The sequence below is a fragment of the Zootoca vivipara genome, chromosome 5 (genome assembly GCF_965207765.1).
Source record: "Zootoca vivipara chromosome 5, rZooViv2.hap1.1, whole genome shotgun sequence".
In the NCBI taxonomy this organism is placed as follows: domain Eukaryota; kingdom Metazoa; phylum Chordata; class Lepidosauria; order Squamata; family Lacertidae; genus Zootoca; species Zootoca vivipara.
The window spans coordinates 55,801,411-55,871,581 of NC_142588.1; the positions used below are offsets into that span (position 1 = coordinate 55,801,411).

The 70,171-nt window shown below is 48.8% G+C and overlaps 2 protein-coding genes across 4 annotated transcripts in view; one reads left to right on the forward strand and one right to left on the reverse strand.

The window, feature by feature from the left end:
* Positions 1–13,327: 13,327 nt before the first annotated feature.
* Positions 13,328–48,228, forward strand: R3HCC1L (R3H domain and coiled-coil containing 1 like). Of its 3 annotated transcripts, none has more exons than XM_088670660.1 (7): positions 13,328–13,609; positions 31,423–33,188; positions 41,820–41,995; positions 42,419–42,489; positions 42,628–42,723; positions 43,832–43,972; positions 47,650–48,228. In XM_088670660.1, exons 2-7 carry the CDS (start codon positions 31,437–31,439, stop codon positions 47,703–47,705), a joined length of 2,292 nt encoding a protein of 763 aa, XP_088526786.1. In that variant the 5' UTR covers positions 13,328–13,609; positions 31,423–31,436; the 3' UTR covers positions 47,706–48,228. The 3 variants fall into 3 exon arrangements, with proteins under 3 accessions (XP_088526786.1, XP_034988936.1, XP_088526785.1); XM_035133045.3 differs by having other exon boundaries at positions 13,334–13,380; XM_088670659.1 differs by lacking the exon at positions 13,328–13,609 and adding an exon at positions 28,420–28,528.
* An 8,296-nt stretch (positions 48,229–56,524) lies between these two features.
* The window catches only part of LOXL4 (lysyl oxidase like 4), a 13,840-nt gene continuing 193 nt past the window's right edge, over positions 56,525–70,171 (reverse strand). Inside the window, exons 1-15 of the mRNA XM_035133048.3 lie at positions 70,136–70,171; positions 68,607–68,891; positions 66,724–66,884; positions 65,993–66,198; positions 63,375–63,413; positions 62,795–63,011; positions 62,067–62,250; positions 61,718–61,872; positions 61,194–61,361; positions 60,832–60,994; positions 60,058–60,301; positions 59,409–59,524; positions 58,734–58,870; positions 58,504–58,615; positions 56,525–57,502 (exon numbers count right to left, since the gene is read on the reverse strand). The exon at positions 70,136–70,171 is cut by the window's right edge and continues 193 nt beyond it. Of these exons, the coding sequence (XP_034988939.1) occupies positions 57,432–57,502; positions 58,504–58,615; positions 58,734–58,870; positions 59,409–59,524; positions 60,058–60,301; positions 60,832–60,994; positions 61,194–61,361; positions 61,718–61,872; positions 62,067–62,250; positions 62,795–63,011; positions 63,375–63,413; positions 65,993–66,198; positions 66,724–66,884; positions 68,607–68,865 (2,232 nt within the window). The 5' untranslated portion in view covers positions 68,866–68,891; positions 70,136–70,171 and the 3' untranslated portion in view covers positions 56,525–57,431. The remainder of the gene's footprint in view (positions 57,503–58,503; positions 58,616–58,733; positions 58,871–59,408; positions 59,525–60,057; positions 60,302–60,831; positions 60,995–61,193; positions 61,362–61,717; positions 61,873–62,066; positions 62,251–62,794; positions 63,012–63,374; positions 63,414–65,992; positions 66,199–66,723; positions 66,885–68,606; positions 68,892–70,135) is intronic.

The window sequence follows — 70,171 nt, forward strand, 5'->3', positions numbered from 1 at the left end:
GGGTTCAGTCCCCTCAAGAAAAACATTGGGGGGGGGGTTGAAACTGCCTCAGACCTCAGGAACTGGTGCCTACGCTCCCCATTCATTTTGGTGTAAAGGGGTAAATAAATTAAGCAGAATCCTCCCTCACTTCTTTTTTGGTTTCGCCCTGAGTTTCAATCTGTTGGTCCAGCTACCTAAGTCTATCTGCCCAGGAGAGCGCTGCCTGCCTTGCATGGGTGCTGGCACTAACCCCAGTTCCTTCACTGTCCCTCCAGCCCTGTGTTCGCCCCCCTCCCCCGCAGCACCCTTGCCTACACGCAGCCCTGGAAAGTCGCAGCAATGCCAGTTCAGCCCTGCCGGAAGCTAATAAAGCAGAGGAGTAACGGAGTGAATCCATATGGCTTTAATATGCGACATTAAAAGGTAATGGGAAAATCAATCCCAGCAACAGCAGGGTTCCCTCCGCAGCAAGCGCAACAAAGGCACCAGCCGTATTTGTTTGGCAGTGCCAGGGGAGCTGGAGGTGTCAGGTGCGGCACGCCTCACGCTGTGCCAGGGTTTCATGTGTTGTGACAAGTCGCTGGGTATTCATTTGGCAGCGGCTCCCATTTTAAATGTTGAATAATTGAAGCACCATACAAGGAGAATAGAGATCTCGAGGTTTGCAATTCTCCTCGGCGCAGCTGTTTTTGTACGAAGCATCACCTGTTGTTACTTCCACGATAAATAATGCCCAGGAAAGTGTGTGCGCGTGGGTATTTTGAATGCAAGATGTCCCTGAGCTCCAATAGCAGCGAGCTGGGGACTTTGCAATTCTGGCTACTACCAAAGTGAGGATCCTGGGCTGTCCAAACCCAGCTTAGCAGTTATGGCATATACACCCACCCTAACTGCTGCCGTCTGGGGCCTGGTGCTAGGGGTTCCTGAGGCTTACAAAGGTATCATGTTGGCTCCATTAGCCTTGTGCCGACTTTATCCCAGTTCCCAGTGACTCCAGCTGACAGGTGAAGAACACACAAGGAGTCCTACTAGGTGAGGCCAAAGGCCCATCTCATCAAGCATCCTGGTGTATCACAGAGGTCAACCAGGTGACTCTGGGAAACTGGCAAGCAGAATTGAAGCACAAGAGCACTCTCCCCTCGTGTGGTTTCCAGCAATTGGTATCCAGAAACATTATGGCCTCCAACTGTGGAGGCAGAGCATAGCCTTTGATATAGCCCTCTCCTCCATGAAAGATGCCTGTGGGAAGAGTCCACAAGCAGGGCATGTTTGCAAGCTGGATAGCTCAGTCAGTAGAGTATGAGACTCTTAATCTCAAGGTCATGGGTTCGAGCACTATGTCGGGTGAAAGACTCCTGAGTTCCAGGGGGTTGGACTAGTTGACCCTCGTGGTCCCTTCCAATTCTCTGTTTCTACGAAGGAAGGCCGGATCACTCCCTATGTTGAGTGTTATGTGTCTGAATCCAGGTATCATTCTGGCAAAGAGCGAGGAGGGATAGAGACAGGTAGAGGGAACGATAGTTGTGTACCCCATGGGATTCGGGAACATCTTCAGCGAAGCCTCCAAAGGAACTGGCGCTGGCAGCGTCGGCCCCAAATAATTCAAAACTCCTTTGATCGGTAACGAGAAGGACCAAGAAGAGGATTGAATTTGCAGCTGGAATTTGAAACTACCGTGGGTGGATGAAAGGAGTGCATGTCTGTGTGTGTATGCATGTGTGTCTGTGCCCTGACGTACATGTGCAAATGCAAGGTTGAATTATTAAGAGCTGGAGAGGCATTCATATCCCAGGAGCGAAGGGCAGGAGTTATCGCCATTATTACATCCTCTCTCTGCTAGAGAAATGGAAGCTTATCGCCTCCATCAGTAAAACTTCCCTGCTTAGTAAATTAAACACAGCACAAAACAGCACACAGGCCAGGATCACCTGTGCTGGCTGTTGCTGGAATGCACAACAGGGCACCTGGTGTCTTTTCTGCTGAGTGCCTGGCATGGTGCACCCCCCACCGCAGGTGTTCTCTAATGATGATGCCCGGCTGGCAACTCAATGGAAGCCTCTGAATGGATCATAATGGCACCGTCTTTGTTGCATTACCTAATCCTTTGCTCCAGAGCGACCTGTCCCTCCTGGAGTGAATTCATGCTCCTGGTTTGGATGCAGCCTCCTACTCTCCCCCTCCCTCACAATTTGACCCTGGCTGCCAAGCAAACTTTTATGGGCCCCCAACGTAGGATCTCAGTCAAGGGGAATTTGCTCAGAAGCAATGCCTCTGCTTGCCCCGTACACCAGATCTGGGGGTTTGGTTAGAGTCCTGGGGGGTTGGGGTGAGAAGAGGTGAAGAGACAAGGCATGGCTGCAGGGAAGTGTTGAGCAGGTGGAGGGTGTTGTGCGCTCAAGGCTGCGATAACTGCTCTTTCATTACCCGAGAGACAGATTAATCAAATAATAATTAACTTTACTGCCTGCAAAGGGGGGGGGGGGAACCTAATACACAAACATCTCCGGCTCCCTAGACTCAGGAGGTCCCTTGACTTGGGAGTGATCCAGTAAGGGAGTGAATCCTGCACGTTCTTCCTCCTGTCCCCCAACCTCTTCAAATTCGCCACAGCAGGGTCCCCCCAGAGACACAACAGCTGGCACAGCTGTCCTAATGAGCACTGCTACGTTTCGCAGGGGAACAAAGTCATTGCTCAACTGTATGTTTTAATTTGCTTAAACATATGCGCACTTCGAGGAGAAAGAAACACCCAGCCATATTGGTAAGGTTGAATAAAGACAAAACAGTGCCCCCCCCCACCCTCACCACCCCACACTACCTCAAAGCAGACCCGTTAAAACAGAGCAAGATGGCAAACCGATCTTTATTCTGCTCTGATAAATCCAGAGCTGCTTTATTGGGGTGTGTTTGTTCCATAGGTGGGGAGCAACTGGTACTAGGTGTGGCACTCTGCTCACCGATTGTGGAGGGAGATGTTCTAGTTGTTGCTGCTGCTTTCAAGCACGCATAACTAAGTGCATATTTCTCATCACCAATTGCAAAGCACACATTTTGCATATGGCTTTTACCATGACCATGTTGGGGAAATGTCAAAGGTGTGGAATATGCGTTGAAGGCATGTCACCAGGGTTTTTTCCATACAGTCCCTGTTCTAAGGTTGTTGTTTTTAAGCAACACGGGAATCTTGGTTGCTGCCTGCTCCCCGTAAGCAGATGTGGAGCTTGTTTGTGCTGGCTTCAAGGACATCACCATGTAACAGTGGGCATATGTCTTTCATCACAACAATCACAATCTCTCCTTCTCTTTCTCTCCCCTCCCCCCCCCCCAACAAAAGACTAGCTCTGATCTAGTCTTGTCAGCACCTTCTCACTGAGGTGGTCAAAACCAGTGGTGTACTCAGGACAAGGCTTTGGGAGAGAGGTCTAGGACCCCACTCAGCAGAAAATGAAGCAGGGCCCAGAAATGCAGTAAGCCTGGCTACTTACCCCATTTCGAAGGAAGTCAAGCAAACAACATTACCATCTAAAGAAGACTCAACAAGCCCATAGTCTGAAATTATCTAAATGTACCCTTAGTCCAAACAGACAAACTGTGCTAAAGACAAATTCGCCACGAGCCTTGTAGTCCTGTGACGGTGGTAGGGGGTCTCTTAGCCAAAAAATTTTAACAACATCTAAGCTCTTTAAATGAGCCTACAATGGATAATGTGCTAAGCCAAAACCATGGTGGTAGTTTATAAGAAAGGCAGATGAACCTGTTGATCTGGGTCTCTCGTGTTTCCAACCTTAAGTGCAGTTTGCTCATTTCCACATCTATTTGTGAATGTTTCTTTAAATAATAAAAAAGCAACCCAAACCCACCTTTGTATGGTTTGTGCATGGCAGCCCTTGTCTCTCCACATCTTGTCTCTCCACATCTTAGGAGATGGGGTTGGTGTTGGCTCAGCATCAGATCTACTCCCAGTTGCTTTCCTGGAAGTGAGAAGATCCTGTGTAACAGGGAAGTCAATGGAGGCAGGACTTTGGCTGGAGAAGCTGAGGAAGAATCTGGATTTGATATCCCGCTTTATCACTACCCGAAGGAGTCTCAAAGCGGCTAACGTTCTCCTTTCCCTTCCTCCCCCACGACAAACACTCTATGAGGTGAGTGGGGCTGAGGGACTTCAGAGAAGTATGTCTAGCCCAAGGTCACCCAGCAGCTGCATGTGGAGGAGTGGAGACGCGAACCCGGTCCCCCAGATTACGAGTCTACCGCTCTTAACCACTACACCACACTGGCTCCCACTGAAGGGTGCATGTCTGGAGGTGAGGCAATCAGAAGCACTTCTGAGAGAATGCCTGAGTCTCCTCTGGCGGGTGGATTGACCCCATAAGCCACGAAGAGCCTCCCTAGAATCAAACATCTTTTGGGGATTGGTATCTGCAACCCCCTTCATGGATCAATGCCTTGTCGTGGCGAAGGGGCTTGAATAACTCAGAGAAGCTATGAGCTATGCCATGCAGGGCCACCCAAGATGGACAGGTCATAGTGGAGAGTTTTGACTAAACGTGATCCACCTGGAGAAGGAACTGGCAAGCCACTCCAGTATCCCTGCCAAGAAAACTCCATGGACAAAGACAACAGGCATATAAAAGTTATGACGCTGGAAGATGAGCCCCTCAGGTCGGAAGGCGTCCAACATGCTACTGAGGAAGAGCGGAGGACAAGTACAAGTAGATTCAGAGCTGATGAAGCGGCTGGGCCAAAGCCGAAAGGACGCTCAGTTGCGGATATGCCTGGAAGCGAAAGGAAAGTCCGATGCTGTAAAGAAAAATATTGCATAGGAACCTGGAACGTAAGAACCATGAGTGGAGGTAAGCTGGATGTGGTCAAAAATGAGATGACAAGAATAAATATCGACATCCTGGGCATCAGTGAACTAAAATGGAAGGGAATGGGCGAATTCAGTTCGGGTGACTATCATATCTACTACTGTGGGCAAGAATCCTGTAGAAGAAATGGAGTGGCCCTCATAGTCAACAAAAGAGTGGCAAAAGCTGTAATGGGATGCAATCTCAAAAATGACAGAATGATCTCGATACGAATCCAAGGCAGACCTTTTAACATCACAGTAATCCAAGTTTATGCACCAACTACCGGTGCTGAAGAAAGTGAAATTGACCAATTCTATGAAGACCTACAACAACTTCTAGAAATGACACCAAAGAAGGATGTTCTTCTCATTACAGGGGATTGGAATGCTAAAGTAGGGAATCAAGAGATAAAAGGAACAACTGGCAAGTTTGGCCTTGGAGTTCAAAATGAAGCAGGGCAAAGGCTAATAGAGTTCTGTCAAGAGAACAAGCTGGTCATCACAAACACTCTCTTCCAACAACACAAGAGACGACTCTACACATGGATATCACCAAATGGGCAGCATCGAAATCAGATTGATTATATTCTCTGCAGCCAAAGATGGAGAAGCTCTATACAGTCAGCAAAAACAAGACCTGGAGCTGACTGTAACTCAGATCATCAGCTTCTTATAGCAAAATTCCAGCTTAAACTGAAGAAAGTAGGAAAAACCACTGGGCCAGTAAGATACAATCTAAATCAAATCCCTTATGAATACACAGTGGAAGTGAGAAACAGGTTTAAGGATTTAGATTTGGTGGACAGAGTGCCTGAAGAACTATGGATGGAGGCTCGTAACATTATACAGGAGGCAGCAACGAAAACCATCCCAAGGAAAAGGAAATGCAAGAAAGCAAAATGGCTGTCCAGCAAGGCCTTACAAATAGCGGAGGAGAGGAGGCAAGCAAAATGCAAGGGAGATAGGGAAAGATACAGGAAACTGAATGCAGATTTCCAAAAAACAGCAAGGAGAGACAAGAGGGTCTTCTTAAATGAGCAATGCAAAGAAATAGAGGAAAACAATAGAATGGGGAAAACCAGAGATCTGTTCAAGAAAATTGGAGATATGAAAGGAACATTTCGTACAAAGATTACCATAATCAAGGACAAAAGTGGTAAGGACCTAACAGAAGCAGAAGACATCAAGAAGAGGTGGCAAGAATACACAGAGGAATTATACCAGAAAGATATGGAGGTCTCGTACACCCCAGGTAGTGTGGTTGCTGACCTTGAGCCAGACATCTTGGAGAGTGAAGTCAAATGGGCCTTAGAAAGCACTGCTAATAACAAGGCCAGTGGAAGTGATGATATTCCAGCTGAACTATTTAAAATTTTAAAAGATGATGCTGTTAAGGTGCTACACCCAATATGCCAGCAAGTTTGGAAAACTCAGCAATGGCCAGAGGATTGGAGAAGATCAGTCTACATCCCAATTCCAAAGAAGGGCAGTGCCAAAGAATGCTCAAACTACCGCACAATTGCGCTCATTTCACACGCTAGCAAGGTTATGCTTAAAATTCTACAAGGCAGGCTTAGGCAGTATGTGGATCGAGAACTCCCAGAAGTGCAAGCTGGATTTCGAAAGGGCAGAGGAACCAGAGACCAAATAGCAAACATGCGCTGGATTATGGAGAAAGCTAGAGAGTTCCAGAAAAACGTCTACTTCTGCTTCATTGACTATGCAAAAGCCTTTGACTGTGTCGACCACAGCAAACTATGGCAAGTTCTTAAAGAAATGGGAGTGCCTGATACCTCATCTGTCTCCTGAGAAATCTCTATGTGGGACAAGAAGCTACAGTTAGAACTGGATATGGAACAACTGATTGGTTCAAAATTGGGAAAGGAGTACGACAAGGTTGTATATTGTCTCCCTGCTTATTTAACTTATATGCAGAATTCATCATGCGAAAGGCTGGACTAGATGAATCCCAAGCCGGAATTAAGATTGCCGGAAGAAATATCAACAACCTCAGATATGCAGATGACGCAACCTTGATGTGCAGAAAGCGAGGAGGAATTAAAGAACCTTTTAATGAGGGTGAAAGAGGAGAGCGCAAAATATGGTCTGAAGCTCAACATCAAAAAAACCAAGATCATGGCCACTGGTCCCATCACCTCCTGGCAAATAGAAGGGGAAGAAATGGAGGCAGTGAGAGATTTTACTTTCTTGGGCTCCTTGATCACTGCAGATGGTGACAGCAGTCACGAAATTAAAAGACGCCTGCTTCTTGGGAGAAAAGCAATGACAAACCTAGACAGCATCTTAAAAAGCAGAGACATCACCTTGCCGACAAAGGTCCGTATAGTTAAAGCTATGGTTTTCCCAGTAGTGATGTATGGAAGTGAGAGCTGGACCATAAAGAAGGCTGATCGCCGAAGAATTGATGCTTTTGAATTATGGTGCTGGAGGAGACTCTTGAGAGTCCCATGGACTGCAAGAAGATCAAACCTATCAATTCTTAAGGAAATCAGCCCTGAGTGCTCCCTGGAAGGACAGATCGTGAAGCTGAGGCTCCAATACTTTGGCCACCTCATGAGAAGAGAAGAATCCTTGGAAAAGACCCTGATGTTGGGAAAGATTGAGGGCACTAGGAGAAGGGGACGACAGAGGACAAGATGGCTGGACAGTGTTCTCGAAGCTACGAACATGAGTTTGACCAAACTGCGGGAGGCAGTGCAAGACAGGAGTGCCTGGCGTGCTATGGTCCATGGGGTCACGAAGAGTCGGACACGACTAAACGACTAAACAACAACAATCTGCAACCCAACCCTCCTTGGACCCTTCCTAAGATCCTCCAGATCTAATTCCCCAAGCTCCCCCCATTCCTCTTCAGGGTCTGACCACCCCTTCCATGACACCTCCATGGGACTCCTGACACTGGACTGCAAGCTGCCTCTGAAGAGACAATACCCTCCCAAGTTGATTATTTCAAATCTATATCCCAGCCCTCAATCATACCACACTCGTGTCCAATTATGCTAAATTAAAATTTGTTTATTGATGATAGAAGAGATAATTGGATAGGATAAGGGAGAAACAAGATTAACTTACGCTGCAAAATGAAATAAAAACCCAGCCTGCCCCTTGCCTAGCATACAGATGCAGTAGTTCTCTTCCAGCATGACAGCCTATGTGAATGGGAATCTGGGTGGTGTAGATGCCCACCTTGAATCTGTTTCATCAGTAAGAAATCCGGGCTGCTCTGAGGGCTTTTATGCCCTCCCTGGATTTGCATATGTGGTGCTAGTAATCACACAGCTCTTCAGCACTTAAAAGTTCAGGTGATTCCCCACTGCAAGAAAAGTAGGAAGCTACCTTATACCAAATCAGACTATCCATCTAGCCCAGTGTTATCTACACTGACTGGCAAGAGGCTCTCCAAGGTTTCAGGCAGGGGACATTCCCAGTTCTAACTTGAGATGCCAGGGATTGAAGCTGGGGAATTCTGCATTCAAAGGAGAGATGCTCTATTGCTGAGCTACGGCCCTTCTCCAAACGGACAGGAATGATCCACCACTGACCCTTCCTCTGTGCAGGATTCTGAGCCCCGGGCAATGTGAGATACATGCAAGTTTCTCTCAGGCATTTGCCATCCTCCACCTGTCCATTCCTCCCTAGGGAACGGCAGTGATGCCCATCCCAAACCCAGGATGCTCCAGAGGGTATGATGCGAAGGAGGCTAGCACCACCACATCTGTGAAGATGACCACCGGAGCTGACCAGTTCAGCACAGTTCCTCACCTCTTCTCTACAGAACGCACCAAGTCTCACTTACAGAAAACCAGAACAGTAGTTCTCTGAGGGTGGAGTGGAGGAAGCAAATAAGGAACAAATGCACACTGGGGGGGGGGGGAAATGAAACACTTCTGAGTCCAATTCAAAAAGAACAGCGCATATATACATACAAGATTCCTAATGGCATACATTGGCCGAGTCACTCTTTAGGAGGAAGACTTTTTAAAGATATACTTTTTAATTCATACATACATTTATTTACTAAATAAATACACTGGAATATAAACATCCCTACATTTCTAGGAGATTTCAAGTGATTTGCAGTTTCCCGCGGACACTGAAGTTGTCAGAAGTGAAGAGGTGAGGAAATACAGACCCCTAGAGTGACTCCGGGGGGAGCTGAGGGTGAGAAGAGTCCAGATTTCAAAAGACATTCTGTGCATGTCCTTCTCCCGTAGACATTTTGTTTAGTCCTTCTGGTTCTTCTGGCATTGAAGACAGGGCTGCTGATAGGTGGGTACAGAGGACACTGGTGCATGAAATCCACTGTAAGTAAATCACCTTGGCACCCTTGCCTCAGTGTGTAAAAATGCCCTGTCATGGCAGGCATTGACCCCGGAAGCTGAGGTAGAGTCCCTCAGAGCTGAGCCATGGCATGCTGGGAAATGGCAGTTAGTGAATCATGATTTAATCACTGGAAGGACAGATCGTGAAGCTGAGGCTCCAATACTTTGGCCACCTCATGAGAAGAGAAGAATCCTTGGAAAAGACCCTGATGTTGGGAAAGATTGAGGGCACTAGGAGAAGGGGACGACAGAGGACGAGATGGCTGGACAGTGTTCTCGAAGCTACGAACATGAGTTTGACCAAACTGCGGGAGGCAGTGCAAGACAGGAGTGCCTGGCGTGCTATAGTCCATGGGGTCACGAAGAGTCGGACACGACTAAACGACTAAACAACAACAACAACAACAACAACAACCACAGCCCGCCCCCCACCCCCTGTGTGATGAAGATGTCAGCCTGTCTACCTCCTTTCCTGAAAGGAGTGGGGACACCCTGCCTGGCAGAGATTCAATCATAGAGACATAGGCCAGGGCTGGCCCCTGACGCTGAGACAGAAACCCAAAGGTGATAACACAAGACCTAATTAGGATACTGTTAGATCAATGGTTCTTCCAAAGTGTCCAGACCAACCTGCACAGTTCACCAGACTCTTCTAATGATTGGCTTTAACTGGAGATGACAGTGAGAAATGGAACCTGGGACCTTATATGTGTAAACACTCTGTCACAGAGAGGGAGGTTATTACAGTATCAGAACTGGAATCCTGGGGAGTCTGCATGGCAAAGAAACGGAAGGTTGTAGAGACGGCAGTGGTGCAGGAGCAACACCTCCTTGTTCACTGGCCTGAGGTATGGCTTGATTGGTTGACCTGGGCCATAAAAAGTGGCACTCTGCATTTCACCAGGTGCGTACAATTAGCTGGCAGATCCCTGGTTTTGTTGAACCTTGGAAGTCAGGGTGAAGATGGTGTTCAAGATGAGGAATAGGAAAAGGGAGAATCCTTGTTCAAAATGGGGAGGCCGGTCTAGCATTGGGATATGCAACAGTAGAGGCGGGAACAGAGTTTGATAAGAGAAGTTATATGATTAAGATACAAAGGATTGTGGAGCAGGAGGACATCTCTCGTCCACACGAGATCTACTTGCCCAGCAACATCACAGAAGAAGAAAGAATAGAACAAAAAAGGTAGAAATTGTAGAAACAAAACTATTTTATCTTGTGGATTCAGAGGGAGCCAAGTGTTATGGTACCAGGGGAAAATCCTAGCATGGCTGAAATCTCCAGGAAAGGAAGACTCCAGAGACTCTAGACTCAAAAAGAAACATGTAGATCCAAGAGCATGTCAATTGGGAGATGTCAGCATGCTTCTACCAAGGTCCAGAAAAAACAATTTGTTGGTGAGCCAACTACAATATGGGTCTGATTACTTTAGCACAGTAATTTGTAACTCCCAGAGGTTCTCAGCTAATAATCTGGTAAGGTCCAAGGAAGTTAAAGAGGCAACTCTTCTACGCAGAGTATTAACCCAGAGCTAGATCCTGACAATCCCATAAATCTTGGCTACGTGTGCCTCCCAGCCGCACTCCCTGTTGGCCCCAGTTTTACTCAAAACATGTGCATTTTCAATGTTGTCAGTGTCTTGTTATCAGCATCAGCCTTCCAGCTTTGGCAGTTCTCAAGAGATCCTGCCGGTTGGTGCTTGTGTGACATTGCAATGTGGCATTGCCATTCTTCAGTTACACATGAACACGCTCACCAGAATCAGATAAGCAGCGTCAAACAGAAGTGTTCAGAGAGAAAAGAAGTTCAGGAGAAAAAAGGTAGTCTCCTTTTAGCCTGAATACCTGGGGGACTTAGCATTCCACATGGGTCAGTCTTTTATGCCCTAGATCTCCATCACATCATAAAACATCAAAAAAGCTATCCAGTACAAGCTTCAGTACAAGGCAGAACCACCAGCCTCCAGAAAATCAGCTTACAATGTGCCACAAACCAGCTGTGGATGCACCACAGATGGAAGCCTACAAGATAAAGAGCTCAAGGAGACTCAAGCCAATGAGTCAGGCCCCCTTTTGCAGAGGGGACTACTTCCTGGCCCATATATGATAAGCAGCTAGTCCCCAAATCATACAATTACAGCAAACAACTTATTTATTTATTGTGACAATGCCAGGCCCATGGATGTGATGGAATCCCAGTTACAACTGGCTTATTTAATTGACCCTCAGTACTAATCGTTGACATGGACTAGGGAACACAATACTTTTGTGGCAATATTGGTGGGGCAATAACGTGTCTAGATGCTATATTTTGCCACAGTCAAAGCAATGCCATTGTTGGGGGTTTCAGGTAGGTCTCCTAGATGGCTTTACACCCAAGGCCAGCTCTACCAGGAAATAGAGTGAGACAATCACCTCAGCTGAGACGCAGGGAGCCTACAGACCTAGACGTGGCATGTGGCCCACCCTGCCCCACCCTCAGCCTTCTGTCCTCAGGTGCTGCAGAAGACCCTGTCCCATTCCTAATGTCAGAGGTAGATTTAACTGTGTTGGTGGGGAGAAGAGTTGTATCTGGAGTTGTCAGTTGAAATTAGTCTTGTACTTTGAACTTTGGTTGAATGGAGACATGGCTTACTAGGACTTAACTCTGGAACAATAAATGCTACTGCTGCAGCTGTTCCAGTTTGTGGCATTTGCCCTCCTCACAGACTAGTGAGGTAGCCTGGACTGGTGTGATTTACTCAGCAGTAGTTGCCAAGGGGGCTGGCTGGGTGCATAGTAGACACACCACTGAAGAATATTGGAATGGCACACAAAGTGTGGCTTTTGTTCCGCAACTTAGATTTCTGAAAGAGAAATCACAGAGAATTTCACGATACAGCAATCCTAAATACGTTTTTATTGAAGTTATGGCCTATTGATTGAGTTGAAGTTTCTCCTCCCCCACTTCAATTCTGTCACCTGCAGCAGGTGAAAGTGAGCCCATGGGGACCTACTGACTCTTTATATATATATAAAAAGAGACTTGTGACATCTTACAGTCTAACATGTTTACTGTATGTCACAATAAACCTGTCAGTCTTTAAGATGCCACAAGAGTGTTGCTCTTTGCTGCAGTAGCTTCATAGCAGTGTTGAGGGTGTGTGAATTTATTTTTGTGATGATCCCCTGAGCTACTGCTTTTAGAAGCCTATTGTTGGCATATGTCTGTCTCAATAGACAATGGAGTCCGCCTCCGGGGGTGAAGTCAAACCACTGTGTTAGTAGCACCAAAGGGACCTGCCTGGGATGCAAGCCTGGGCAATGTGTATGGAGGTCCTGGGCTGCCCAGACTACAAGTCCCTGCTCTCAGCTTTGTTGATGTGGCTCAAAGGAAAGCAGAGCAATACATCGGGCTTCAGCTTGACTGCAGAAATTGCCGGAAGGAGGTGTACAAGACACCATCCAATCATCTTAGGGGTTCCACTCCAGATTTGTGTAGGGTTTACTCCTTAGCCTTTTCTTCTCCCAAAGATATCTCGCAAAGCAGTGGAGTTGTGGAAAGTATATAGATTTATTATTATTATTATTATTATTATTATTATTATTATTATTATTATTATTATTAAAAATACTCTGAGCATGTGCAAAGTGCCTTTCCTTCAAGCAACCACACATATGTTCCACAGTGCAGGCGATGGGCTTTCTCCTGTTGTCCATCTTCAGGATTTGCCTGTGTGGGACCTTTCACACGACCCAAAGACCTTGATTGTCTAATCTATACCCGGACGCGCGCCTTCTACTTCCTCGGGGATTGCAAAGAGTACATGTGAACAAATGCAGAATACGTTTTCCTCGCCGATGACAGAAACGCACGTGTGATTCACGGGGAGCGGGTGTGTGGGAATGCTTTATAGGCTCCGGACAGTCACAAGGCGCTTCTTCCCAGCCGCGTTACACCCCAGCACTGCAGTCAATGGCAGCACGGAGAGGCGACTGCGCGAATGCCACTGGTCGTTTCGTAGGCGCTGTGAACGGCATCCGCCATAGGAAAGAAACAGAACGCGAGAGAATGAGAAGACACTTGCGGGGCAGGCACTCCTACCCCTCCTCCGGACTACATTTCCCAGCATTCCTCGCCATGGAGGGGCGGGGCCAGGCTGGGGGCGGGCGGAAGCGGCGAAGGCGGAAGCAACAGAGCCAGCACGACCCTACCGTGCGCCCGGTAACTTGTCTCTTCCCCATCCCCCAAACTTTCCTATATCGGGTCCTAAAAGCAGCTTATTTGCCTTCCTCCTGCCCTTTCCCCACTTTAGGACTGGACGCCCCTAATGCCCTTTATCGACACCTTTTGCTCTTGGTCCTCCCCAACCTGCGATGCTCCTCCATCCCATAATGTGACGGGGACTATTATTGCATCCTCCCCGCAGAACCTTATTGCACTCGAGCAACAGGTGGGGAGCAATTTATTTCCACCAAGGAAGGGGCTGGGGCTTAAACTTCAGATATTTTATTCGTCTCTGCATGTACTGTAATATCCAAGATCACTTTTATCTATATAAAGCAATAGGCGGGTTGTATTTTTACCTGGAAGCCCCACGCTGACTGGAAAACCTTGCCCCGTGGTTCAGGTGGGGGCTAGGTCGTGCTGTGGTTGCTGTCCAGGGAGATTCAACCTTGTGTTAGAACTTTTCCAGACGGGCGTCGTCTTTGCGCATTACAAGGGCAATTGTTCAAAGGGATCCGGGCGGGCCTCTTCCTTCAGGTTCACATTTTGCTAGGGGGTTATTGCATTTCCCCATCGCGCATGCCGCAACGCTTTGTCACTGGGTAAATCTTTCTTTCCTTAGTATTGTACTCCCTCTAGAAGCTTGTGAGTTACCTCGTGAAATACAGTTTTGCAATTATGATGAGCTTCGGTTGGATAATGCCTGTGACATCAGTGGCATTGAGGAGCACAACTCTTCCTGACGTTTGTGCCTTTTTAGAGAACTCTTTTTAAAGTCGTATTTGCCTTTCATTGCTTTTTTAATCGGAAATTCCAGAAACGTGCTTTCTTGATAGTTGCTTAAATGCTGAGTGCTTCTCCTCTCTGGTACTGGAACACACACACACCAGACCCACGAGGTTTCTGTTGCTTTTTTATTTTTTTAAAAATGGTGCTCCTACTCATCCCCAAAAGCAATCAACGTGGTATTTTCCTCACCAGCAGCAAGTCTACTCTATGGCTGAAATCCTATGTATCCTGTCTCAATGGAAAAGGCATTTAAAAGCTGTGGTGAAAGGATTCAAGATGCTTATGTAAATTTTAACATCCTTTTTAGTGGGCAAATAGCAACTGTCCACTGAGAGAACTTAGTTAATTTTGCAACAAAGCATAGGAGAAAAAGTAGCCCCTTAGATACATTGGCTCAGTTTCTTAAAGCCTTCTAGTTCACAACCAGCCTGATGCCTGGAAGATAATAGAAGCCAGTACGTACAAATATATGCATCTGGGCAAATTTACTTTGTGTAAGCGTGATAAAAGAATTTCAGTTATTCTCTCCCCCCCCCCAACTGCCCTGCATGATATTCAGTTGTCTCTGTCTATAGTTTCTGGCTTACCTTTGTGTGAGATGTGAAAGTATCCCTGGAATATATTAGATTAGCTTAATGCAGTTGCAGTGATGAGGGCCCTCAATATGTTGTCAGACTACAGCTCCCATGATTCCCAACCATTGGCTGTTCTGTGTGTCGTTGATGGAAACTGGAGTCCAGCAATAACTGGAGGACCACAGGTTACCCATCCCTGGTACAATGAACTGTCTTTGAAACTCCTTGTGCCAGATTTCCCAACCACCACACATCCAGACTCCTGGTCTTAGGAACCCTCTTGCCTGGAGGGTCTCAGAGACTTTGTGCTCCTTACTGTACGTGGTTCTCCTGCTCTGAGTTCTGGCAGTGCTTTGTGTTCTCCCTGCCTTTTAACTGGTGCTGCATTTTGGGAAGGTCATCACTGCCCCTCACCCACCAGGTGAGCCCTTTTCCTGTGCATTTTGGACAGGGGGAAATTATGTGAGCAGCAGCTATAACCCTTTTGGGTACAATGGATGAACCATGGTAACCGCCGGGACTTTATTGAATTAGAAAAAAAGATTCTGTTTGTCAGAGCCCCTGCAGGAGGGAAGTTATATAGTGTCCCTCAGAAGAGCTGCGGCGTACCTCCCTCCTCTCCTGGCGTACTCATAGTCCCAGGCACTCGATGCCTCATAAAACACACATCCCTTCGCTCCCAGCCGCCAGGCTGTGTTTTTCACTGTCTCCTGCTAGCGCATGCCATAAGTGCCATTTTTCATTGTGGTGTTTTCAGCTCTCTTGTCTTGTTCACAGGCGGCTGGTGGTGGCCAGCTATGTGGTGGTTCATTTTCTGGCAAGAACAGTGCTTGTGCTGAAATTAAGATGGGGAGAAGTGTTGGGTAGTCCTTTAGTAAGCAGAGGCCAGGATTTAGTCAGTGGCATAAAAATGGTTCTGCTGACAAGTTGGTGTGTACATGACCAGGCTTTTGAACTTTGCAAATTCTTTCATTAGGCAAGCACATGTAGCAACTACTAAGCCTAACCAGTGTATAAATTATGCTATTTAAAGTGGATGCCAGTAACCTAAACACATAACCTATGTGCTGATTTTCTGGGATTTAGATCCTATTGTCATTTCAGATTACAATCAAAATAACAAAACCTAGGACTCTGCTGTTGAGTACATGAATGAATCCCCAATATGGAAGCTGTGAGCAGCATGGTGTCCTCAGACACCCTTCTGAGCACCTGCCTTTTTGGCCATTTGTGATGGGGGGGCAGTTCCCTGTTTTCCTCCCCAATGTGTTGTTTTCTTTGGGATGCATGTAGGTATTCCACTTGTTTTAGGAGCATGTCTCTGGGCATCACCAGTTCTTCTTTTGTGAAATGGGCATTTTGTGGTGCCCACTACAGTTTTTTAGATTTCCAAATGTGTCCCTGGCCCCAGGAGGTTGAAGGCCCCTAGTTGAATCCAATTTCTGGATAGCATTTAATGTATGCTTACATCTCTTTTTCTCTCTCTGAACTCCGTTTTTTAAAGTTGCGAACACCCTATTTCCATTATGTGTCCCAAACCGAATCAACTGTGTTTCTCCACTCCTGTTAAAATGCTCAGTCCCTACTTGGGGAAGAAATTCACACAATTAAGAGAGTGAGATGTAAGCATAGAGGTCCTGGGGGGAGCACAAAGTGACTGGAGGGAAATTGCAAAGAGAGTAGCAAGCAAGTTAGATGACTGTCTCCCTCCCATGTTTTCAAGATTTTCTCTGCAGCCTAGGAGACTCAGCACCCACTGCCCTTTGCAAAAATAGAATTCTGTGGATTCCAGCTTCTGACCAGTGAACTCAGTTTTCTAATGGGCGAAGCTGTTGAAGCTGCGGCCCATGCTTGAGGAATTGTGGGCTTCACGTTTGCTGTGTGGGCTTCAAGTGGGTGTGTGGGGGGAGGGCCAAGCAGGCATCCTTTGGCTTAGTGGGCATGAATTATTCTCAGGAGTGTGGGTACTAGGGCCGGGTCAGGAAGGGCAGGCAGTACAGACAGCCTCTCACTGTGAAGCCTGTCTGCTGTCCTGCAAGAGCTGCCACTAGGGATGGCTTGAGGCCTATTGCCATCCCTCTTTAGCCTCTGCAGTCTTGGTGAGCCTATATGGGCCCTGCACAACAGAAGGGCTGCTGCTTGTGGGAGAGGGGCATACTAAGTGTTGAAAATGGCTGCCTGAGCATGGAACTGAAGGAAAGGAGGAGCTTGCTGAAGTTATTCATGGAGAGGCATCTTGCGCATGGGAGATCAGAGGTCTGCCCACCCCTGAGAATGTCACTTCCTTTGGCCTCTGCCTCTTTTAATCTGCCAGGTCTACCCCACCAATTCCATCCACTTTACCGGGTTCCTTTGGGCAAAGCTGATCTTCCTGATTCTGGGTGCATCTTGCCTGTCATCTCCCCTTCCTCTGGGGTGTGATGTTTCTGCAGCCTGAAATAGCAGCAGCTCTTTCATCATTGTCAGCTCATCGCCAATTTGCTCTCACCCTGTGTCTCTTTCCAGGTTTCTGTCCCTGCTCAGCGCCTGCATTTCCCGTCTCTGCAAGCTGTGCCTTGCCCGGTTGAATCGCGTCTTATTTCTAGCCTCCTTCACTTCCTTTGAATTATTTCCTTGTTCTCTCAGCTCTTTGCCGCAAATTCCCCTTTAGTGTCATCTGCAAATGTAATTGTCAGGCATTTGGGAAATAAAAATTGGGGGAACTTTCCCTGAAGTTCAGTTGCATCGAATTTTAATGCTGTTTCTCCACTCGGTATCTTTTTATGGCAATTCTGACGGAGTTGGTCTTGTGCTCTTTTAATCCTGATGCCCCTGAGCCCATCACTGTCACTTGTTCTTCATCTCCCCATTTTCTTATACCCTTGTATTGTTGCTATGCTTGGCAGCAGACATTTTAGAAATTGCATGTCCCTTTCCTCTGCCAGAAACCCAACCATGCTTAGGGAGAAGCTGCATTTAGAGGGCAATAAAAAAAGAAGAAGCTAGGTGGGGAATGCAATAACCAGCAATGCAAGGTGCCTCTTGCTTAGACACCCCCTCCTGCCATTAGCAATAGCTTATCTGGGGTACAGTCAGCTCACTAGCTAAACCTGACTTGGCCTGGTATGCATGTTATCAGGAGGTGCTGGTTTTTAGATGTATATGCGCTGGATTTTTTTCCCCACAAGGTCATTCCTCTCATCTTTTTAAATAATCTTATTCCTGTTGGAGTCCTTGTTATTTTCATCTCTCTCCCTTTTTATTGATGTGCTCTCTGGCTGGGCCTCTGCCCTTGATATATCAGTACAATCCTGCCTAATTCCCTTAGTTCTTTTGGTCAGACATTAATTCACTTTTCTCCGCTCTTGCATCGTCCTTTCCAAGCAGCCTTAAAGGAATGCCATTGACTCCAGACCCCATTCTTATGTCGAACTGGTGTTAGCGCTTAACTCAGGAGACGTGCAACGGGCAGAAAATGAACTGCTTCCTCTGTTGTGTCTTATTATTTTTAAGGAGATTTGTCTTTGCATGTTTGGAATTGCCTCGTGGAGTGCAATTGATTCCCTGTTCTTTGTGTAGGTCTTTATAGTTCATTGGGGAATCAAGTATGGAGGGCAAGAGGGTTTTTTCTGTTATAAAAGGAAAGAATGTGGAATAATATAGATGTGAAATTGTATGACTCTAAAAGGTGATTGAGAATCAGGGCAGGGGTGGGATATGGATCTCCTGCCATCCAGCTGGCTGGATTCAGAGCTACTTACGGGCTTTATGACAAGTGTTGCAAGTGTTCCTAAGGTGCAAGGGAGCATGACTGAGCCCCGAGGCAATGTTTTTCCGCTTCTGCTTTGCAGGCTGCTTCCTGATGGCAGTCAGCTCAGTCTTTCGCTGCTGAATGGGAAGCTTTACACTCTCTTGCTCCAACAGCAAGCGTAAATGATATGGTATTTATAGCCTTCCCTCAGACCACTGTATGAAAGATCCTGCAAGTGTTGTAGCCCTCCCCACCACAGAAGATACATCAACCCTATGCCCAGAAAGACTGGGGAAGGGGCAGTCATGGTCGGAGTGGTGCAGGCCAGCTTTGCCTTGTCTTGCAGGGATTTCAAAACAGAGGTTTTTGAGCTGCCTGTAAGGAAGTATAAAAGCCCTTAAGGAAGGCGTGTTCTGGCCAAAGCACATTGGGCATCAATGACTAGTGCAATTTTCTTCAGCATCCTGAGATTGGTTCTCCTGCTCTTTTTTTTGTATTTTTCATTGGATGCTTCCTATTCCCCCACCCCCACCCCATGGCATTAACTGGTTCCTGGCTTCTGAGTTTTGAATGTTGCTCGCTGTTGGATACTGCTTGTAAGGAAGCTTCATACCTGTCTAGAACCAACATTTCTTTTTTCCTGTACACAACAATGCAGATCTGAGTGCTAGGAGTTGTGTTAATGTACACAGCCCATTGTCTCAACTGCTAGACTTTCGTTAGCTATTCATAGGCATTCCCCTGGTCTACAAGGTGGGCTTTTCATGGGGGTGGGGGATTCTGATATTGGGGGTTGGCCCACTGCTACTTTATTTATTGCTGAGAGCAGGTAGGTGGGATTTTTTTTTGGTGTGTGAGAGATTATATTTAGCTTGTATTGCACCTCTCTGGCCTATAGTAAGGAACTTGGAGGAAAAGATGCTGTGCAGCCTCGTCATTCCTTTGCCAAGGTTTCCTCTTGCCATGTGCCTGGAGACTAAATGAGTGGCGGCGCCCAAAGGGCTTTCTAATTTGGGCTGTTTGGAGTCTCCTTGCACTTCTCTCTCTTTTTTATTAGCGTTATTAGTTTGGAAGAAGCACCCGTTCTGCAGCACGCCATAAAGAGTGACATTGTGCATGTGCGAGCGCTGAGTGACACCTGGTGCTGTCCCTCAAGGGCACTTTGCTGTTCCCCAAGCACCAATCAAGAGCCTCTCCCACTTTGCAGGAAGGAGGCGGGTGGGCAGATGGAGTTCTGGTCACTGCTGAGCCCAGGGAGGGCAGCAGCCGAATCCCTCGGGCTGGTAAAGGAGCCAGCGTGAGCTTTGCTTCCTCAGAGCTCTGGGGCAAGGGATATTAAGCACTGCCTTCCGTTCACTGCCCGGTCCAAGGGGTTGCCGTTTCTCTCCTGTGATCAAGGCTCTAAGGTTAAATATTCTATTGATGGAATTATGGATTGAGTGGAATCGGAAACCTCAAAGGCTAAAAATACAGTTTGCTGCCAGGAAGCAATATAGGCTGCTGGGAGCTCATGGGGTGCCACTTCAGCCTGTGCTGGATTCCTGGTCTAGGGGTGTCCTGATTACACAATAGGCTTCCCCCGTTTTTCCGATAAACAAACGAGCTCTCAGTTCCAAATAGCAGCGGCTTCAGGTCCCAGTTGCTAGTCCAGGCTGTGTTCATTTTACAGGATATCACTTGCTTTTTGCCAAGACAGGCGCGCCAATGGAATTATATTCCGAGGATGGCTTGTAGAGAAGGCTGTTTGTGTGCATTTTCATGTGGCACTTCTGCTTGGGTTTTCTCTGATGCGGTTGCTGGGTGGTTTAAATATATATTTATTTATTTTGCTAAGCTTGGGTCACTATGGCATTCTGGGCTCCTGTTGCTCAGCAGGCTTTGTCTTTTGTCTTACGTTTTTCCTTAGATCAGCCCCGCACAACCTGATGCCTGAGGACTGATGGCGGCTTAGTTGTGACCTCCTGGGAGAATTCCGAATGCCCCTCAGTGGTGGTCCTTTCCCCTGCTGTATAGGAAATCCCACCAAAAGGCCACTAGAATCTGAGCTTCCAGTGTCGCTTTGTCTACACTCCATCTCCTCTCTGTAGGTTCAGAGGCATGTGGAGGAGTTGGCACCAGCTTTTCCGGTCAGCTTGCCATGTCACCTGGCCTGCCTCAAGGTGCCTGTTGCTGGCAGAGTGGAAGCCTTGTGCGCTGTTGCCACTGATTTCCAAGAATGGAAGAGTAGATGTTGTAAGCAGAGGAACAGAAGCAAAGAAAGGCAGTGGAGGAAGAAAACACAGGGCAGGTGAATGGGCTCACAGGAAGTCTTATAGGGTGAGAAAAGAGGAAATGACTGGTTCGTGAGCAGAGGCCAGAGAAGAGGGCCATAGGGTGCTGATAGGAAAGAACATGGAGTGAAAGAGGTGAGGACCCTAAGAGACTTGATGTGATCCAGAAAATGAAGAGCGTTTAAGGTACAGAGAGAAAAACGGAGTAAAAGTGATGGAGGCTGCAGGAAAATGGGGTAACTGAGAGCTAGATAGACAAGAGCGTTTGGAGAGAGAGAGAAAGAAGGAGTGGAGGGTTCACAGAATACTTTTGAGAGAGATGCTTTGGTGCAGGGAAAGGAGCGCACTTGGCAATGGGATGCAGAGAGAGCTAAATATACGGTAATAGAGAATGGATTAAAAAGAAAACACAGTTAAAACGAGAAGAAAAACACTTGTGTGGTAAGCGTTAAAAGTCTCCCTCAGAGTAAGCTGAGGTGCATACCTTCAAACCAACACCATTCTTTCAGTTTTGGCCCAACGGCTGACTCAGCCTGGGAGCTGCCTTGTTGCTTCTGCGGTTCTTCAGCTCCTGCCCTGCCCCTCGTTGCGGACTTTAGCGCAGAAGTTAGTGCAGCAAGTTGGAAGTTACGTTGCTCGGTGTAGTGTGAAAAGGAGACACGCCAAGGGACACTGATTCGACCCTCTTGAGCATGAAATGGGTTGGTGCCGAGGCGTGGCGGGGGGCGTCTGATGGAGTGTGTAATAGACTGCGGATGCGAGGGAGATACAGGATCCAAAGAAATGGAATTTGTGGGCTGCAGTTTCTCTCCCTGCCCTTAAAAACAAACAGAACAAAACAAATCTCTGCAGAGGCTGATGCAGTAGCCATGGCCTAGCTAGGTTTCATGTAGCACAGGCCAGGGTGCTTGAAATAAAAATTTTTTAAAGCCCTGCTGGTCCATCTACTCCAACATCCTGTTCTCACAGTGACCAACCAGATGGCTGTGGGAAATCTGCAAGCAGGAAGCAAGTGCAAGAGCCTTCTCCTCTCCAGTTTCCATCATTCAGAAGCATTACTGCCTTCAACAGTGGAGACAGAGCCTACCTGTCATGGCTAGTATCCATCGACAGCCACATCCTCAATGAATTTGTTCAATCCTCTTCTAAAGCCAGGAGGTTGCTATCACTGTGTGAGTGAGTTCCATAGTTTAAATATATGTTGATGAGGCCAAGTGTTCATCTAGTCCAGCATGCTGCTTCTAAGTGTGGCCAGCCAGTTTCTTCTGGGGCACCTGCAAGCCCAGGCATCAAGGCCTCAGCTCTTCCCCATTCTTTAAGGTCCCCCCAAGTGGCAGTTATTCAGGGGCATGTTGCCTCTAAAGCTGTAAATTCCATTTAGCAATCCTGGCGAAATAGCTGCTGACTGACTTCCCCCCTACTCCTCTGAAATTTCTCTAATCTCCTTTTGAAGCCTTCTAAGCCAGTGGTCATCACTATGTCCTTTGTGGCAGTCAATTTCCAGTTAATTATGCGTTGGGTGAATAAGAGCTTCCTTTTGTGTGTCCTGAATCTACTGCTAATTAGTTTTAATTGTATGATCTGAGTTCTTGTATTGTCAGAGAGGGAGGAAATATTCACTTTCTCCCTACCATTTGCATTTTAGAGGGTGGCCGAACCCCCTTTTGGCATGACCCTCAGGGGTCCCCTCCAACTCTGCAATTCTATGAATCTGTGTCTCTACTCTTAAGTTGTCCTTCTCTGTACCTTTTTCAGCTCTGCAGTATCATTTTAGAGATGGGGTAACCTGGGCTGTACATACAGCTTTGCCATCCTGTGAACTGGATTTCATTTGATTGCCTCGATAAGGGCAGCTTGACAAATGCTCCTGCTTTCACACGTGACACAACAAGCACAGCTGCTGTGTGTACATTGATGTTACGCTAGTATTACCATGTAATAAATGAATGTTGCGTACCATCTGGATGGGTCTGGGAACTTGGGGCAGGGCTCCCAAATCTATGTCCACATTTTATGGGATGTCCACACAGTGTACATGCCCATCAGTGTACATCTAATAGGTGTATTTGCCGTATAAAGGGTTGTTGTTGTTGTTTAGTCATTTAGTCGTGTCCAACTCTTCATGACCCCATGGACCAGAGCACGCCAGGCGCTCCTGTCTTCATAAAGGGTAGACGTTCCCAAAGAGGGTGCAACAAGGAGAACCAGAGGTGCTTGAAAAGGCTACAAATTCTGACTTCCGTAGGCTTTTAATGGAAGGCATGACAGGCTGTGGCTCTTCAGACCATAGCATGGTGCAGGTTGTGCTGCTTTGTGATGGGTGGCAGGGCTGTCTCGGCACAGATGACGGACGACTCTCCGGTCAGATGAGCAGTGGTGGGGTGGGAGGAGATGGACAGATAAGCCGTTTTCAGGAAGGCTTACAATTTGCAGGCTAAGTTTGGGCTATCTGAAAGTGTTGGCTCCGCACAAGACTTGTTGCATCAGTGGAGTGTAGGTCAGGGAAAACCAACCTCCTTGTTCTCAGCACTACTCTATTCCCTGGACTGTACGTTGTCCAGAGCTGGAATAACCTCATGCCTGTCCCTGATTCTATAATTAGTTTGGCTTTGTAGATGTGGGTCGCATGTGATCAGATGATACAGGATTATTAATAGGGAAGGGGAACTGGGGCTGATCCTTTCAATCATCATCATCATCATCATCATAAATTTGTTTATTTATACCCCACCCATCTGGCTGGGTTTCCCCAACCCTAACCCTAACCCAGCCACTCTGGGCGGCTCCCAACAGAATATTAAAAATAGAATCAAACATTAAAAACTTCCCTAAACAAGTGGCAGGTTGGCAGTGAAACAGACGTAGACTCATAGCTTCTTTTTCCTTATGAGTAAAGCTGTGTAGTTTTCTTTCTAACAATGCAGTTCAAAATTTGGTAGCATTATTGGGACCTTATTAAGTTGCTTTGAGGGCCAGAGACAAGCTGCCAGTTAGCTATTCCTGGTCTAGGTGATGAGAGGGTCACTAATACTGGTGATTAAATTTTATTTTTATTTTTGATTCTGTTCCAGAGCCCCCACTGCTTAAAATACGTATTGTATTCTTTGGGGTATTTGTTTCCAGACTTCCTGGTACTGAGTCTTGAGCTCTCGGATGCATTGCAGTCACGTCTTTTCTTTATCTCCATGATCATCAGGCCTAAAAAGCATTGAAGAGAACCTGAGACCCCCTTTGTTTCAGCAACTGTGACTGTAAGGAAGCACTGGAATCAGCAAATGTCAGCAGCCCTAAGATAATAAATGTCCCCAGATTCACTTTGCCATCTTGATGTTGGATTGTGGCTGGCCTGAGAGCAAGCCCAGTTGACTTTCAATCTTAAAAGCCACCATTATGTTTTTAGGTGGAGAACTCTGCCTTTCCCCTTTCAGCCCTCCCATCTTCACTTTTCTGGGGCTCTTATGCCCTCTTCTGCTAAATGTTTGGGTTTCCTCAAGGCTGCCTCCGCTCTGCATGGTGCCCAGTTCTGTATCTGCCACCCAAATGGTTTTTGTGACGTGGTTATGAGCAGGGCTTTTGTGTGCCATTGCCCCTAGAGAGCAGTAGCAGGCTTTGTTGCCATGAGAGACCCCCAGAGCACCCAGTTAGCTGAGCGCAGCTCCTTGTTCACAGTGGGTGTGGCTGTTCGGAAAGAAATAGATTATATTTTGTGCTGAAAAATGACTCCTCTGGGCTGAAGCTGTCTTCATGATACGTTCTTTTCTCACCGAGTCAATAAAGATGAAGGAGACTATTCTGCAGGTGAAATTAGCTTATTGGAGAATGGAAAAGATCCAAGAGCTCTGCCGGCTTCTTGGTGAGGAAATGGATTGGTTTCTTTGCTAGATTCCTTGCAGTCTGTGTAAAAAGTTTGCCCCTGGGTGCAGGAGATAATGTTTTAGCAGCTTGATGACCTGCACCCGTGCTAACTCATGCTGCATGAAAACCATTTTGCTCACCATCTAGGGAATCCTCTCTGTCCTTCTAGTTTTTTGAAGAGTTGGTTAGGCTCCAGGTTAGGAATGAGGACACCGTGACCTTCCAGATGTTGTTAGATCAGCCCCAGACGGCATGGCTGATGGTCAGGGATGATTGGAGTTGTAGTCCAACAGCATCTGGAGGGCCCCATCTCTGCTTTAGAGTGATAGTCCTGTGCAACTTGGGAGACAGCAGAAAAGGACTGTGTCCACCATCTTTGTCACTGTGGCTACTAGCAGTTTGATCTGATATCTGTCCAACAAGAACTTGGGCACAAGTTGCCTTCAAGCGTAGAGCAGGCATCTTGCCCTGTGAATGCTCTCTTGGTTCCAGGGCTGGACCATATCTGGTTTTCAACATTGCTATATATCACTAGCTAAGCATCACGATATACTGATATAGCACTGATATATGTGTCTGAAATAAGGCGGGAGCTCTGGCTTTTTCCTGCATTGTGATTTTTGCATAGCATGCACACACACACATATCATGATTTGCAATATGTTACCAGGTCAAACCTTATGAAACTGATATCACGATATGGACTTCAAACTGGTTTTGGAAGATCTATCTATCAATATATCACCCAGCCCTACTTAGTTCCCACCTAGGGTTGAGTCAGCAGACAGTGAAGACAACTGTGGGAGCAGGTGAAGTAAGAGCCCCGTGCTGCATTCTGGGTAGAACAGGTTGCCCCAAATCCAGGACACTGCATTTCAACCATGGCAGAATCTCACTGGAGCAGAGACTGGCGTTTGGCAGGGGTTCCCATTACCAGCACGATCCAGTGACTATGTGGTGCGAGGCCCACTTTTTTTAACCCCTTAGATGTGTGTGCTTGCGATGGAATGAAGCAGATTGAAGTGCAGGCAGACGGAAGGTGCGGCATGAACGAGCTGGCCGCCGTGCCTGTGTTTTCATTTGGGGGCCTTTGCTTCCATTGCCCTGTCTGTGAGGCTTCTGCATGGCTCTCTGGCGGCGTTCCTGCCCCTCTAGGCTCTGGGCTCTACATACCATCTGCTTGGCTGGGGAGGGATCTGTTTTCAGTTCAAATCAGCAGAGGGTAGAAGAAAGGGGAGAGAGAAGCAGGGGCGGGGAAGGTGAGCGGAGCCTAATGCACCGGAGGTGCCTCGGAAATGAGAACCTTGGATGAATTCCTGGCCCTATTGATTGGTATACAGTTTATGCATCCTGACATTCATAATCTTGGTCTGCTTCTGATGGTCCAGATTAATGGGCCCAGGGGCTGTCCATCCGTCACTTCCCATTAATTACTAGAGAGGTGTTTTTCCAGTGATTTACCTGACAGTGGGCCATGATGAATACCCCTAAACGGAGTGGGCAGTGATTAATCTTGTGGCCACACCCTTCCCCAACTCTTCCTTTCCCCCACAACCACAGGACAGACCCCCGAGCCATCCGTCTCCATAAATGTGGCCTGATGCATATTTATAGGGGCCTCGGGCCTGGCAGATAGCAGCCTTGCTGTTTGTGCCAAAGCTTATGAAAAATAAATCTCTCTGGCAAGAGGGGGGCCGCAAGTACCTGGGGCCTCAGGGTGGTGGTTAGCCTTGAAGGCTGTGTGGTCTGGGGTTTGAGGAAAGGGTCAAGGGGGCTTGAGCGAGAGGAAGAGAATGTGGCCTAGCAGCCATCAGTAGGTCTGAGAGCCAGGATTCCTGGACTGCGCTCCTGCCGTTGAGAAAAGAGTAGGCGCCGTTGGTGATTAGACCAGGGGTGCAGGGCTCGCAGAGGGCAGTATGGCCTAGTGGGCTTGGGGAGGGAGACTGTGTGCCGCACAACTTCCTCCTGACGCTAGATCAGCTGAAATGAAAGCCCTACAAGCCAGGATTTCCAAGTGCATTTCACAGACCTGTTTCTAATTGGCTGCATGTGTGAACTTGGCCAGTCGTGTAGTTTTCCCATTTGCAGAATGCACGTCAGACCCTTTACCAAAGTGTCATGAGGCTGAGTGCCTGTTTTCAGTGTGCCTTGTGCTATCTGCGAGTGTAGAGAGAACTGCATTGTGTTCCCAAAGGAACACGTCCTGGTAGGAGGAAAGCCTGTGCCTTTTGGTTTTTGCTGTCCCTTCCTTTTCTGAAACACTGAGCATGCGAGGTGCTCATTGGTCTTTGATAGAGGCAGGGGTCCTGGGGGTTCTGCCTCTTCCTGCTCTATCTAAGCAAGCAAGGACCAGCACATTATTGGCTCATCATTTTACTGATCCTGTGTTGGCAGCATCAAGTGGCGTTCTAGTTGGTGAGTGGCAAGTGAGCAAAAATGTGGGGGTCTTTGCACTACATGTTGGGCTTCTTTCCAGCACTTCTGGATGTTTCTGATCCTCTTTGTATCTTTTGAAGCTTAGGGTTGGTGGCAGCTAGACTGACTAAGGTCAAACCTAGACATTCATCCCCATAGGTACAAGGGCACTCCTTCCTCTTGCTAGTCCTAATATCTAGCTTTCTCCATCAGCTCATTTATCCCTTACTAGTGTAACTTATCTATCCTGCACTTGTTAGACCCCTCATGCACATGTAACTTGGGCTTTTCTTATCTGAAGTAAGAGAAGAGATGGGGCATGAATCTCCTTAGTTGTCGCTTCTGTGTGTCTGCTGAGGTGGGGATTGGGTGTCACCGTACATTAAACGGGGCAGGTTCAGCATAGAGGCTTCACAGTAAGGTGTGTGGAGGTGACTAGATATTGTCAGTAGAAAGGGGAAGATAGCACAAAGCCGATCTCGTTGCAGACATGTGATATGTTCAGGGCAACATCTTTTGCTGCTGCTTTATTAATGTGTGGACCTTAATTTAATACAGCGCACACTATATCTCTTCAGAAGTTTAGCTAACAGGAGATACAACATGTTTAGCATATTCTGTAGATCTCTGGTTTGCAGAAGCTTAAATCTGTCCCCTTAGGTGCTTGGCGGTTCAGGATTTATATGCTGCACTTATTGCATATCCATGGGAATGCAATTGCAAGGAGGAGATGGCACACCACAGCCCCCTCCCCTTGCCATTAGGGGTGGGGGAAGAGTGTACAAAGCAACACTCTGGTCTTTATCTAAGCACTGGAGACTTTGGTGAGTGTCTGTATCATTTCCGCCTGGAGGCAGCAAGATTGGGACTTAGCGGGGGTTTGGTGTTGTTTTGCATTAGGAAGCAGGACGGGCTGCTTCCTGGATCAGCTGAAAGCCTAGGTTCCCGTCCAGATGGATGCAAGCAAATGGGTCATCCTAGACTCTTTAAATTTCACCCAGATCTCTGGGTGTTCAAAGTTTGCACGCAACCTTGGTGGCTTGGACTCCTCATGTCGTTACGTATTTATCTCCCCCTAACAGTTCTGGATCCAGAATTTGGGAGATCTTTGGGCAAGACTACTTGGCCAGAGTATCTGTCCACCTACCCCAGTAACTGTCCGCACTGAGCGGTAATAGCTCTCCAGGGTCTCAGACAGAGCTCTTTCTCACCATCTGCTGCCTTTATCCTTTGTTAAAGTGGAGATGCCAGGGATTGGGCTTGATATCTTCCGCATGTAATGCATGTGCTCTTCCATTGAGCATTGGTCTCTTAAGCATGGCTTCTCCCATGATCTCTCATGCCCTGAGCAAGAATAATACCTCTAGATTTTAACTACCTCTTACCTACCTTTAATACCTCTAGATCAGAGGGGAGGCCACATGGTGCCCTCCAGGTGTTGATGGATTAGCCTGCTGGCCAGTGATCAAGGATGATGGGAATTGTAGTCCAGTAACATGCAGAGCATCATAGTGAGTATCTCTGCTAGAGACCTCTGCTCCCTGGATTCTTTCACACAGCTTCTGTACTTCCTGGTGCTCTGTGCAAAATAAGAATCGTCACGTTCTTAGGCAATGGGCACTTTGCATTTCTTGGGATCGCAGCAAAAATCTTACCTTGTCACCCTCTGGGGCTAACCTTGCTTCCGAACGTTAATTGCTGAGAAATGCGTCCTATTTTACTAATTAGATAAGAACAGCTTTTCCCTCTGTGTGTTAATCTGTCTTGCCAGCTATTGCCCAGTTTATTAAAAGTGAGATGAAGTTAGTATCTGGACTTCACCTTATTAGGGGACCTAGCTGTGGATTTGTTAATTTGAGCGGAGGCGTATGGAAGAGATGGCTTGGCTCGACTGATCTTGATAGTGGATCTCCACTCCCACCCAAAAGATAGAGGGGCATGGATTCTGTGGGGCATGGATTAGGAAGTCTGAGTACAGTATAAAATAAAGGCCTGGAGCAGGAGTTCCATAGAGCATCCGTGGTCTATGAACTCCATTCAGGTGGACCATGGTGTGTCTGCAGCTTTTGGATTGAATACAGGAAATGGCACATCCTCAAATTAAATATGTTGATTTTAAGTGTATTTTAATTATCTTTTATTTCTTATATTGTATTTTATTATAGTGCAGTTTTAATTCTGTGGAATTAAAATTGTAATACCATAAAATACAATGCCGAAGAAATAAAAGAAGCAATTAAGAGCGTACTTAAAAAGCAGACGGCAACTAGCACATCAACTGCTATGACAGGCGAGGGGGAAAAAACCCACTAGGTGTCTCTGCAAGACCCTCAGCAGTTTTTCAAGTGGTCCATGGGGGGGGGGATAGTTTGGGAATCATTGGTCCATCCGACCCCCATCCCTACTGTCCCCAGCTGAGACATTGGAAGGTAACTACATTATTATTCTTATTTTGACTTGTTTTGCTTGTTCAGTCCTGTACTTAACACTGTCCAGTAGACATGGATCAGGTTGGACATGGAAACAGTCAAATTCTGGGCTCTGGCATTTTAGAGGCAGCAATCTATTTTCTAACTTTCATGCACTTTGAAGTGCTCTGAGTCTACAACAAGCACTGCTGTGGTTCTCTGTGCCGGATTGAGGCAAAGCCGATAAAAGCCTTAGAGCAGCTTGATTAGGGCTTGAAGCATTTGGGGTCAGGATGCTGATGTGCAGGTGGGAGCTCGCTTGTACCAGTTTCTTGGAAATAGCAAGGTAGCCGTAGGTCCAGCATATGAAAAGGCCATGTAGCACTAGCTCTCTCCAGTGCAAAGTCACTGTGACTTCCTTGGACACGGTTGCCCTGCTTTCTAGAGAGCTGTTTCTGAAAGTGTTTAGGGGGAGAGTGGAAGCCACAAAGAGGGCTGGGTAACATTAAATTATAGTGCAAGGCACATAAGAGATGCATGGGTAGTTCCTCAATCCAAAAGAATAATCAAAATACAGAGTAATAGTGGGTAAAAAAGGTAAAGGGACCCCTGACCATTAGGTCCAGTCGTGACCGACTCTGGGGTTGCACGCTCATCTCGCATTATTGGCCGAGGGAGCCGGCGTATAGCTTCCAGGTCATGTGGCCAGCATGACAAAGCCGCTTCTGGCAAACCAGAGCAGCACATGAAAACGCCGTTTACCTTCCCGCTGTAGCGGTTCCTATTTATGTACTTGCATTTTGACGTGCTTTCGAACTGCTAGGTTGGCAGGAGCTGGGACCAAGCAACGGGAGCTCACCCCGTCACAGGGATTCGAACCGCCAACCTTCTGATCAGCAAGCCCTAGGCTCAGTGGTTTAACCACAGTGCCACCTGGGTCCCTGTAATAGTGGGTAATAGTGGGTATATAGAGCTTTTTCGGAAGAGTGTTTGATTCCAGGTGTAGCTCTGTTTAAAGAAATAACAAATTGATAGAGCCGCCTCGGTTTTAGAAGTTCCACACTGTTATGAAATTACTGGTGCTTGGAGCATGTTTTAGTCCTCATGGTTGCAAAGAGAAGTTTGGAAACATGTTGGCAAAAGACTGTAGAGGGGAGAGGCTCCACAAGGTTATCAAAAGTCAGTGGATAGTATTTCAGCTCCCCCTTCCTGCTCTATAACTAGCTACATCAGTGGTTCTCAAAGAGTGTGGCAGGAGAGGATGGCAAGTGTCGTGGGGAAACCCTAGCCTAGGACAATCAAAGAAACATTTAAACATTTCAATGCTGTATAGTATAGTACAGTAAAGTAAAGTATAATATCGAAATAATATTTTTTATTTGAAGAATATAGATAGATATCTTTTCCAAATGAGAGCAGGAGTCTCAAGTGATACTAATGACATTCCTAGTTGTGTATTACAGTGTATTTCTTATTTTCAAAAATTTGGCATGGCGCAAGCAAATTTTTGTTCTTAAAGTGTCGCCCAGAGAAAAAACTTTGAGACCCTCTGGGCTGCATCCCAATTCCCAACTTCTGTCTTTGTGCCTTTCTGCCTCACATGCCTCTACCCTAGCCAACTCCTATACCATTTTTCTTTTAAGTTGAAAGAGATCTGGTACAATCACTGAAAATTTGAATCATGAAAGCAAAATAAAGTAAGACAAAACTGCTGTACCTTGTGCTTAGAATGCAGCCATGGTTATGAGGCTATTGTAACTCTGTATAACGGCTTGCGCAAATCCACCCGTCCTTTGGCCAGAGAAATGAGTTACTGATCCCGTTCCACCTCTGCCTTCCCCTGGCTGTAGACTATTTCTGCTCTGTAAAAGGCAGGAGGTGGGACACAGATTGTGCTGCTGTTTCCAGGTTATCCTCCCCTCCCTGCTTCCCCAAACATAGGTGTGGGGCTACATTGCTCTGCTGTTCACTCGACTGATTGCTTTCCTCTCTTGCAGGTCTTGGCAGCACCATGCAGCCAGATACGGAGAGGACTCGGATACGGCCCAAGAAGCCAGACAAGGCCCTGTACGTCCCCAGAGCTCTACGCCAGACAGCCAGCTCAAAAACTAGCACCTCATTGGCCACCAGACACGGGAGGGAGGGGAGCCCCTCCTGCTCCTCTGGGAAGGAGATCACCAAAGGATGTGAGGGAAGGCCGAGTCCCAGAGCTGGGAGAGGCCTGTTTCACGATGACCGGGATGGAGTGGTTGCGCCCAGAGAACCAAGAGGAACCTCACCTCAAGGCGGGAGCTATAGCAATGCCTTCTGCACGAGGCCAAAGGCTCAGAAAGAGTCCCAGCAGAAGGCTGAGTCACACAGACTGCCCGCTTCCTCCAGCTTCCTAGCTACCACTCCCTCTGCACTGCCCAACCGTCACGCAGGGGCGCCTCCGGAGTCCTGCACTGCCCTCTCTCACACTAATCTATTGTGGAGGATGGCCGAGCTCCAGCTTCAGCCAAGGCATAGCGAGGGAGACTGCTCTTGGGAGCAGCAGCACATGTGTCCGTCAGCAGAGCAGGACGCTTTCTCTTTTCAAAGGACTCCCCGCACTGGCGTGAGCAAGCCGGCAGGAACACCCCTCAAAGATCAGGTAGGGCTGAGTGAAGGGAGAGTGCAGACATCCAGCAGCGAGAGGCTCTCAGATGAGGGAGAGGTGGGTGACGGTGGCCTGCTGGCCAGCAGGGAAAGCACAATGGCACCTGCGAGCCAAGGTTACTCAGAACCAGCTGGAGTAAATGAGGGCAATGTGTCTGAAAGTTCAGCTGAGGGGATTCCAGGTGGCCCAGGGGCACAGGAGGATTGCCTCTCGGCATGTGCAGGCGAGGGAGTGTCTGATCCAACAGATGCAGGCAAGGGAAACGGGTTGGTTTGCCCTGAGACAGTTGAGCCTGGTAGACGTGAAGGCAGTGATATGAGCAACTCCAATCAGACAGAGATGAGTGACAGTAGCATGTTGGACTATACGGCCAATAAAGTTGCAGACCAGACAGAACCAAAGGAAGGCAGTGGCATCAAAGAGGCAAATGGGAGCGTCGCTGCTCAGGCAGAAGCCAACATGCAGAGCACACTAGAGCATGGCGAGGAGGAGAATGAGAGTAGCATGTCCAGTCATGCAGTTGAACACATGTCTGATCAGATTGGAGTGAGCTTTGATAACGTGTCTGGAAACAGGGATGAGAGCCCTTCAATTGAGGCAGGTGGTTCAGGGGTGGCTGCAGGCTGTAACTGTTCAGATAGTGACTATGGGACATGGGATTGTCACCCCAATTGTGTCTTGGAGGATGAAGTGGGGCAAGGGGGTGGCAGGGAACACGAGGAGGGAGGCAGCATTTCCCATCACGCCTGTCGGTGCAAAGGCAATGTCTCTGGGGCTGAGGTTGCACTGGCAACAGGAGAAGCCACGTTGGGCATGGGAGAGCCAAGTGCTGAAGGAAGGGAGGCTGCTGGCCAGTTACTGGGATGTGCCTCAAAGAAGGTGGCGTGCGGCTCAGAGAGCTCAGGGGACGCCTCAGTGCAAAAGCCAAGCCATGGGGCTGTGGGCATGAGGTGCTGGCATCCGTCTGAAGCCAAGGCAGGCGAAGAAGCTGGATGGAGCGAGGAGCCTGCTGGAACCAGCATTGATCCGACAACCGGCAATGAGGATGACGGCGTGGCAGATGAGAGCTGGGATGCTCTGTTTAATGACGATGGTGACTGCCTGGATCCGCATTTACTGGCGGGGGTGAGTACTCTCTGTGGACTTTCCCCAGAGCTGGGTGTCATGAGACATGGTGGCGGGAGATATTTGCATGTTGGGGAGCACGTGACACAGCCGGTTTACGGAGAATGCATTTTTAGTTTTGAGGTCCTGCATGGCTGGCTGAGCTGGTGTGTCTGCAATGCCTTTATTCTGTAGGTGCGCTTTACTTCTCGCCTTCTCTTTCAATCTCAATATTTATCCAATGCCCGTTCCCGGAAGATCATACCATAAGCAAGAGATTTAAAATTTTCTGTTGGAAAATCCAAACCTCTATTCTTGGAGTAAACTGATTTTACACACACACACACACACACACACCAGTTGGTTGTCCTGATTTATTGCAACATTTCCATTCTTTTGGAGGGAGAGGTCACATTGGGTCTCTGTATGTACAGGAATGGGAAACTGGAGATCAGCAGGTACAGAGAGCCCAAGTTCTACTCTGTTTTGTGAGCATTTGGTACATATTGCCTGCACACTTTGAAGCTTTCCACCAGAGGCATGGGAGCTACTAAGTTGCTTCTTTATGAAGTCATGGTGAGAGTTAGAGGGTTTGGGGAAAGCTTTTGCAAAGTTACGCATGATGACGACACTTTCTGGGTTGAGCCGATTTCTGTCCCCTTCGATAATTGTGGGGAGATGGTCGCATGTATTGTGTCATGAGGCCAGAGGAGGACTCAAAAGAAACACAACAAATGGCCTAGTAGTCCGTGGAAGTCTCCAACAGAAGTGGTGCTTGAGAAATCATTAAACAAGAGGAGCACAACGATTGGCTTGGGAACTCCCCAACACCTTGAACTCTGCAATGCTTGCCAAACTCGTTTGGCTGACTGGATAAAATAATATACATAAAATAAGGCAGGCGGAAGTTCCTCTGCACGGCGGCTGCGTTGCTGTTGAGCAGAGCCTTCACGATGACCACGAGCCGTGCAGAGACGTACCGTGAAGTTTCATGGAAACGGCAGGTTTTTAATTGGCTCTGGCTTGTTAGCATATCGCTCTGCAAGAATAGCGCGAAATGTGTTGCAATGAGCAGCTCAGCACGGGGAGCGTGCAGCCTTGCCTTCCGTTTATGAGGAAAGCACTGTGTCGGCTGGATGGCTGAGAGCCCCTTATTAAAGCTTAAATCAATACCATAAACCCTGTACTTTTGGAGTGACACAATGGTACCTAAAGTAACAAAGTGTCCTAATATTGCTGTGATGTGCATTCAGGCCTGCTTAGGAGTCGGGGGGTTGATCTGAATGGATTCGGCTTGCTAATAGCTCTGGCGAACCATTGAAATTAACTAAGCAGGCTCATTACCAAGGGTTAGCTCATAAACCATCCTAAACTCCTGGTAATGGAAGCTGTTAAAACTCCATGGGGGCAGCTTTTACAGGAAGTAGCTTTGGGTTCACTGCTGCTTATTCCAGTCAGTTAACGGCAAGGAAATTAAATCTCCCTTTCTGACAGGTGACCGGCCAGTTGAAAGTGAGGCCGGATCGTGCACAGGCCACCCATTGCACCTCTGTGCAGAAGTGCCAGCACACCAAGCAGAACTTGTCTTCATAGGTGTCGGAGGGGTAACAGAACTGCCTCCAAATTGATTTTGCTGCACATGTGTGGCTCAGTCTCTGTATGGTGCTGGTCTTGCATATCAAGGCGCATAGACAACCTCCACCGACTCCCAGGCTCATATAAACGAATCCCACTGCAAAGGAAAATTTGCAGAGTTTTACTGGATGTTCACATGTTTCTGCAGCTACGATGCTCGGGATACTGCTGGGTGGAAATGTTTGTATCCTGAAAGACACAAGGAAAGCGGGTGTGGTGAGAAAGGAATCTAGGTGATCTACTTTAGGTCTGCTTCCCTTCTTCCGTAAGGCTGGATCTGGTGCATTGGTGTCACCAGAGGGAGAGCAGTCGGACAACAGCATGGCTGGACAGAAGTGGAGGGGCAACCAGGGGATGGTTCCTGTGGCCAGAGAGCTTCTCCATGCTCTCGCCTCCGATCCCAAAGGCCTGACCGCATGGATGCGTGCCTAGCTGTGGGCATGACCTATTTGTAGCATTGTGAATTCTGCATTATGAAATCGCTTTGCTTTGTTTAAACAAACTCTGCGCCTGCTTTCATTAGAGAGCTGATACCAGTAAACTGCCTGCATTAGAATGCACTAATTTTAGAAAAGTCAGGGATAATTTCCTTTCAATTATCTCACAAGTAACCACTTGGAGGAAGGTGTAGACTGCAGAGTTGAGAGAATGAAGGTGAGGTCTCGGGAGTCGATACTCTGGGGAAAGGCTCAGTGTTGCATTAGGGAAGTCTAAGGGGATGACTTAGGCTCTTGAGGGTGGGGTGAGGGGTCTTAATGTGGTTTACGTATTTCTTAAATGCAATTGCAGCTGCATCTTTTGTAACAGTGCCACGCTCGGAGAACCCCAGAAATTCCATTTGCCACAGTGAGGAATGAACTTGAGCAATTGGCTTTTAGCCATTTTTTTTTTAAATGGAGACAAAATTTTGTTTTGTACTTACAGGCAGGAAAAAAATGTAGATGGTGTGGTGATGCAGAATATCGTGTAATAAAGGCATTATGGAGGCATTGATTTCCCCAACCTGATGTCCTTCAGATGCTTAGAACTACAACTCCTATAAGCCTCAGCCAGCGCAAGCCTACTGGCTGGTGGAAGCTGTAGTTCAAAACCTTTGTGGAGCACCAGGCCGTGTCCATACTGCAGTTCGTTTCACCATTCTCTTTTCACTGTACCAGAACAAACCTTTGACTCTTCCCCCCCCCCTTTGTAAACCGCTTCGAGGGTCTTCTTATAATGAAGCAATATATGATGATGATGATGATAATAATTTATTATTTATACCCTGCCCATCTGGCTGGGTTTCCCCAGCCACTCTGGGCGGCATCCAACCGAAATATTAAAATACAATAATTTATTAAACATTAAAAGCTTCCCTAAACAGGGCTGCCTTCAGATGTCCTCTAAAAGTCTGGTAGTTGTTTTTCTCTTTGACATCTGGTGGGAGGGCGTTCCACAGGGCAGGTGCCACTACCGAGAAGGCCCTCTGCCTAGTTCTCTGTAACTTGGCTTCTCGCAGCGAGGGAACCACCAGAAGGCCCTCAGCACTGGACCTCAGTGTCCAGGCAGAACGATGGAGGTGGAGATGCTCCTTCAGGTATACTGGACCAAGGCCATTTAGGGCTTTAAAGGTCAGGACCAACACTTTGAATTGTGCTCAGAAACGTACTGGGAGCCAATATAGGTCTTTCAAGACCGGTGTGTTGTGGTCTCGGCGGCCGCTCCCAGTCACCAGTCTAGCTGAAGCATTCTGGATTAATTGCAGTTTCCGGGTCACCCTCAAAGGTAGCCCCACATAGAGCACATTGCAGTAGTCCAAGCGAGACTGTGCATTTTGTTAAATAAAATATATAAATATATGTGTGTGCTCACTGAGAGCTGGGCTACTACCCACAATGGATTTGCTCTGCCTCCACAGTCAGAGGCAATAATGCTTCAGAATAAACTGCAGGAGGGGAGAGGGCTCTTGTGCTCGGGTCCTGCTTACAGGTTTTCCGTGGCCATCTGGTTGGCCACTGAGAGAGCAGGATGCTGGACTAGATGGGCCATTGGCCTGATCCAGCAGGCTCTTTTATGTTCTCAAGTGTATTCATTTCCCTCCTAGAATTGTAGTTTGGGCTTTTCATATTTATCTTAATGAACAACTGGGCTTGTCATATTTATCTTAATGAGCACCGAACTATGTGTGATGGCACAAATATACCCACATATATTTTTCACCCAATCCATTTATCAGCTTTGATTCCTCCCGGCCCTAAAAAGCTGAGAACCTTGTGAAATGGCTGGACTCTCTAGAATCACATAGTACCGACGTGAGATTTACTGTCTGCTAAGAAAAATGAGCTGATATAGTTGGAGAATGCCCTGGCAAATGGGCACAGTGCCGGAAATTCACCTTGAGGAAGAAAAGAGTTCCGATAATGAAAGAGAGAAGGCGGGACGATGGCTGGGACAAGGGACAGCACGAGACTTTTGTCGAGACCAATTACACAAAAGCTTGTATCGCTTTAATGAGGTACAAGATTTTGTGTGGATAAGACAGGACTTGGGTTGCCTACAGTGACAGATTCTGGGATGTGGTGTGAGCTGTGCTCCTCCTCGTGCGAATATCGGCAGCAGAATTTGCAGGCGATGCCGGCCAATATCTCTAATGGAGGGTCCATCCACATTAGCAATTTCTCCTGAGCATTTAACAATATTTACTTTGGAACAGGCCCCTGCTTTGGGTTAACTTGCATCTGTCCTGCAGTAAATTGTTCCCTGGAGTGGTTTTAAAATACTGCAGGAAGATCCCGTCCTTGGTGAAAATGCTGCTCCTTTAAACTATGAATATCCCCAGAGTCCGGGTATCAGAAGATCTCTGGGCGCTGGAGAAATGTGGCAGTGAAAATTCACAGGCAAGATTCCTGCAAAGCTCAGAGTCTGGCTTCCTTTCTGAAGCTCTAGCCTAGTGACTGTGCTGATGCAGATATGCACATATCTATATCCTCCTGCTTGTGTTTTAAGAAAAGAAGAATATGGTGAGATAAAAATGGAAGGAGGGGGGAACAGTAGCTCTGAGAAAACAGCTTGTGACTAAATAAAGCTGTTCCTCTGCTATTGCTTTCTCTGGTGAAAAACTTACTCTAGTTTCTCGTACCAAGGTCAGTGTAACTCATTTCGTTGCATAGGAGGAGTGTTGCGCTGAGATTCGGGTGTGTGGAAGTGGGATTTAGGATGAGAGCATTCCGATCTTGGCATACACAAAAGAAGGTGCTTTGCATAAGTTGATGTTATGGCTTGTGTGTCAGTGCTGAGCTGCAGGTGTGTTTGCAAGAGAGATGTGTTTCCTTAATTCTCTGTGTGTAAGAGTGGAGTTGGGAGTAAATACTTCTGTGCAGGCTTGCCTGGGGAGCAGGGTAAGGGCTTATGTTCAGGCCCTGTGCAGATGTTTGAGAGTTGCCTTCTTCTGGCACAGGCCTTGGGCATTTCCTCACTACCTAAAAACCACTGCTACTGGTTCCTGTTTGGGGATCTGTGAATGTGAAGCCTTTCTGGAACACCCTGTTTTCAGTGACCAAGAGGAGGGGAGGTCCTTGCTCTGGGGCCGGGCCCTCGATCCTCATGGCCCTGAAGTCTAGAGTGGATTCTTTTGTTTTCATTTCACAAAGTTGGAAGGGACCACCAAAAGGCTATTCGATCCATTCCTCCTGTTTCTTTTAGCCCAGTTCAACCTGTCTCCCTTCACTCAAAAGAAGAAGAAAATATGATCCTTCCCAAACAAAAACTTTAACATGCAATGGAAAATGTGAAAATAATTTATTCTGTCTAGTTTGGGTGCCCAGCACTGACCAGCAACCCAGCTGTCCTTGCAGGCTGCGCACCAGAGAGGCCAATGTGTGTGCCGTGTGATGCGTTTTTTCCAGTCATCCATGGAAAATATGCAATAGCTGGTTATACAGTGTTTCTGTGGAGGATTACTTTTGGCTAAACTGGCCAATTCTGTTGGAGAGATTGTAACTAGCCAGCCCTGTCTGCAAAAGGGAGGAGTGTGCTAGAGCAGGCTGTCACAGGTAGACATTTCTGCCTCTTGCCTTACACGCTTTTATCTCTATGAGGCTCCTCCGGCCTCTGCCACTGTGCTTCACTCTCCCCCCGCTGTATGTTGACTGTCTTCTCCATCTCAAAAGCTGAGCGAGCGAGCGGGCGTCAGCGTAGCAGCGTGGATAAATCTTTGGAGAGCGTTGAGCCGTGGCAGACAGTCTTCATTTCCTGTGTCCTCTTGCTCCTTGCTGCCTGTGCATCCGCCGGCAGAAGCTTTCCCAGCACAGGACAACATCTGAACATTAGCGATCTCTGGGAAGGAGACTGCGAGCAGGAGGCTGGGACGGTGTTAATGCGGCACGGGGGCACACGGTTCCTGTAAAGCTACCTAAGACAGGAAGCTCTGGCATTAATGGGCTCACGTTTTCCGTGCACGAACCATTGCAGGCATATTTGTAAGAATGCTGTGCCGTGTTCCCCGCTTCACTGCCTCAAAACATGTGTGTGCTTTGTCGCTGCAGGGCAGGCTCACATCAGTCTGAAGCCTGAAGTTGTGCCTGAAGTTGTGTTGACAAGCAGGCTATGCGGGCAGATTTGTGCATGTTGTGAGCTACTGTGCATGGATTCTCACCATCCTTGCGAGGCAGGCAGCTCCTGACCCTCAGTGTGCTTTCTGCTACAGCCAGTGGTTTGTGAAGGTCAGGGGTGCTCATGCAGTGTGCTCTCCATCATCTCTGAAGATCTGCCATGCCACTTAATGTTAGGAGAGGCTGCTTCTTCAAGCATTGCTTGGCCAGCTCCCACTGCGATCAGGTGTAGTTCACTTAGGTCCCTTAATGATCAAGTTAATAGCTTGGATCCTGTTAAATCCACCGAGGCACACACTACATCCTTTCCCTCTTGCTGCAGATCCACCTCTTCCTCCCTGATTCGCCGGCTTGTTCTTCCATGCTCCACCCACCCACAAATCCACTTTCCCGAAGAAATTATCTGAATTGCTGTCTTTTATTGACCGAAGTAGCTGGAATTTATAGACTTTCCCTGTACAGCCGTGGCTTCTGTTGGTACAGGTACTTGGGGAAGCAGACAGAGTCTGGCTGAATTATAGACTCCCTTGCCAACAGGATGTGTGCAGAGCTGTGCCGCTTAGGGACCTAGCACAAGTGTGTTTCCCTATGAAATCACCAGCAGCTGAGCTCTGCATCCAGCTGTCAGTCTCCCAGCAGCTATGATGGTTGACTTTGGGGGTAAAGGTTTGCCAAGGCACACGTATGGAGGGGAGCTGAGTGGTCAGGCTAAGCAATTCAGTGAAGGGTCGTTGTTCGTTAGGTCATGATGTTGCAGACCTGGAGACATGAGATCTGCCAGTATTTTGCGGTGTTCCCAGAGGCCTGAGTCTCTTCCCTCCCCACTTTTGCAGGGGAAAGAGCCGTGTTTGCATTTTGGCTTTTGGTTCTTGCAAAGTCCTCCAAGGTGGTTTACAGCTGTTAAAATCTCGCTGCAGTTAAAGCTAGTAAGCATTTAAAAAGCCAGAATAAAACATCCAGAATAGGATATACACTAAAATCCAGATGAAATAAAACCTTCTTAACTGCCCATCTAAAAGAAATGTCCACCACCATTGGAACTGCTTGTAAACAAAGAAGTTGACCCTGAGTTTGCTTTTTTTCTCATCCCTCCCAATCCATTTCCCTTTTGTGATGTGTCTTGAGTGCAGAGAAATCTTTGTTTAGTGACTTATAAGCTGTTCTGGGAGCTTTTTATAGCCAAAGAATGGGATAAAAATAAAAGCTCTAAATAAATAAATGCACGTATGTTGTCAGTGGAATATAGAACAGGGCCTCGGAAGATGACTACAACTGATGGGCAAGTTCATGCGAGAGGAGGCAGGCCTTCATATATCCTGGCCCAAAGCCATTTAGGACTTTATTGATAATAACCAGCTCCTTGAATTGGGTCTGAAAATGAATTGAAAGCCGGTGCAATTTAAACAAGGCCAGTGTAATATGGCCAGAAAAGCAGACACCAGACATTATTCTGGCTTCAGCAGTTTGCACCAGCTGTGGCTTCTGAAAAGTTTTCAAGGGCAACCTCACATCTAGAGTGTGTTAGTAATCACAGCGTAATTTGTTTCCCTTAGGAGCAGTCTGTGAGATCAGGCTGCTTCGTGCTCTCACTCTCTTCCTTGATTTTGGGGTGCAGGTGTGCACAGCATCCCGGGAGTCGGGTCCCACCCAGCACACCTGTCTCCTCCTTGAGCCTGTCTTAAACAGAATAAAAAAATCTCTGGCTGCTGTCTATCATTATTCTCAACTGTTCCGCAGTTCATATATTTTTCTGGCCCAGAGTTTACTGGGGCAATAGCTACCGCAAGTAAAACAGGGGTCCAGGTCTTCTCCCACCTGTGTCTGAACCCAATCACCCCTTTCATTTCTGCCCCACGCCTCTTCTAGCTTCACCTGCTTAGCCATGGGGAGTGGGGGCTGCCACGCCTGCTCTGTAAGCTGGGTTTTACAGCTTCCTTGGTTTGGGTGCCAACAACGCCCTTCCGCGGAGGGCGGAGCAGGCAGGAAGGCTGCTGCTGGTTGGGAGCTGGGCACCCACTCAAGCTTCCTCCCCTGAAAAGAACGAGGGAGCCTGGCGAAATGGTTAATGGGGAAAGTATGCAAGCAGCAGGAGGCACCTGATCAATAACTCCCAATCTCCCGTGGGCCATCAATCCTTCTCCGCAACACGAGCCCACGGCTTCATCAATCAGCCAGCGCAGCCGCTCCAGGGCTGCCAGGAGGGCTCAGGGGCTGAGATGCACCACGGCGCTCAGCAGTTAAAGGCAACACCTGGCTGTCATTTCAAAGGTGGTGGTGGGGGAATCAGGATGAGCTCCCTGAAATGGCATTGGGGTGGTGGTCCGCCAGTGACCTGGGCTGCTTTGGGGGAAAGGGGCAAGAGGCCGAGGGCCTTGTACTGCTGCTGCAGCTCGCCAACCCTCATTGCTTTCCTCTCTCCTCCTTCCAGCTTTCTCCCCACAGACCACACCCTGCGGGGCTGCAGGAACCACACTTTGACTACTACAACTACGCCCCGGCTGACTTGGACTTGAGCGACTCTGAGCTGCCGCACGTCATTGAGATCTACGACTTCCCAGCGGAGTTTCGCACTGAGGACCTGCTGCGCGTCTTCTGCAGCTACCAGTGAGCCATTTGTCCCCGTTGTGTTGGACTAGAGGACCCTTGTAGCTCCTTCCAACTTTACGATTTTACGTCCCATGTCATACCTTCTCCTTGGGGGTGGATCACCCCCAGCAGGCAGGGCTGGGTGTGATGGCTCTCTTCACCTGGTGCTTTCCCTTCCATGGCCTCCTGACTTCTATGAGTCCTTAGACCTGGATCCAGATGTGCTCTCTGGCTCAGAGATGCAAAGGCCAGTCTTGTTCCAAAGATGCCCAGGCATGCTCTGGCATCACTACCCACCAGGCATCCTTCCAGCCCTCCCTAGCCCTGCACCCCCTCTTGAGCTCCCCCCAGGACTGCACACAATTGCTTTTTTCTTCCTCTGCACCTCCCCCTCCCCACAAGAACCCTGATGTCCCCATATTTCTCTTTTCTGCTCTCCAGGAAGAAAGGCTTTGACATTAAATGGGTGGATGACACACACGCCCTGGGGATCTTTTCCAGCCCCATCACAGGTGAGGCTTGCTTTTGAGCAGGGCTTGACTGGGCAACAGGAAGCGGCTGTCTTGGTACCTGGTGGGGACGGCCTGTTGAATGCATTCACTGGGAAGGGAGTCTACTTCCCCATATAATACCTGCTTCTCTTCTCGCAGCCCGAGATGCTCTCACCACCAAGCACCTGATGGTGAAAACCCGTCCGCTGTCCCAGGCCACGCGAGCTGCAAAGACCAAGGCCCGAGCCTTTTCTGGTGAGTCCAGAAGAGAGAGACTAAATGCCTGGGGTGCTGAGCATCTTCCAGCCTGTAGCTCATAGCTGTACTATGTATTCATACCTTGCAGAGATTATCCTGGATCATTGTAGGTAGCCATAGTTGTAGGGCTTCAACAGCCCCACCCACCCACCTGGACCCTCTAAGGTGCTGATGAGCACTGGTTCTTCAGCACAACTGCTTATGAAACCTGGTCTACTGGAAGTCTCCCTCTCTCCCTCTCTCTCTCTCTCTCTCTCTCTCTCTCTCTCTCTCACACACACACACACACACACACACACACACACAGAGCTTCCCAAATCCTAAAGCCGCCTTTCCAGGGAAGCAGCTGCAGTTTAAACCAGTGGAAGTTCTCCTGCTAGCACCAAACAGGGCTTATTAACTGTAACAGTGGAATCAGTAAGAATGGGTTGCCCCCCTTTGGGTTCCTGCCAGCTGCGCTAGTACTGAGCACCCCATCGAGGCTGAGAAGAACAGGAAGTCTGGTTGGCTTCCTAGGGCAATGCCAGGCAACACCCAGGGAATTGAAAGGTGCATTAAAAAAAATAAGTAACAAGATTTATATTGCAAGTAGAATCTGCTACACAGAGTTTACAAAAAAATACATAAAATTAAACAAACATTAGAAGCAGATATTTCAAACAATTTGAAATGTTGCCAGTGTCACATGGCCTGTTTGCAATTTAGCTTTGTGGGTGTGTGACACACAGGAGAGAAGAGTCAGGCAGGCAACAGTGCAGCCCTGCATACCCCACCCAGCCAGTGTTTCCCACACACACACTGTCGCCCCATTGCTCCCGTGTGTCTCTTGCCCATGGCAGATCCCTTTGACAGCTGCTTCCACTCCTGTTTTCCTGACCATTAGAGGAGCTCTCAGCCTCCTCTGCTATCGTCCTTTGCATGTGATAGAGGGCAGCATCCGGGCTGTGGGTGATGCTCTTCCCTGCCTTATCTGTTTTCCTTTAATATGTGCTTCTGGAAAAGAACTCACCTGCTGAGGTAGTGCCTAAATACTCTCGTCTTCCAGCAATGGGAGTACTGACTCTGAGCACTGAGACTGTTGTCCTCCCTCTGCCAATTCCTTTAGAATTCCTGCAGCCAGCCAAAGAGCGCCCCGAGACCTCAGCTGCTCTGGCCAGGAGACTGGTGACAGGCGCCCTGGGCGTGCGGAGCAACCAAAGCAAGGCCGAACGGGAAGCTGAACGCAGGCAGCTACAAGCAGCCCGAGGTAAGCCCAAGGATGCGGGGAAAGACGTGAGCTGATGTCGTTGTGTTGTAGAGGCAGGACGTGTGTTGGAGACGGAGGTGGCCCAGGCTGCGGAGTGCAGGCGAGGGATGCTGGGGGATTTCTCGATGTCTCCGCCTCAGGCCTCCCTGCTCTCACTCACTACCCACGTCCCAGGAGTCTCTGGGGAGTCTGCATGGTCTGGCTCTCTGCTTCCAGGAGGGGTGACAAGTAAGCTACACCAGCCACTCGCTCTCCTTGCTGTCACACAGACAGCTCTGCCTGGCTGAGGACCCGAGGGAGTCTGTCAGGCAGCCAACGTCTAGGTCACGGAAGGCACTGAGAGTGCACAGCGGAAACATGCAGGGATACAGGAGAGGGGATCACCCTTGGTGTCAGGTTGCATTCTGGAAAAGGGTTCCCTCTTTGCACTCAACCCTCCCCTCTCCTACTTTCTGCTGCTAAGGCAGAACGGCGTTAAGGGAAGCATCCTCTGCTAGTGCACAACAAAGGGGAACCAGGTGGCCTGGCTGGGGAAAGGGGTTGTTTCCTCCTTTCCCCACCACTACCAACTTTCCTGGGCTTATTGTATCCATTCAGGGCCCTGTCCCTTCCCAGTGCAATGGCAGCTGGTTCTCCGACTGCCCTTCAGCTGCACCAGCTAGATAACGGTGGTGGAGCATGCCCACCTGGCTGGGGAGTGCGCAGCTTTGCCATACTTGCCTGGAAACCGTAATGAGATCAGTGAGGTCCTTTCAGATTCCCCACGTGTCTGTTATTTCCTGTTAGGACTGGGAGGGCTCTATTGGGTAGCAGGAGCTGCCCACTGCAGAGCAGCTTGTAGGAGCCTGAGGGTGCTACGCTCCTGTCCTACAGCTGTCAATTGCATCTTCAGCATCCTTTGTTAAGATAGGAGTAGTTAGGGAGTACCTTGTCTCTCCAGGTACCAGCTCCCAACCTCCTAGTCCTCTGGGCTGGGATATTTTGACATCTCCAGTCTTCATGGGAACCCACAAAGCTCCCACTCTCCCCAGTGGTTGCCCAGACTAAAATTCACACACATGTTGTACTGTACCCATGGTGTATGGTCCATAACCCTGATGGATATGTGACTTTTGATTCGGCCGAGTATTTGCACTGGGGTAGCAGTAGGTGGAACCAAGGATCACAGACTTGGCTCAGAAGTGGAGGAGTTTTATGGAAGATGCAACTGGATTGTGTGTGTGTGTGTGTGTGTGTGTGTGTGTGTGTGTGTGTGTGTGAAAGGGTTAGTTGGTACTGAAAGTCACAGGCAAGGGCTCCCTCTGGGCTGAGTTGATTCTATTACATCAATAAAGTCTTTTGTATATAGTGGAACCTGACAGTAGGCCTATGGGCCTTGCAGGGCAGGTAGTCTAGAACAGCGTTTCTCAACCAGTGTGCCTCCAGATGTTTTGGGACTACAACTCCCATCATCCCTAGCTAGCAAGACCAGTGGTCAGGAATGATGGGAGTTGCAGTCCCAAAACATCTGGAGGCACACTGGTTGAGAAACACTGGTCTAGAAGATGCTCAGATCTGTCTTGTACTCCAGGGCAGGTTGGGCAAAGGAGCTGGCAGCTCTTTGGTTCTCATGTTCGTTTTCAGTTCATCCAGAGCCTCTAATTTTGTTACAGGAATATATGCTGTAGGGAGACAAGGACCTTTTATTTCTTTTGAGAGCCACATTCTCTTGGGGATGATCTGCTGGGGACCATGTGCCAGCAGTGGAGGCAGCCTGACCTAAAAGTGGAGAGCACCACTTCTCTCTCTCTCTCTCTCTCTCTCTCTCTCTCTCTCTCTCTCTCTCTCTCTCACACACACACACACACACACACACACTTTCTCTTTCATTCTCTCACACTTTTCTCTTTCTGCCACTTTCTTTCCCCCTGGTCTCCCCCCCCCCCCACCTTGCCATCTGCTTCAGACACATGCATTGCCTGGGCTGCAGGCTACTCACCCCTGCCCTAAAATGTGGAAGGAATAAGAGATTCCAGGGAATTGGGATGAGACAGGGCCTCTCATTGAAGCAGGTGGAGGATGGGGGCAGAGCTGATGGATCATGACCCCTAGAGACAGTCAAAGATTGGGCTTGAAGAGGTTGAAGAGGGAAGCTGAATAGCCTCTGATCTCAAAGAAGCACACCGTACATCCTAGAGAGGTCAAGTTAGGTTTTGCCTTAAAATAAAAAATCCTGCTGCTCTTTTTGAAACAAGGTGCAGTATTTTAAGCTTGCAAAGACCCTTCAGGCAGCAGTGAAAATCAGGAGAAGAGGGTGCAGGTAATTAACAATGCAAATATTTTAGTCACTGTAAGTAGATGTCTTTAACAACAAGCTTTTTACACATTTTTTTTTAAAAAAGTGTTGATAGTTGTTCAGGTGATAAATTTCCCCGTGATTTTCCTGTTTCCAATATAGCCTCTTTCCCCCCTACACCTGCTCCTCTCCAGCCCCCACTCCACACACACACGCACCGCACAGCCTGGCCCCTTCCTATGGAGTTTTCTGAGGAAGCTTCTCTCATACAATGACTCTATTACCTTCTGTCATTCTTTTTGAAACTGGAGTATGAGCATGGATTACTCTGGGTCTCTCTGACATTCCCAGCATAATCAGAAGCTGTTAAAAATTGTTTTTCTCCATAGCTTTCACTTTAGCATTTTGAATAGGATCTGAATCCAATAATCACTGCAGCGTTTCCAGCGCTATTACCCCTGCCAATAATGGCAGGTGCCCTGTGAACACAGCATTTTGGACTAATTCCTGCAACAGATTTCTCATTGTATGCATCTGATGTCCAGGTTACTGTAGCCTCGTTCAGCCCAGGCCTCCCCCTGCTCTCATATTTCTACTGTACTTTAGGCTTCTGTCGTCCTTGCAGATGTCCTCTTTGTGGCCACATTAGAGGAGTGGTTCTTTTTCTTTTTGGCCCATTTTTCTGCCATGGCGCTGCGAGGGACAAAAGCTGGAAGATTAGCTTACAGCTTCGGCCAGATGCTTATGAGACAGGAGGCACCAGCAGTGGCGCTCCCATATACTTGGCCCCGTTGCTCTCCGAAAATGCTATATGGTAAAATGAGGGGGCATCAGGTCTGTGATCCTCAGGTTTGGGCACTAGGTGGTGCTCCAATCCTGATTACTGCTCCAGGATGCGGAACTGGGAGCCAGTGCCAGCTGCAGGAGGCAGTGTAAGTCATGCATAGGAATAGGTGATTTATTTTAATTGAAGCTGCCAACTCCGCAGTCTCCCTGCTCTTCTCCGCTCGCTAGCCTTTCCCTCGGGTCGCCAGGCAGGCTTTCTGATCCTAGCGCAGGTGAGACACAGCCCATTGGAACATAGCACGGCACTGCTGCCTGTAGAGGCTGGTCAAGGGGCAGGCACAGTGCGGCTGAGCTGGGAGAAAGGACACGGCAACGTGAAGCAAGGTCAGCACAGGGCACACCCTTTCTGAGTGCCAGCAGGGTAGGCAGCCACAGTTTGCTGAGGAAAGTGGTTGGGCTGTGTCACGGGAGCAGAGCCTTGTGCGCTGGGAAGGGCGGGAGGTGATGGAGGAAGGAGGGAGAGGAAGTGCCAAGGCTGCGCCTTCCAAGTGTGGCACTTTCCTACGCTGGCAGAGTGCATCCCCCATGGCTTCACCTGCCCCTTTTCTCCTCGCAGAGCGGAAGCGCTTGGAGATGAAACAACGAGAAGATGCCTGGGAAGGACGGGAGTGAGGCCACACCATCTCAAGGAGAAAGGGGAGAGATGCCTTTGAGACCTCACCTGAGCAGGACCGGGGCTTGGACGCAGGCGGGCAGGTTGTGCTCGGCAGCGCTGGGGGAAGTTCTGCCGCTCCCTTTGGGCTGAGCACCAAGAACATGGGCCCTCCTGAGCGGCAGAAACGTGCTCAAATGAGCCGCAGCAAGCCTTGCCCTGGGATACACCTGAGACCCTGAAACAGTGGAGCTGGAGTTGGCAGCGCCTCTGCAACAGCTGCCACTGGGCATCCGGCCCAAAGACTGGGCACTGTTCCACTTGTTGTGCCTAGAAACATAATCCTCAATATCCAGATGATGTTGGCTTGGAAGTGGTGCCTTCCTCCACTGTGGGCAGCAGGCAGACCACTGAGCCGTGTGGTGCCCCCCTTGGGTTCTGTGGGACTGGACTGAGCTGTGGCAGCTTTTACAATGGGCCCTCTAGGATGATCAAGTGCCCGCCACTGAGTTTCTTATTAAAGGCTTTTTTATTTTAAAAAAATATTCACATGGTGCAGTGTGCTACTTCCAAGTGGCTCTTGGATCAACCTATGCAACCTTGTGGATTCAGCAACAGCCAGTGGTGGCAGCCAATGAGTCGCCAACGGCTGGACCAGACTTCCTCCAGGCCTCCTCAGGATGTCCAATTGCTGACCGGAAATCAGCATCAGATGCACAGAAAACAGCAACCGTTGTACGTTAGCAGAATCCTGATAGAGCTAAGTTCCAGTAAAGAGCTGGTGTTGAGGTGCTCTTTTCCCTTGTGCGTGCTGGGAAGCTGGCGTGTTTACAGGAGCCCTTTGCCACCCAAACTGTATGCAAGATCGCTGGCCCTACCAGGATATTGCTGCTGCTGCTGCTGCTGCTTCTGGGATTCCCCTCCTCATAGCAGGATTGCTTTGGCAGAGGCCCCTGCAGCATGTCACTCCCACCTTGTGAATATAGGGCTTGTAATAGCTGCCGGACCCAGGTCACAGCACAAACATGCTTGCTCTGGCCAGCTTGCAGGAAAGGTTGGATTTCGCTTTACGGGCACTGACCCCCCTCAGGAATGCCTCCCCAGGGGTAGCAGACAGAGTCCTCTCTGTTCCAGGTACGTAGCTTGATTACAAACGCCCGAGCTGCAGGCAGATCGGCCACTTCCTTGTAAACTGACATTGACAACACGCCCCTGCTAGGCCGTGCCGGAGATTCCTGTGGTCAGACTCTCCCAGCTGTGTTTGGGGTCAACACCCTGGGAGCAACTTGGCTCCCTGAGTAGTGGCTGCCGCTGCCTTGATTGCCCCAAAGGACAACAGCACAGCGGGAGCAGGCACGACTGCAGCCCAAATGCAGCACAACATGTCCCAGGCCCAGCAGCGGGCCGTAAGAACGGGAGTGAAGCTTGGGAGGACTAAATGGGAGTGGGGAGGCAGAGTCCTCTTGGCTGATGCTTCAAGGCAGGGGTGGGGGGAGCAAATGTGGCCCTCCGGGACTCTCTGCTTGGCCCTTGGAACTCTCCCCAAGCCACACCCCTCTTCCACTGGCCACGCCCCTCGCTGGCCCTGCATTGCAGCCTCCTTGAGTGTTTTTTGCCTGCCCAGCCTGTATCCTTGCACTGCCTAGATGGCAAATACAGAGAGATGAGCAAATTGGCATTTGCTGCTCCAGTCCCTTTTGCTTCTGGGCCTTTGGTATGTGGCCCCAGAAGGCTGCCAAAGAGGACGTGTGGCCCCCAGGCTGCAAAACGTTCCCAGCCCATTTGAAAGGGTGTCTGTGGCACCACATGGCCTGATTTCCGGTCAGAGAGGGGAAAGGGAGACTGGAGCCTCCTTGTCAGAGCCTGGGGAGACGATGCATGGGAAATATTGTCTCAGAAGCATCCAGCCCTGTTTAGCTTTGCCTGGGGTCAGGTCAAGGTAGGCCAAGACAGCTCTCAAGCCTGGAATGTGCTGGCAGGCCGAGTGTTTACTGGCCAGCCAAGCTCACAGGCATCTCCCTGCCTGGAACAGCTCTCTCTTGTGTCTCCTCTTGGGCAGGGTGGAGTCCAGGGCTCTGATGTGGGCAGCATTCTGGAAGGGGAGGCGGGTGGGTGCTCACTGCTTTTCCTGGCAGCTCCAGTAGTCTGTAACCCCCTGGTGAGGCTTGGCTTGCTCTGGCCTGCCAGCTGCTCCCCGAAAACAAGCCCCGTCTATTTGGGCCAATTAAATATTCTAAATACTGATACAGCGCAGCGGCTAAACTGTCCCACCTCTGTTTATAGCTTCTGGCGGCCTGCGGAGGCTGCCAACATGAAAGGCCAGCAGCCATGAGCCATCTGTGTCTTGCAAGCAACTTGAGAGGGAGTTTCCATCAGCACGAGGGCTGGAAATGTCTCTGCTGTGGCTACTCTTTCCCTCAGAAATGCTTGGCTTGTTTCTTTTGTTCCTTGATCAGGAGACTTCATGCAGGCATGTCGCTAAGAAGTAAAAGTTCAGTGGGACTTCCTCTCTAGTCAGTGCCGCCTTAATGCCACAATGCAGAGCGTTCCTCATGAAGTTGTGCCTCAGTCCTGTGTTGGGTGGCTGTTTCTGCACCCCCGTCCTGATGGAGCTTGGTTCACTCTCTCTTCTCCTCACTCCTTCTCGTTCCCTTTGTGTTAGATTGACAGAATTTTGCCACACATGCCACACACACATGCCACACACACATCATTTTGAAGGCCTTCAGAATAAAATTGAAGAAGTGTGCATGCACACAAAAGCTCATACCAATGACAAACTTAGTTGGTCTCTAAGGTGCTACTGGAAGGATTTTTTTTTTATTTTGTTCAGAATAAAAGGTAGGGGCTATCTGTCTCTCTCTGTCTCTGTGTCTGTCTCTGTCTCTCTCTCTCTCTCTCTCTCTCTCTGTATGTGTGTACAGTGTTTTTTTCTAAAAAATATATCTTTAGGGTACTCTCATTTTGACTCAAGAAAATCACCATTTTATAGTTCAAATTGGGGGAAATAAATACCGTAAATGGACATAAGTACAAAGATTCACAAAATGTTTAGGGGTATTCATACCCCTGCGTCGCCCCCCCCCGAAAAAAGCACTGTGTGTATCACACACACACACCCCAAAACAATACATATATACAAGCATACATTCATTCAGTTAGTTAGTATACCTCCCTACACCTGTAGAACTCAGGGTGGTTCACTACATAAAATTACAATATAAAAACCACAAAATACATAGTAAAAATAACAACAAACCAATAAAACACACACACACAAAACACATTTGAAAGGGCACCGGATGTCAATCAGCCAAAGGCCTGGTAGAAGAAGAACGTTTTTGTCTGGCACAGTCACTTATGGACTCATCATTAAAACCGTGTTTATGGAAGACAATCTTACTCGGCTACGAGTGATCGCCAAAGAAGAAGAAGAAAAGGTGTATAATGAAGGAACCAGCCAAATCTTCCTGGGGAGACCATTCCACAAAAGGAGAGCCACTGCAGAAAAGGCCCATGCTCGTCTTGCCACCCTCTGGATCTCTCATGGAGGAGGCACACAAAGAAGGACCTCGGAGAATGATCTCAGGGTCCTGGTAGGTTCATATGGAGAGAGGCGGTCCTTGCGTTTTCCTAGCCTGCTGGACTTGACCCCAAAAGGCTACAGCACTGGGGAGTTCACTGTCTTCTCCGCTGTCCATTGCTCCAGATGGTTAGTCCAGCCTCCATGAAAAGTTTTGTGTTGGGGTGGCTAACCTTACTCAGCCTGAGGTCCACAAGCATGGCATACGTGTGGGCACCCCCCCCCCCACACACACACACATGTGCAGGCAGGCAAGGCAGCAGAGGAGGGGCAGTGGAGTCACGGATGTGGGCTGGGGGGCCAGCCACCTTATTTATTATTATTTTGTTATGTATTAAAATTGTATACTGCCTTTCATCCGAAGATCACAGGGCAATTCACAACATAAAAGTACAAATGACCTTGTCTTGCATCCTCTGGGTCTGGCTAAACAACCTTTTATCAAACCCCAACTTTGGCTTCTGATTCTTTTGAAATGCCCTTCCCCCTTTGAGAGGCTCAGAAGCCCAGACCTATAGCTGTGGCAACAGCTGCTTTATTCCTCTTTGGCTCTGATAGTTGGCAACCATGTTTTGATTCTGTATCACACCTCGGGGAGAGGGGAAAGAAGCACATTAGTACACAATGGCCCATATTGTACAGAAGGATAATACGTAGAATCATAGAGTTGGAAGAGACCACAAGGGCCATCCAGTCCAACCCCCCGCCAAGCAGGAAACACCATCAAAGCATTCTTGACATATGGCTGTCAAGCCCCTGCTTAAAGACCTCCAAAGAAGGAGACTCCACCACACTCCTTGGCAGCAAATTCCACTGTCGAACAGCTCTTACTGTCAGGAAGTTCTTCCTAATGTTTAGGTGGAATCTTCTTTCTTGTAGTTTGAATCCATTGCTCCGTGTCCGCTTCTCTGGAGCAGCAGAAAACAACCTTTCACCCTCCTCTATATGACATCCTTTTATATATTTGAACATGGCTATCATATCAGCCCTTAACCTTCTCTTCTCCAGGCTAAACATACCCAGCTCCCTAAGCCGTTCCTCATAAGGCATTGTTTCCAGGCCTTTGACCATTTTGGTTGCCCTCTTCTGGACACGTTCCAGCTTGTCAGTATCCTTCTTGAACTGTGGTGCCCAGAACTGGACACAGTACTCCAGGTGAGGTCTGATGTGGGCTTTGTGTTTTTTTTAAAGGCCACCATCCTCTTGTAAAATGTGCACTCTGCAAAAGGACAGCATAGTGTGTTACCAGACAAGCCTTGATAGCAGCAAACAACTGTAGGATAGGACTTGTTGGTAATGACAAGCGCTTGGAAGATCGTGGTCAGGCAAACTCTGGTTATGGCAATATAGATGGTTTTCACTTAAAGAGTTTTTAAAAACAGCTCCCTGTGCGATGAGCCTGAAAACATCGACGTATATTGTGACCATGGATGCGTATCACTGGGAATTCAAGTTCATGGTAGAGGCTGTCTTCTGCAGGAAGGAATGTTTTGCCTGAACTCTGAACCCAGGCCCACTGGGGCTGAGACCAAGACTTTGAAGACCGATTTAATATCCAGGGAAGCAGCTGAAGCAGCTCCAGAAGCCAGAGACCAGGTCCCAATGTGTATCTCCTGGCTTCCCAACATCAGAAATTGCCCGGAGCCTGGACTGAGTGGGTTTCAACTTGAAAGAGAATTTTAAGAGAGCAGAACTGAACCATCAAGCTAGTTTAATGTTTACCTTTCACATGCCCTCTGAATTGGCTGCCTTACACTGCCAAGCTATATAGGATGCTGGAGAACTATGCTTAAAAAAAAGTATTATTACTAATTAGCAACTCCATATGGTTGCTTCAGAGATGGAGGAAGTGGCAGTCTAGGAGAGTGCCTTTAATTCTTCCTGCCCTTGTTTTACCAATCTAATTTCCCCAGCCTCCTAAACTCGCTACTATCTCTGCAACATTACAAAGGAAAAGAAGATGACAAGTACAGTTTCAGTACCTGTCATTACACACACACACACACACACACACAGAGCTTATAGTAGTAGCTTCAATGTCTAATTTGGATCGGACAGCTTTCCTGATCTTCGAAGCAGCCTTTCAAGGTTGTGAATTAGTGTATGAGACAAAAATGAAGGAACTGAGGTTTCTCGGGTCCAGGGCCTGGCAAACGCAGCTCTCTAGGCCTCTCTACTTGGCTCTTGCACTCTCTCCAGCCCACACACCCCACCAGCCCTGCTCTGCACCCTCTCTGGGTGCTTTTGCCAGGCTGGAATGTGTCGTTCAATCGTGAGCACCTCTTGCTTGCTTGGGTGACAGCGAAGAGGTGCTTGTCTACGTAGAAACCTTGTGGCTGGAATGTAGCCTACAACACAAAGTGTGTGTCCTGTCTGTGGTTACGCCTGCTTTTGTCTCCAGCCCTGTCCACCATCGACACGTGGCACCAAGAAAGTTGCCGATGAGGAGATACAGCCCTGAGAATGAAGAGGTTCCCTTGCCCTTCTTTTGAGAGAACAGATGACTGAGCTTGGAGGAGCAGAAATCTCAGATAGGGATGTCCTGGGACAGAACACAAGGCCATGGAGAGCAGGAGATGAAACTGGGCAGGATGCAAGTGTGCCCAGGGAAGGAAGGCAACAACACTCGCTTTGTATTGGTCTCCAAAGGAAATTAGTGGATATTGGACAGCAGTAATGCTCAGGATGGGGAGGGAGGAACATGAAGGTGCCCCACATCCTTTTAATCCCATCATTGAAGTGAATGGACCACAGGCTAAATCGAGTCTGGTCTATTTTGAAATGAAAGCTTCAATCCCACTTCCCTTTTCTCTCCCTCACTTGAAGTGCTGTGTGGAAGGTGAGCTGGCTAATCTTAGTATAGCGTAAAAAGAGGGTGGTAAACAGGTGGAAATGGTTTAATGCAAGATCAGAGAGGAGGTTGTAGTCAAAGCAAGAGCATGAGAGCTATTGGGAACGGAGGAACCGGGCAGATCTTCAAAGCAATGTTGTGGCACTGAAAGTTCAGGAAGCAGCAGCTAAAAACAAGGAACCCCACCCAAGTGAGGAGGGAGCAGAGGACGGGGTGCCAAAGGAAGTGTAATTCATAAGAATGTGCAAACTTTGGAAGTGGAAGAAATGGAGGAGAGGCAGGCGGCCAAATGTGAAAAAGGAGCAAGAAGGGGCGAAAAACCACTCTTCACAAGAACACCTTGGGAACTGAAAATGATGCTAAATTCCACACAAGGGCTTTATTACATCACAAAGTCTTCCTGTTTTGAACACTCCTCCGTGCTCTCTCTGTCCCACCCATGCTCCAGGAGTGATTACCTTCTGCTTTCTTACCCTCCTGGGGCTTCATACTATGAAGAGGCTCTCTTCAGAACCCATTTAATACTATCTGCCTTTAGCCAGACATGAACAAGACCTCGCAAGGTGTCCCTGGTTGCCATTGGCTCTTCTGATCAAGCCACGGAGCAGGACGTCCAGATCTGTCAAAGCATGGAGCCCTTCCAAATTATCCTAACATCTGTTGGACAAAAGGGGCATGGAAGATTTTTAAATTCCCCTGGAGTTTAACCCCAAATGTTGGCTCACACTTTGAATGCTGGCTAGAAGGAATGTAGCAGGCGCTGCTTAACTTGGGGGGGGGTGCATCTCTTCGGCTTGGCCCTTTTTAAGCCTTTGCTTTTTCTGTAATTTCCTGTCTGCCTTTAGTGCCGGTCTAGCCAAATGCTTCAGGAGTGCCTTGGTCAAGCTGACCTCTGCCCGCCTTCCCCCTTCTGCTCCCTTCGCTCTGCTTTGGAGGTGGAACAGAGGCATATATTTGTGGAGTGGTTCTGTGCCCTCCACCCTTCCTCTCTTAGGTCAAGATGCACCCTGAAATGGGGGGGGGGGCTGACTGCCAGAAGGGCTTTGGAATGCTAGCAGAACCTCAGAGGATCTCTTGGAGGACAGGATTAGGAACAGGGACAGGCCCTTTTATTCAAGTTCAGTAGCAAGGTAAGGAAGGACAAGAGGTAAGAGTGAAGCTGTTGGTCTTGGTATATGACTCCACTGCGGTGCTGGGGAAATCAATAAGGCCGCAGGGTCTTGCCTTTGCTGCAGGCAGGCATAAATCACTCTCACCCATTCCTCTTCTTGCCTTGACACAGGCCTGAGGGCTACCCCCCTCCCCAACCCACAAGACCTGATGGATTGCAAGCAGCTGCTGTCCATCTGCCATTTCTCCAGGCTTTGCTCATTGCCTGGGGAGGGGGAGCACTGCAATGGAGTCAGCGGAGAGATACCACTTTGCTATGACCTGGACCAGGCACCCCAAACTTTGGCCCTCCATATGTTTTGGACTACAATTCCCATCTTCTCCAACCCCAACTGGTCCTGTTAGCTAGGGATCATGGGAGTTGTAGGCCAAAACATCTGGAGGGCTGCAGTTTGGGGATGTCTGACCTGGACTTTCAGCCCGACTTCTTTAAACATTGCATGAAGGCTCCACTTGAGACCACACATCGATAGCTATCTACATTGTGTCCTTGATCATAGGACAGCAGCCTCACTCCTCCTGCAAGGTGTGTGCTCCATCTGGCTTCATAGTCACCAGCTGTTCCCACCCTCTGCCGCACTCACGGAGAGAAAGAGCCTTCTCAGGGATTGTCCTATAAATGCTGTGGCTCGTGGAGTAGGGCAGGGTTTCCCAAGCTTGAGTCTTTAACTGTTTTTGGACTACAGCTCCCATCATCCCTAGATACCAGGGCCAGTGGTCAGGGATGATGGGAATTGTAGTCCAAAAACAGCTGGAATTTGGGAAACCCTGAAGTAGTGCTTCTCCAGGCATGGGGAATGTTAGGCCCAGCCGTCAATTGCAGCCCCCAGCCCTCTCTGTTTGGCCCTCTGGACTCTCAGGCCACAGCCTTCTCTCACTTTGCTCCTTGAGCTTTTCAGTGGCTGGCATGTGTCCTGGAACTCAGAGGCTGTTGCTTGTCTCGATGGAGGAGAGGGATGCCAGCCTACTGTGCATAGGTGATGTTTACATTCATTGCCCCATCCACTTTTACCTCTGGCCCCACCCACTTCTGGGCATGTGGCCCCCCTGGAAGATTCCTCAGAAGGGAATGTGGCCCTCAGGGTCCCTCCCACCCCTCTGCCTTCCTCTGTTGTTTCTCTGCTTGCCCCTGTGGTCCTGCAGGAGGAGGGAGGAAGCAGCAACCCCCAAAAACCCCAACGGAGGCATTGCATACCTCTGTGTTTTTACCCCGCTCTATGACTCAGTCACACAAACACCATTGCGTAGTTTTTTTATAAAAAAAACACACAACAACCTTTATTGGCAGGAACAAGCTCTATGAAATGTGGAGACGGAGAGCCCTTTGGCGCTTGGTCTGGTGGAGTGGGGTCGAAGACTCTTCCCTGAGGTGACCAATTGACCCCCTTCACAGGGCCTTTGCCCTCCATGCTGTTGGCCATCACAGTTTATTGCACATTAAATAACTCCACAGATAGCACCAGACCCTCTTCCCCAATCCCTTAAAAGTTTAAGCCTTAGGAATGTCCCGGCTGGAGTGTGTAGCAGGCAAGGACCCAGACGCCTGCTGCATCCCTCTGCATCCATTCCCTCCGACTCAGAGATATGTCACAGCGTTCTGTGCCCGTGGGCAGGAAGGTGGCTCCTCCATGCCAGTGGTAGAGGTGGGGGGTGCCTGTGGGACTAGCCAGCAAATACATGGGCTCCTGAGGCAGAACTCTTCAGTGGGTGGAGCTGGTTGAGGTAGTCGCTCTGGGCTCCCATGCCCATCTGCCAGAGAGGCAAGAGGAAAGGGCCTCTTCTTAGCAATGCTACTTTCTTGGCCTGGGTGGGGTAGGGGTGGGGGTGGAGAGAGAAGACTCTATAGCCTCCCAGCTCATTTCAGCCCCATCTTTGTCCGTAGCTGCCAACCTCAGTAAAAATAGGAAGCAGACCATGCAGACTGGGCTGTGATAAGCAGGCCAAGGGGCAACAGGCATTGCAAGGATAGTTGTTGTTGTTGTTGTTGCTGCTGCATGTCACCTCAAGGCTGGTGGTGAGGCAGGGAGGCGTGGAGACAATCCTTTCAGCTATCATTTTTGTGCCAGCTGGTATCTGCTGTTTGCTCTGAGTTTTGAGCAGGTTCTGCTCCCAGGAACAGTTGAGAACCTGATTTCCTTTGCCTCAGACCAAGTTGGTGGCTAGTCTCTGCTGTGCCTCTTCATCCCATTCTATGTTGGCTCCATATTCATCGCCTACAAGTGAGAGGAAGAAACAGCGGCTTTGGGTGACTTTTGACGGTGACTCAGAAACTACAACTAATCCAAAATAAGGCAGGTAGACTGGTGACAGGGAGCAACCGCCGGGACCATATAACACCAGTCCTAAAGGATCTACATGGGCTCCCAGGACGTTTCCGAGCACAATTCGAAGTGTTGGTGCTGACCTTTAAATCCCTAAATGGCCTCGGCTCTGTATAGCTGAAAGAGCGCCTCCACCCCCGTCATTCAGCCCAGACACTGAGATTCTCCTCCGAGGGCCTTCTGGCAGTTCCCTCACTGCAAGAATTGAAGCTACAAGGAACCAGGCAGAGGGCATTCTCGGTAGTGGTGCCCACCCTGTGGAACGCCTTCCCATCAGATCTCAATAAAATAAACTATCTGACTTTTAGAGGACATCTGAAGGCAACCCTGCATAAGGAAGTTTTTAATGTTTGATGTTTTATGGTGTATCTATATTTTGCTGGAAGCCACCCAGAGTGGCTGGGCCAACCCAATCAGATGGGTGGTGAATAATAATAATAATAATAATAATAATAATAATAATAATAATAATACACTAGCGACCAAATTTGTGGAAGCCTTTTGGGAAAAGTGTATTTCCAAGGTGTGATGGCTCATAACACTACTTTTATTTTTAGTAATACCATAATATATATATCAATGGAAAGATAATTTAATGAAGAATGTAATGCAACAAAGTCTGTAAAATTATCAGTATTCTACCAAAAGTTATAGCCAAATAACCAGAAAAAGGAAGCACAACTAGCTCATGTTGATATGCAGTAGCTTTCCTTCATTTGAATGTATTTTTGGGCATTTACATTCCCATTAATGACGCAAATTCTGCCTACACCTTTTGCTGTCACACAACCCCAGATCATAACATTATGTGTGTTTTGCAGTGCTGTTGCAATGTGCATCTCCCCCACCCATCTTTGGCCATAGCCAAGGCTCCCTCCCTGTTCTCTTCTTACCCGTGTGGCACCCGTGCAGCCAGATGCGGTGTCCGTCATACTGGCACTGGCAGCGAAGGACATTGTTGGAGAAATCCGACTCGGCTACCTCATGTTTCGGATTCACAACCACCTGGTAGGGCAGAGGGCAGAGACTGCTGTAAGCGTGGCTCAGAGAGCTATCGTGGGAGGGGGATGTTCTGTGTCCAGATCAGTCCACCTGCCCATCCCTGTCACTTGCCACCACTTACCTGGAAGATGTAACTCCCACTTGGCACATCGGTGATGTCCACCCACTGGCAGTCAATGTCGTGTCTGTACGTGTCCCAGCAGCCTACGCTGACACCCTGCTCTCCAAAGTTGGCACAGGCAAAGCGCCGCTGCAGTCCTGTATGGGAATGACCATAGGCTGAGTTCTCAATGCTATTCTCCCTATACACTGATACAGAATAAGGCCTGTCCTGCATCACTGCTGAGGTCCTCTGCTTTTAGGGGCTGCTTGTCTGCATAACTTAGAATCATAGAATTAGAAGAGACCACAAGGGTCATTTAGTCCAACCCCCTGCAATGCAGGAATCTCTTGCCCAACGTGGGGCTCGAACCCATGACCCTGAGATTAAGAGTCTCATGCTCTACCGACTGAGCTATCCTGCTGACTTAAGCCTTTGACATCCAGCCAGATGGGCGGGGTACAAATAATTAATAAGAATTAGAATTAGAATTTTGCTTTGCTATTGTCTTCCTTAGTGGGTCATGCAAACCTCTATTCTGGATAATGTTTTTATAGGGCAGGGTAGGGTAGAGGGCACTGGAGAAGACTATGGAACTGGGGGGGGGAGAAGAGGCTCGAAAAAAGTATGAGGACCCCAGCTGTAGAGGCAACACCAGATTCTGGCTTTCACCCTGCTCCCTCTTGGCCCACTTACCATCTGGGCAGTTGGTGTCCTCCAGGCAGAAGCTGGCCTTGTGTCCTTGAGCCACCCTGGAGCCATTGAGAGTCAGCAAGTCATAGTGGGTGAAAACCTCTATGCTGTGGTAGTGCCTGTGGGAGGAAGGACCATCAGGAGCCTGCTGTGCAATCAGGGGAAGGCGAGGGTTGGGGGGAAAGTAGCCTGGGCTGGGCAGTGGCCACTGGAGCCCTTTTTTTGGGTGGGGAGGAGCAGAAATCTGCTGATCCATGAAGCCCGGCAGTGCAGGAGGATTAGGCGGGGCTGTCGGCTGAGCTACTATTATAGCTCTGCAACCGCGCTTAGCCATAATGACAAGCCTGGTGTCAACGTTGCTATTTTCCCAGATGCAACAAACTCCGCTCGCACCACAAAACATCTCGCTGGGGGTAAATGCTGCTCTTTGGGACACGTGAGCCTCATCTCACAGGGAGAGGAAGCCACTGGGTTTGGGGAGAGGAAAGGAAGTCTGGACCGCATATGCAGAGCAGGGAGAACCTGACAATCGGTTTCTGGCATCCAGCTTTCTGCTTCAAAACCTGCATGTGCTCCAGGGGGCACCTGCATCCCTCTGCTAGCGGTGAATATGCCAGTAGTAGCAGCACTGTGTCAAGAGGGAACCCCCTACCTGTGGCACTGGTGCCAGATCCAGGCATGGCGCCCGGTTTTTGGAAGGAAGTCAGCCCGGCCAAGGTTGTGGATCTGCGAGGAGAAGCGCAGCAGGCGCCGATGCCCGTAGGGCCACTCCATGCGATTGGCAGAGGCAGAAAGGCAGCCTTCCTCGTGCGCACAGGACAGCATGCTCAGTGGGCGGTCCTCTAGATACGCTGTCTCCTGCACCATTTGGGCATTCATCACCAGATCTGGGGCACCTGGAAAGAGAAGTCCAAAGTTACACGGGGTGTCATGCTGTCCCGACTCTGTGTGTAGTGGGAGGTTAAACTCTGAGGACAGACAACCCTGATCTGTCCCTCCCAAGCACCTCCCTAATAGCTGTATCCTTTGAACTCAGCGCTGCAGTCCTTGGGTCATCTTTGGAATATGGCCAGAGGTGAATCTACCTGCCTTCCCCCAGGACAGAACTATGCTTCTCAAGGTGATGATATGCCAAGGATCTCAAGGTGATGCACATGGTTCTCCTCTTCTTCATTTCACCCTCACAACCACCCTGTGAGGTAGGCTAGGCTAGGCTAAGAGATAGAAGGCGACTGGCCCAAGGTCACCCAAAGAGCTTCATGGCCAAGTGGGGATTCAAACCCTGCTCCCCCAGGTCCTGGTCCATGACTCTAACCATTTTGGCACACTGGCTCTCTACATGGCTGCTACATCCCCGCAGATGTAGCTGCCATCTCATGTTATGTGCTGCCACCGGTGCTGGTCTGTTCCCATAATTTCCACTCACTGCTGGTGCAGGTGACTCCGGCAGAAAAGCGCCCCCCTCCGGATGGGCAGTGCACAGGCCCATGGTGCTGGCACTCTTGTATGGAGAGTTCGGTGCCTTTGCAGCGCACGCCGCTCAGCACCACCTTGGCAGCATCGGAGTTTCCCTGCCAGTACCACGTCTCCTGGAAAGAGAGCAAAGGCAATTCTGTTGAGCAAAACCCCGCACAACCCTGGCACCCTTGGAGCTCACACAACTCCTCCCCAGCTCTGGATGCTTGGACAGGGAGCCTCAGCCTCCGTCCGTGCGAGTGGGGAAGCAAGCTACATGCAGCTGACTGCTCCAGGCAGGATCAGAACCTGGCTCTGGGTGCAAGAACTCACCTGGAGAGCATGGCTGGCAAAGCCCAGCCCCAGTTGTCGGCACACGACCATGGCTTCCTGGAGTCCCCAGTGTTCCCCGCAGATGGCACCCCAGCGCAAGGCACCTCCCTTGGAAACCAGGATCTCAACCACGCCCTCCTCTGGAGTGCGCCCACCGGCCAGGCGTACCTGAAAGGGGGAAATGGCTTAATGGGGCTAGATCATTCCAGTGTGGTGAGTCTGGGTTACAGGGGTACCTATGGCTGCTGCTAAGAATTCAGAGAAGGAAAGGACCAAGTTACCCAGGGATGCAGGCCTGACGGCACCTTACCTCCTTGTATGAACCAAGTGGCACCTGTTTGTCTTCACATGGGTTTGAGATGGGCCTCAACCGCTTTCCAGTCCCCCCAGCCCTGAACTTTGGGCCCAGCAAGTATCATTTCAGCTACCAGAGTCCAAAAGAATAACACCTGATTCCCCTCTTCGCGTTCTTTGTCTCACTCCCTGTCTCACTCCCTGTGTGCCCCCAAGGAATCGGGTCTTACCTGGCTCCGAGCTTCTGTCCGGGGCACATTACAGCGAACAGCCGCATCCGCTTCGTGGCGGCACCCTGTCTGCATCGCCCCTTGGGAGCGGCACTCTGCCAGCGAGGGCTCGTAGCCCCTGCACCGCACTCTTGTCAAGTGGATGGGACCCAGGCCTGTAACAGGAGGCGCTTTTAGTAGGGATGGACAGTCACCAGACTGGCCTCCCTGCTTCCCCAAATTGTAGAGTCGGGAGGGACCATGAGGGCCACGCAGTTCAACCCTCTACAATGCAGGAATCTTTTACCCGACGTGGGGCTCAAACCCACGACCCTGAGATTAAGAGTCTCACTCATGCTCTACCACTCACCTTGGCCCAGCTGAGCCCTGGAAAGAGCTTCTCGTGCCGTGCCATATCCCAGTTGTCGGCACACCACACTGGCGGCAGGCAGGTCCCAGTCTTCATCACACACAGTGCCCCACTGGCCACCCACCAGCACTTCCACACGCCCTTCGCCTACTTGTGCGCCCGCACGGAGACGAACCTGCTGCTCCTGCAAGAGTGGAGAGGCAGATGGGGGACAAGAAGAAGGCACAAGGGCCCCTGCCTGTCTGGACCAGGTGCAAAGGTGCCAACTTGAACAAAAAATTGGGGAGGGGCAGGTAAGTCCCACCCCACATAGCTGATCACACGATGTGGCACACACACACCATTTGAATGGCAATGCCCATCAAATATTTTATTGGGGGGCCGAAGGGATGTTGCCCCCTAGGAGTTGGCTGCTAGGACTGGGTGACTTCTAATGTAGCAATGGCAGGGAAGACCAAGAGGGAAATAATGGTTTTTTTGCCACGACAGTGCAGTTGCTGGTGGATCCTGCCGTTCCACTGCACCATCAGTTCTCCCATGCTTGATAGGAAGACTTTGGTCTAGTTCTTGATTTTATAGTCTTATCTTTTGTAAACCGCTTTAAGGTGCTTTCCCCCTTTACAATCAAGCAGTGTTTAAATTTTATGAAATAAATAAATGAATCCTTCTTGCAAGGTGTGTCTGACACCGACTCTGCCCAGTGGGAAATGTGCCCACCTTCTGCTTACCTCTTTGGGCTTGGCTTTGCCAGGCAGCTTGGCTCTGCTAGGCTGGAACTGTGGCCCTGCTGTACAGCTGACCAGGGCATGCATGCCCCGGGGACAGGAAGGTTGGTTCTTAGCTGGGGGAGGCACATGCAGCTTGCATTCACCCAGATGGGCCTCCGTGCCCAGGCATTTGATCCGGTGGATCCAGAACGTGTTGTTTGCGGTCAGGCTCTTTAAACTGTAAAATTAAAAGGCAGAGGTGATAGGGAGATGAGTGGACTGCATCCCAAATGATGTTTCCTCTCACAATCTTTGCTGGTGCTCCAAAAATTTGCTGCTACGAACTCTTAGGAGCAAGCAGGGAAAGGGGGGCGGGAGAACGAATCCCTGAGACACACATCTCACTTCTGGCTCTGAGCCTGCAGCAGACTTTTGTGGAACACTTGGTGGACAGGGTAGGTGAGAGGGGTCAGCCTTGTGCGGAGATCTCATATTCTGGCCTCCAGAGATGATGCTTCTCCTTCCTAGCATTTCAAACTCCTCTTACCACATTTTGATTGTACACTGCAGAACCAAAGGACAAGACTAGTCAAATCCTCACCTGGACCGTGGATCCTTCAGCTTCTGATTCCAGAGTTTCCTGAATGGTGAGAAGATTGAATATCGGTGCATCAGAAGAGTAGTATTGAGAACACCAAGCACATTGTGCGTGACTGGGTTTGCCACTTCTATAGACACCCAATTGTGCTTTCTATTGAGACTTTTTGCAGTGCTTTTTTTCTGGGGGGACGCAGTGGTACACATACACCCCTAAACATTTGGTGTATCTTTGTACTTTTGTCCATTTACTGTATTTATTTTCCCCCGATTTGAACTATAAAATGGTGGTTTTCTTGAGTCAAAGTGAGAGTACCCCTAAACATTTTTTAAGAAGAAGAAGAAAAAGCACTGACTTTTTGTTTGGGTGGGTTCTTTTTTTAAAAGTTCATCATCACAGATTCTAAACACTTATTCTACTACTACTATTACTAATAGTCACAACAATTTATTTATTTATTTATCATCTTTCTCACACATCTCAAAGTAATGTATGGCATGTAATAAAAATAGTAAAAACAACAACAACAACACAGAAAACAGCAGCGAATTTAAAAGACACAATACAAAGTAAACACCCATGCCAGAGCCTTTTTCATCCTTTTCCCTCTCGGGGAGCTGGACCACATTTCAAACAGCAACTGGTAGATGCTACTGTTGTCATGCGCTCACTACCACCGGACTCCTGGAAACCTGCACGGTTTCTCCTGTAAACAAATTCCAGAGCTGTGGCCAATGGTACAAGTGTGCCAGCAGCCGCAGAAAAGGATGGGTAATAATCTAAATCAAGATTGTGCAGCTGTACCAAGGGGCCTTGGCATCTTTAGCTGAATCCTCCTCGCCCTCATGGTCTGGGAAGGTGGGCCCAAGTCTCTCCACAGCCCACTTTGCGTGCAAGAAATATGTTGGTCTGGGGAGGAAGCCTCCCAGGCTCGGAGCCAGAAACAGCAGGTCCTTCTCCTCTGTGAGAAACTGCCTGGGCCAGCCCCAGCCTTCTCTGTAATTACCCCACTGCGGTTTGGCTCATCCCGCTGGAGAGATGGTCCTGGCAACCCACACCTGCTCATTGCAGGGCTATATTTATAGAGAGAATGGTGGGTGGGGCATTGAAGATGAGCAGAAGAAAACAGGGGCACATGGGACTACCAGCACGTGGGGGGGGGATAGTCAGATCCCACAAAGCCACAGGAATTGGACAGGACACTCGTGAGAGACAAAAATGAACATTGAGGCAAGACATAGAGAGGCTATTGTGCCCCCGAAAGCCACTCGTATGCACCAGTCACCTGTGTATGCAGGACTATAGTGAAAATGGTGTTTAAAAAAACCCAAATCACATACTGCATAAGACTCGGGGGTAGCTCAGTTGGTAGAACAGGAGGCTCTCAATCTGAGGGTTGTGGGTTCAAGCCCCAGGTTGGGCAAAAGATTCCTGCTTTGCAGGCAGCTGGACTAGATGGCCCTTGTGGTCCCTTCCAACTCTACAATTCTATTATTCTATGTGAGAACGGCCGTAGCTCAGTGGTAGAGCACCAGCTTTGCAGCAGAAGCTCCCCAGTTCAATCCCCAGCATCTCTAAGGTAGGGCTGAGAAAGATTCCCTCCCTGAAACTGTCAGTCAGCATAGACAATAGTGTTAGAGATTTGGAGTAGACCCTAGAAATTAAGAAATGCTAGGATTTGGGGTTCTTTGTGATATGAAGGGAGAATATAAACTGCAAGGGCATTCCTGGCTGGCTGAGGGAAGGGCAGAGCTGTTAGCATTACAATAGAGAGCCATTGTAGTGCTGGAGGAGACTCTTGAGAGTCCCATGGACTGGAAGAAGATCAAACCTCTCCATTCTGAAGGAAATCATCCCTGAGTGCTCACTGGAAGGACAGATCCTGAAGCTGAGATCCAATACTTTGGCCACCTCATGAGAAGAGAAGACTCCCTGGAAAAGACCCTGATGTTGGGAAAGATTGAGGGCACAAGGAGAAGGGGACGACAGAGGACGAGATGGTTGGACAGTGTTCTTGAAGCTACCAACCTGAGTCTGACCAAACTGCAGGAGGCAGTGGAAGACAGGAGTGCCTGGTGTGCTCTGGTCCATGGGGTCACGAAGAGTCCTACACGACTAAATGACTAAACAACAACAGAGAGCCATTGAGGGTCATCAACAACTCCTTGTCCCAGGCGTGACCAGAGACTGGAGATTTGGAAGGTTGCCAGGGTAACTGCTCTGGGGGAGGGCAAGGGTCTTCTGGGAAGAAGAAAGAGAAGGAAAGGGGAAAATCTTCGCGAGGGTGAAGGAAAGACTGCCTGCACTGCTGTGGACCATGCTGTAGGATCTGAACCCCCCTCCATGCAGATGGAAGATGTAAATAGGCGAATAAACCCTATTTCTTAAAGCATTACAACCTCCGCTGTGTCTTCTATTCTCAAACGAGACACAGAATCTGTGGGGGCGCCTCAGATCCCATGCGCTCTTGCCACAGCTTGGCAGAAAGAAGGACAGGTGCTGGGCTTCTGTAACAATAGCAAGCAAGGTGGACTTTCTCAGCCGCGTCTGCACCACTGTGCCCTGACAAGGCAACTTCTCCTTCCACCCGTGCAGCCCCCCCTCCCCCCACTGGCTCTGACCTGTAGAAGCCTGTGGCAACTCGTCCTTCTTGGGGGAAGCCCAGCATCCCACACACCACTCGAGTGTTGTTGCGCGTCCAGCCAGCATCACACACCTGGCGCCAACGCCCATGGATTTTCACTTCCAGGGCGCCTTCTGTGATGGGGGAAGCCAACTTGGCTCTGGCCAGGATTGGCTTGATACGCACCTCTTCCACTCTGGAGCCCTGCACAAAAGAAAGGATGTGGTATGTGTTACTTCACCCATCCACAGATGAGGGGAGACATGTTCCAAGGTTGGCTTTGTCTCCCATTAGGCTGCAGATTTATGGCCAGGTATTGAGGAATATGTAGCATGAAACTCAGTTCAGCTCACATCTTAGTAAATAGTAATGCCTTAGTAAATAGGCATGAGATGTGGATCTAAGCCAGGTGTGGGGAACCTTTAGCTCAGGCATCCCCAAACATCTGCGGCCCTCCAGATGTTTTGGCCTACAACTCCCATGATCCCTAGCTAACAGGACCAGTGGTCGGGGAAGATGGGGATTGTAGTCCAAAACATCTGGAGGGCCGACGTTTGGGGGTGCCTGCTTTAGCTCTCCAGATGTTGCCGAACTCCATCTCTACCCATTGGCCAACTGGCCATGACTGATAGGAGTTATTGTTCAGAGACATCTGGAGGATCAAAGGCTGTTCACACCTGGCTCTAAGCCCCTCTTGCAGAGCTCCAGTGCCCGATGAGAGGCCCTCACCTGGATGCGTGCCGTAGCTGGGTTGGATCGGCGTAGACCTGTGCAGATCACGCCAGTGTCCTCATTGTGGTTGCAGTCTGTCACACCCCAGCCATTGGATTCACATTCAGCCAAGGAGCTTTCTGTGCCAGAGCAGCGCATGTTGTCTAGCCAGATGGGGCCTATGGATAGACAGAATAAGGATTCCCAGCTATTCTTTTTCCAAGCACGGTTATCTCAGCCCGATTTCCCAGGTAGGTGCCACTTTCCTAGGAAAACCCATACTCTCCAATTTATACTGTAAGGCAGGGGTAGGCAGAAAGCAGACAAAAACCTACTGGTAGGAGACTCTTGGGTGATCTTTAGTAGATCATCAAGGGTTTCTTGGCTCCCAATTTTAGTTGCTTGAAAACAGGAATGATAATGCTGTATTCCTGGGAGGAAGTCCCATTGAACTATTTCTGAGTTAACATGTATAGGATTGTACAGTGGTACCTCGGGTTACAGACGCTTCAGGTTACAGACACTTCAGGTTACAGACTCCACTAACCCAGAAATAGTACCTCAGGTTAAGAACTTTGCTTCAGGACTGCTCCAGAACAAATTAAGTTCTTAACCCAAGGTTCCACTGTACTGTAAAAGAAAAACGCCAATCCTTTTCCAAATGAAGGTGGGTGGAAAGATTGAGATGATTTTGGAGCAAAAAGACCCCTGAGTTCAGTTTGGGTACCAAAACCAGATTTCTGTGCTTTATGTGCTCAGTCATTATAAATAAATATCTGCCTCTTTGGAGCCACTATTTTGTACCTGGTTCTGGATGGTGAACATTGGGGTTCAAGTTTGGGGGGGGCAAATCCAGAGTACATCCCCTAAACCTGAAGTCTGCCCATCCCTGCTAAGGTAAATCTTCCCATTAGCACAACACCAAAGCATTTGACATTAGAACAAGGACTTAATTTATCATGCAGATTTGTCTGGGCAGATTGACTGTGCTAATCGGATGCCAGCCTATCTGAGCCGACATGAGATATTTTCAGACCTGAGATATTTCAGACCTGAGATATTACCTGACCAAAAAGAAAAGAAAAAAAGCACCATGGGTATAAATTAGCCTGAACGAAATACGATGCGTCATAGAGGGGTCTGGCATTTCACAGCCCCCTAGACCTGGATGCATAGGTTCAAGATGGAGACATACATTTCAGATGTGCATGCCAACAGACAAGCACATTTTCAAAAGTAATTTCTCCACCTTTGGTGCCGCTCCAGGTTGGCATCTCTGTGCCCTTGGCAAGGCAGCGAGCTCACTTTGGAACACTGAACAGAGTTGAAGTGAGCCATTAGCAAGGAGTTCCTTCTAAAAGACTCCAGGTGGCACACTTGCCCTGCTCTTTATGGTGCCCCTTGCTGAGAGCAGTTTTACTGTGGTGTGCCAGACCAAATCCTCCACCCACTGCAAGCCCTTGGTGACACTGGAACTGATAAGAAAGCGTTTCTAAAAAGGAAATGGCCTGGAAGCAGCATTTCAGATCCTGAAAACAAGGGCCCATGATCTTAATGTGGACTGTGGTTACTTGACAGTGAAGACAATGCTTTCTGTACCTGCTCAGAGGTCCTCTTTGCAGGTCTTGCAATTTCTCAGCTTGGACACTGGGAATAGGTCAGAAGCCTGAGGTCTGCAGGATAGCTCAGTCAGTAGAGCCAAGACTCTTAATCTCAGGGTCATAGGTTCAAGCCCCACATTGGGCAGAAAGATTCCTGCATTGCAGGGGGTTGGACTAGATAACCCTTCTTCGTCCCTTCCAGCTCTACAATTCCATGATTCTATTATGAACCCCATCAAAATCTGAGCCCATCAGCACCACCACCCCAAGCCCCCCCCCCCAATTCCAGCTCCTCCTTACCATCTCCTGGGCCGTACTTGGCACTGTGCGCCCAGTTCACGGCACCTTCGTAGCCCAGCTCCCTGCAAGCCACGCCCGCCACATGGATGTTGAAGTCGTCGTCACACACGGTGCCCCACTGCCCATTGTACAACACTTCCAGACGCCCTTCGCCTACTTGGCTCCTGGGCCCCACCAGCCGCAGCTGAATCTGTGGGCGCTGGGCACAGCTGGGCACAGCCAGGCATGCCAGCAGGAGGAAGCTGAGATGAGAGAGCATCGTGGGTCCAAGAATGACTGTGAGACCTGGGAGATATGAGAAACCTGATTAATGGAAACATTAGTTTTCTGGGTAAGGAACAAGGTCGGTGGAACTCCCTGCTACAATGTTTGATCAGGTATCATTACAGACATCACAAAGTTACAGGGTGAGAAGGAAAGCCGCTGGGCAAGTCTAACAGGGTTGGTCCTTCCCAAAAGACTGAATATTGTACTACAGCAGGGTCCTCCAGTTGCTGTTGGACTCCATTTCCCATCAGCCCTGGTCAGCATAGCCAATGGCCAGGGATGATGGGAGTCCAGAGTCATCACGTTAGTTTTTCCCATCCTATTAAAACAGGTCCTATTAAAACAGGCATCTTCTGAGCACTGTCATGCTAGGGACAAATGAAGACATAATAAAACTATGCGGTTAAATGGTTTCTAATGTTAATTACTGCGACTGATTTTTTTTAAAAAAACATTTATATCCTGCTTTTCCATTGGAGACTTTCAAGGTAGCTTGTAACACAGTATTTTAAAACTAACACTCGTTTGGGAAAGTGTGTGTGAAAACAGCCAAAACAAAAATTTCAGGACCAGGAAATGATGATAGTTATCCCGCGCGAAGCACCTAACACTGATACTGTGTACAGGGTTAAAACAAAACAAAAAACGCACAGCCCGTTCCTCCAGGATGAATGGATGGCCGACAGACAGATGCGGAGGGAAGGAGGGACGGAGAGACAGATGTGAACAGGTTGAGGCAAGAACATTCCAGCCACCCACACGCGCGGGATGGTGACTTATAATCTTCTGCTGACTACCTCCAATTCAGAGAGCTGAGATGTTTGTTTGTCTGCTTTTCCTTTATTTAGACGCTGCCTTGGGTGGTTTTTTTTTGGGGTGGGTGGGGAGGGGGACGGGTGTCAGTATTTTCACCTGAGCATGCAGAGCTCATAGAATCGGAAGGGACCCCAAGGGTCATCTAGTTCAACCCCCTCATGGGAGAGAAAGGGAAACATTGCTGGACACCCACCCCTTTTATCTCTATTTTCCCAATACACACCCCCTCTCGAAATCAACAAAATGCACTTGCTGTTGGGATCCATGTTCCATTTCTTTCTACCACCTGGTTTTTTTTGGGGGGGGGGGGTTCTGTCTTGCAAAATAACTAACGCGCCCAATTTCTTTGGAGAAGAGTTAGGGGGACACCCCCTCTCCCCCACCCCACCCCAAAATAATAAAGTTTCCCCCAGAAACCTAGAGAGACTTTCCGTCTCAATACTCACGTGCGCGCGCGGCTCAGCCAGTCCGGGAACAGGAAA

What these genes read in the sequence shown, in the direction of transcription:
- R3HCC1L (XM_088670660.1), top strand. Translation starts at nt 31,437, where the DNA reads ATGCAGCCAGATACGGAGAGGACTCGGATACGGCCCAAGAAGCCAGAC. An exon ending in ATCCGCATTTACTGGCGGGG is followed by an intron (nt 33,189 to 41,819) that starts GTGAGTACTCTC and finishes TCCTCCTTCCAG; the next exon opens with CTTTCTCCCCACAGACCACA. An exon ending in CTTTTCCAGCCCCATCACAG is followed by an intron (nt 42,490 to 42,627) that starts GTGAGGCTTGCT and finishes CTCTTCTCGCAG; the next exon opens with CCCGAGATGCTCTCACCACC.